Consider the following 72089-nt stretch of genomic DNA (forward strand, 5'->3'; position numbering starts at 1 on the left):
TCCTCAGCCAACAACCAGTTTGCCAAGTCAGCTTCAATATTTGTAAATCCTAATTAGGGACGTGGTTCAGTTATTTTTGCCATTGTCTTCTCCTTCTGCTGCTTCTCTTTCCCCTCTTCTTCCTCTTCTCTTTCTCCTTCTCCTTTTCCAACTCTTTCTTCATCCTATTCATTCTCCTTTCCCTTCCTTCCCCATCCTCCTCTTACTCCCTCATCCTTTCTGAAGGTTCCCATTCTTATTATTCTTATTGATCATGTTCTTATCCAGATCACTCAGGACCACCATGCTGCTAATTCCCAGCCCTCGTCATATCTGGCACATAAGCAGGATTTGACAGTGTAGCTTATGTCCTCCGGCTCAAGAAAGACTTTTTCTTTGGGTTTCCAGAGCCCTGCATTCTCCTTGTTGTCCTCCTACTCCTGGCTTTTCCACCAATGTCTCCTTTGTTTGTACATCCTCAACTTACTGACTTTTAAAATTTGAAGTGCCTCAGAACTTAGAATTTGACCTCTTTCTTTTTTATTTTAAATCTACTTTCATTCTCTTGTGATATAATACAGTCTTACAACTTATTATATATAACATCTATATTACTTCTTCAAATTTAAAATGCCACAAATTGTAAAACTTACCATTATTTTAAATACTTCTCAGAGGAAAAATCTGCTGCCAGTTAAACTTGGCATATCATTGATTACAGCATGCATGTTAATTTCAGAGATGTTAAAGTATTTAAAAATGTACATTCTGGATTTGATGAAATACATCACATGCTGATGCCCCCAAAGTGATATCCCTAGCATGTACTGCTCTTCTGCCATCCAGTTAATGTATATAATCCCATTCATACCATTCTTAGATATTTAACAAGCAAGTTAAACATCTGGTGTCCCAACTGAACCCCTGATATTTTTCCCTCACTCTGCCAATCTTGCTGCTTTTCCTTACCAGTAATTGACGACAACACACTGAATTGCTCTGTTCACAAACCATGGAGTCTTTCTTGACTCTTCTCTTGTCATGCCCATATCCAATTTATCAAAACCCTATAAAGTCAAGCCTTTAAAATAGATCCAAATATACCACTTCTCACTGTCTCATTTTTACCACCTTAATCTAAGGCACTATCCTCTTTAGCCAAATTTTTGTATTTGCCCCTAATTAATTTTCCTAATTCTGTCCCTGGGCATGTCATCCTATCTCCAAAAATGCAGCTAGAGCCAGCCTTCTAAATTGTAAGCCAGGACAGCTTACCCTTCTGCTCTGAATCCTCCAGTAGCTCCTTATGTCATGCAGAATAAAGATCAAAGTTTTTTAAATAGCTTTTAAGGCCTATATGAATTGAGTCTGCATTTCCATTTTGATCTCATCTCATCAGTGCCAACACATCAGAACTAGTAATGGGAGCCGTCCACCCTGGGTGTCTTATCACCAACATTGTGGATCATGGTGAATGGCAATAATTAAAAGGTACATCATGCAGGTGCATGGTGATAATTAAAAAAAAGCAGACCAACTTTCAGTCAGTTTTATTATAGTTTATTAATTTTCCACAGAAAATTCTCTTCCTTTGTGCCTTCATCCTGTACGTCTTCTGCCACTGCCTCCTTCCTATGTCACTGACTCCTACTCTCATCCTCTTCACTCTACTTTGTGTGCTGTGATCTCCTAACCTGTTCCTAAAACTTACTAAGCATGTGTATGACTTAGGCCCTTTGTCCTTGCCATTCCTTGGGGCTGGAGCAGCAGGTATTTGCCCCAGCATCCTGCTCCCTCACCTACGTCAGTTACTCATTCACGAGTCACTGTCTCGGTGCAGCCTTCTCTGACTACTCCATCAGAAAGTGCCATCACACTGCCACCACCTCACATCACGCTCATTCATCATTCTTTCTTAGCACTTTTTGCTATCTAACATAGATTTTTTCACTTATTTGTTGTGTTTACTGCTGTCTCCTTCATAGAAATAAAAGTGTCCTGATTTCAGGGATTTTTTACCTTGTGGGTCAGTGTTGTGAATCCAGTAAAGATATTGCTGCCTGGCTCATACTAGACATTTAATAAACTCTTGTTTGGTTAAAAAATGAATGAACAAATGAATGAGAGAAACAATTCCTTGGTGCCTGTGTTAGTTAGGGTTCTCTAGGGAAACAGAATCAATGAGGATACCTATGAATATAAGATTTATAGAAGTGACTCACACAACTGTGGGTATGCCCGAGTCCAAATTCCATAGGGCAGTCAGCAAACCTGGCAACTCCAATGAAGATGTTCAATGAACTCCTCAGGAAATGAACTGGCAACTTCGACAAACTCCTCATTGAACTGGCAAATTCAATGAACTTCTCAGGAAATGCTTTGCTGGTCAGCTGAAGAAGAAGTGACGTTCCTCTGTTGGTCTGGATTAAAAGTCTTCAACTGATTGATTGGATTAAATCCAGCCAACTGCATTCTCTCATTGTAGAAGACACGCCCTTCATTGAGTCATCAGTCACAGCTGCAGCTAATTGACTTATGATTTAATAAATCAGCCAGTTGGTTTATTAACCAGCCACAAATGTCCTCACAGCAGTGGTTAGGCCAGTGCTTGCTTGACCAGACAGCTGGGTACCATCACCTGGCCAAGTTGACACATGAACATAACCATCACAGTGCCCAACTATGCACTAACAGATATAAATACCAGTATCTGCTTAGCCAGAACATGTATAGAAATGTTTATTATGACTAGTAATTAAAGCAAAGCAAAGTCAAATGCTAAGCCTCCATTTTACCAATTAAAGAATTAGAAAATATGTCATTATAGACAGAAACAAAATATATGTAAGAACTTTGGGGCCTATGAAAACATAAATCATCATTCTACAAAACAAGAGCAAAAACTTCAAAGTGTGACGCAGACAAGTGATTAAGCAAAAGGAATTAAATATCCATTAATTCCAGTGGAAGATCTTTTTCTAATTAAACACCCTCTGCTTAATAAATATTTGACAACAGTAGAGGTCCCTGATCTGTGAGATCATCTGCACTTACTGCACCAATTCAGTGAAGCATCAGGTAGGAGAAGAGGAATATTCTAAGAATTAGTACAAAAATAAGTCTGCCTCTATTCCAGTTAACTAATGCTGCCTGTTGCAGTGCCCACGAGTTAAATTCGAGACAGCCATGTAGAATCTGAAAGAGCCTTTATTAGCCGGCCAGCGACTGCTTACCGTCCCTCTGCACAGGGAATCCAGCAAGCAGCCCCAACCTGTGTGTGCTGGTGCCTTATATAGGCAGAAACCACATCCTGGAAACGCAAGCAAGCTATTTTAACAGAAGCAGAGTTGGCAGTTAGCTATTGGTTACAAAAGACAATTTAGCAAGGTTGGCATTTAGAAATCTTACAAAAAGTTTCACTTGGTTACAAAAGGTTTCACTTGGAAACGGTGCAATTGTTGATTGTTATAACAGTTATGCTTGGCTAATGCGTACAACTGCAAGTTTCACTCCCTAAAACGGTACAGTTTTACTCCCTACTCCTCATGGCTTAATGCTGCTTACACAACATTTTTACTTTGCAGAAGTTACAGACTGGGGGAGGGGACCCACAGGTTACAGATTACGGGGAGGGGGCCCACTTCACTGCCATTTTGCAAAACACCAGAAATGGATCAGCTTTTATAAAGGGAGTTTATTTCATTGCAAAGTTACAGTATTAAGGCATAAAGTATCCAAGGTAAGGCATCAACAATAGGGTACCTTCACTGGAGAAAGGTCACTGGCATCTGGAAAACCTCTTTTAGCTGGGAAGGCACATGGCTGGTGTTTGCTTGCTCCCAGTTTGCACTTCAAAATGGCATTCTCCAAAATGTCAGTGTCAGCTTTCAATGACCACCTTCAAAATGTGTCCCTCAGCTGCAACAAGGGTCTTGGCTAGTGTGGCTCCTTTTAAAGTATTCCAGTAACCAATCAAGATCCACACTGAATGGGTGGGGCCACACCTCCATGGAAATAATCTAGTCAAAGTTATTACCCACAGTTGGGTGGGTCACGTCTCCATGGAAACAACCTAATCCAAAGGTTCCAACCTAATCAACACTAATATTTCTGCCCGCACAAGATTGCATTAAAGAACATGGCTTTTTCTGGGGGATATAATACACCCAAACTGGCACAGACTCATTTACATCTATAACTAAACCATGTAGTAACATTAATTGCATAATTATAAGTGATCCCCATATATCATCACAAAGATGAAACAATGAGATCAGCCCCATTGAGTCTTCAATTAATTCTTAAAGAGCTCACAAAAATTTTATGAGAAAAATATAAATCTGTAAATTCCTTCCACTACAAAGATAAACATTGATACAGAGACAAACTCCATGTTATAGAGAAGCCTTTTCAACATGTTTTAAAATATGCAGACTTGTATAAGTCTCATGCAATCAGAATATCTAGAATTTGAATGGGTTTCAGTGGTTTACTTATATTTCTCATCCCTTCTTCCAACTGTGCCGTCTAAATCCTTAGACTTAGCTCTTAGAGCGGGAAGACAACTGCCAGCTGCCAGCAACTCCAACATCGAAATGCTTGCTTGACCTCATCCAGGGTGAGAGAGTTACTTTCGGAAACTCTCTCGTTTGAAGAACAAGGAATAATCTTCCATTTCCCAGAGTGCTGGGAGTTGCCACTTCTTAACCTCTTCTAAAAAGTTCACAACCTTGGAGGTGCATCTTCTTCTCCTCAGAGCACTTTTATTCCTCTCAGGAAACGGACCAATGTTCATGTAACGGGAATACACTGTACTCACAACCACTACTCCTCAGACTACCGATCGATTGCCCAAATCTCAGTTCTCTGTGCTTTGTATTCCACTGGGACCTTCCCTATCTTCCCGAATCCTCAGCCAACAACCAGTTTGCCAAGTCAGCTTCAATATTTGTAAATCCTAATTAGGGACATGGTTCAGTTATTTTTGCCATTGTCTTCTCCTTCTTCTGCTTCTCTTTCCCCTCTTCTTCCTCTTCTCTTTCTCCTTCTCCTTTTCCAACTCTTTCTTCATCCTCTTCATTTTCCTTTCCCTTCCTCCCCCATCCTCCTCTTACTCCCTCATCCTTTTTGAAGGTTCCCATTCTTATTATTCTTATTGATCATGTTCTTATCCAGATCACTCAGGACCACCATGCTGCTAATTCCCAGCCCTTGTCATATCTGGCACATAAACAGGATTTGACAGTGTAGCTTATGTCCTCCTACTCAAGAAAGATTTTTTCTTTGGGTTTCCAGAGCCCTGCATTCTCCTTGTTGTCCTCCTGCTCCTGGCTCTTCCACCAATGTCTCCTTTGTTTGTACATCCTCAACTTACTGACTTTTAAAATTTGAAGTGCCTCAGAACTTAGAATTTGACCTCTTTCTTTTTTATTTTAAATCTACTTTCATTCTCTTGTGATGTAATACAGTCTTACAACTTTAAATAACATCTATATTACTTCTTCAAATTTAAAATGCCATAAATTGTAAAACTTACCATTATTTTAAATACTTCTCAGAGGAAAAATCTGCTGCCAGTTAAACTATTGGCATATCATTGATTACAGCATGCATGTTAATTTCAGAGATGTTAAAGTATTTAAAAATGTACATTCTGGATTTGATGAAATACATCACATGCTGATGCCCCCAAAGTGATATCCCTAGCATGTACTGCTCTCCTGCCATCCAGTTAATGTATATAATCCCATTCATACCATTCTTAGATATTTAACAAGCAAGTTAAACATCTGGTGTCCCAACTGAACCCCTGATATTTTTCCCTCACTCTGCCAATCTTGCTGCTTTTCCTTACCAGTAATTGACGACAATACACTGAATTGCTCTGTTCACAAACCACGGAGTCTTTCTTGACTCTTCTCTTGTCATGCCCATATCCAATTTATCAAAACCCTATAAAGTCAAGCCTTTAAAATAGATCCAAATACACCACTTCTCACTGTCTCATTTTTACCACCTTAATCTAAGGCACCATCCTCTTTAGCCCAGATTTTTGTATTTGCCCCTAATTAATTTTCCTAATTCTGTCCCTGGGCATGTCATCCTATCTCCAAAAATGCAGCTAGAGCCAGCCTTCTAAATTGTAAGCCAGGACAGCTTACCCTTCTGCTCTGAATCCTCCAGTAGCTCCTTATGTCATGCAGAATAAAGATCAAAGTTTTTTAAATAGCTTTTAAGGCCTATATGAATTGAGTCTGCATTTCCATTTTGATCTCATCTCATCAGTGCCAACACATCAGAACTAGTAATGGGAGCCGTCCACCCTGGGTGTCTTATCACCAACATTGTGGATCATGGTGAATGGCAATAATTAAAAGGTACATCATGCAGGTGCATGGTGATAATTAAAAAAAAGCAGACCAACTTTCAGTCAGTTTTATTATAGTTTATTAATTTTCCACAGAAAATTCTCTCCCTTTGTGCCTTCATCCTGTACGTCTTCTGCCACTGCCTCCTTCTTATGTCACTGACTCCTACTCTCATCCTCTTCACTCTACTTTGTGTGCTGTGATCTCCTAACCTGTTCCTAAAACTTACTAAGCATGTGTATGACTTAGGCCCTTTGTCCTTGCCATTCCTTGGGGCTGGAGCAGCAGGTATTTGCCCCAGCATCCTGCTCCCTCACCTACGTCAGTTACTCATTCACGAGTCACTGTCTCGGTGCAGCCTTCTCTGACTACTCCATCAGAAAGTGCCATCACACTGCCACCACCTCACATCATGCTCATTCATCATTCTTTCTTAGCACTTTTTGCTATCTAACATAGATTTTTCACTTATTTGTTGTGTTTACTGCTGTCTCCTTCATAGAAATAAAAGTGTCCTGATTTCAGGGATTTTTTACCTTGTGGGTCAGTGTTGTGAATCCAGTAAAGATATTGCTGCCTGACTCATACTAGACATTTAATAAACTCTGGTTTGGTTAAAAAATGAATGAACAAATGAATGAGAGAAACAATTCCTTGGTGCCTGTGTTAGTTAGGGTTCTCTAGGGAAACAGAATCAATGAGGATACCTATGAATATAAGATTTATAGAAGTGACTCACACAACTGTGGGTATGCCCGAGTCCAAATTCCATAGGGCGGTCAGCAAACCTGGCAACTCCAATGAAGATGTTCAATGAACTCCTCAGGAAACGAACTGGCAACTTTGACAAACTCCTCAGGAAATGAACTGGGATCTTCGACTAACATGTTCGATGAACTCCTCAGGAAACAAACTGGCAAATTCAATGAACTTCTCAGGAAATGCTTTGCTGGTCAGCTGAAGAAGAAGTGACGTTTCTCTGTCGGTCTGGATTAAAAGTCTTCAACTGATTGATTGGATTAAATCCAGCCAACTGCATTCTCTCATTGTAGAAGACACGCTCTTCATTGAGTCATCAGTCACAGCTGCAGCTAATTGACTTATGATTTAATAAATCAGCCAGTTGGTTTATTAACCAGCCACAAATGTCCTCACAGCAATGGTTAGGCCAGTGCTTGCTTGACCAGACAGCTGGGTACCATCACCTGGCCAAGTTGACACATGAACGTAACCATCACAGTGCCCAACTATACACTAACAGATACAAATACCAGTATCTGCTTAGCCAGAACATGTATAGAAATGTTTATTATGACTAGTAATTAAAGCAAAGCAAAGTCAAATGCTAAGCCTCCATTTTACCAATTAAAGAATTAGAAAATATGTCATTATAGACAGAAACAAAATATATGTAAGAGCTTTGGGGCCTGCGAAAACATAAATCATCATTCTACAAAACAAGAGCAAAAACTTCAAAGTATGAGGCAGACAAGTGATTAAGCAAGAGGAATTAAATACCCATTAATTCCAGTGGAAGATCTTTTTCTAATTAAACACCCTCTGCTTAATAAATATTTGACAACAGTAGAGGTCACTGATCTGTGAGATCATCTGCACTTACTGCACCAATTCAGTGAAGCACCAGGTAGGAGAAGAGGAATGTTCCAAGAATTAGTACAAAAGTAAGTCTGACTCTAATCCAGTTAACTAATGCTGCCTGTTGCAGTGCCCACGAGTTAAATTCGAGACAGCCAAATAGAATCTAAAAGAGCCTTTATTAGCCGACCAGCGACTGCTTACCGTCCCTCGGCACAGGGAATCCAGCAAGCAGCCCCGACCTATGTGTGCTGGTGCCTTATATAGGCAGAAACCACATCCTGGAAACGCATGCAAGCTATTTTAACAGAAGCAGAGTTGGCAGTTTGCTATTGGTTACAAAAGACAATTTAGCAAGGTTGGCATTTAGAAATCTTACAAAAAGTTTCACTTGGTTACAAAAGGTTTCACTTGGAAACGGTGCAATTGTTGATTGTTATAACAGTTATGCTTGGCTAATGCGTACAACCTCAAGTTTCACTCCCTAAAATGGTACAGTTTTACTCCCTACTCCTCATGGCTTAATGCTGCTTACACAACATTTTTACTTTGCAGAAGTTACAGACTGGGGGAGGGCACCCACAGGTTACAGATTACAGGGAGGGGCCCCACTTCACTGCCATTTTGCAAAACACCAGAAATGGATCAGCTTTTATAAAGGGAGTTTATTTCATTGCAAAGTTACAGTATTAAGGCAATAAAGTATCCAAGGTAAGGCATCAACAATAGGGTACCTTCACTGGAGAAAGGTCACTGGCATCTGGAAAACCTCTTTTAGCTGGGAAGGCACATGGCTGGTGTTTGCTTGCTCCCAGTTTGCACTTCAAAATGGCATTCTCCAAAATGTCAGTGTCAGCTTTCAATGACCACCTTCAAAATGTGTCCCTCAGCTGCAACAAGGGTCTTGGCTAGTGTGGCTCCTTTTAAAGTATTCCAGTAACCAATCAAGATCCACACTGAATGGGTGGGGCCACACCTCCATGGAAATAATCTAGTCAAAGTTATTACCCACAGTTGGGTGGGTCACGTCTCCATGGAAACAACCTAATCCAAAGGTTCCAACCTAATCAACACTAATATTTCTGCCTGCACAAGATTGCATTAAAGAACATGACTTTTTCTGGGGGATATAATACACCCAAACTGGCACTAACTCATTTACATCTATAACTAAACCATGTAGTAACATTAATTGCATAATTATAAGTGATCCCCATATATCATCACAAAGATGAAACAATGAGATCAGCCCCATTGAGTCTTCAATTAATTCTTAAAGAGCTCTTATGTGTCTTTCTTTCAATAACAGATCTGGCATGCCATTAAGTTTTTAATTTTGCAAAATGTGCAGTTAGAATCAAATGATGAAACTGAGTTGAGTGAGCTGAGGAAGGAATTAATAAATTAATTAATTAATAATTAACAGTTTTTATTCTTTTATAAAGCAAATTCTTTTGTCTTAAAACACATAATATCACCAATAAACCTATTAGAGAAGATTCCTTATTCCATTTTTCTCTTCAGGGAATGGAGACTTAGAAATGCTTCTCAAAAATAAATCATCCATTTTTCTGCTAGATGTTAAAGGTCTTTTTAAAAATCATCCTTTTAGATTATCTTATACTATTATTATTTTTGTTGTTATTGTTTATTTTATTTTACAATCCATTCTTGCCTGTACAATGACTCCACTAATGAGTCCATCATTTGTATAATACATAATCGTTTCAATTATCTAACATGATTTCTAGCCAAAAATATCATCTGGCTAGCAAATCCTGTGCTGCCTCTCAAATTCCCATTAACTGATTTGAACATAAGAAACAAATTAAAAGAAAAGTTCAAAGGAAAGTCTGACAACCAACATAATGCCTGAATCTGAGTAGCATTTTCAATAACTACAGGACAGTGGTATTGAAGTCAGGATTGTGCTTATTGATGAACACAGGTGTTGCCACCTTAAAATAACAAGCCTTCTTACCTGAAGGAAGTAAAGGTGGTGCTACATCTTTCTGCCTCTACCTGATATCTCACTGAGGCACTTGGAGTCTGTATCAAAGAGATAACTGCGCAGTCAGCCATCGACTTCACATCCATTGATTCCTGTGGTCACCAGAGCTTTGTCCTCTGTACTAACAAGTAACTCTCTTTCCGTATCAATCTGCTGATTGGGTTTCCTTGGAAATAACTGCCCAGGAAGAGAATGAAAGAACTGAAGGGGGTAAAGTGGACCCTAGCTTGTTCATACATCCTGATAGTTCTAACAAGTATATTGTCTTTGATCAGCTCAAAATTAGGAACATGCCTATAGCCTTGCATGCAGCTGAGAGTTTTTCAAGTGTTGGCCACACTTTCTATAGGGAGAGTAAACATTAGTTGCTTTACTAATTATTTTTAGATCACACATACCCTCCAGTAATTCATGTTCCAAGAAACTAGTTTCCAGTATAGGAAATGTTGACAAGCCACATTACATTCCTTCCCCACAGCACACAGAGCAAAGTAGGGCTCATCATCATGCTTGCTAATATGTGACATGTACAAAAACTAAAATTAGTTGTTTCCACCTTGAAAATTATGATATGCTCCTACATTTCAGCATAGTTACCGATATTTATGCATTAGGGGTGAAAATGTGAACATAATGAAAGCTGGCAGTAAATTTCTTTAATGGAGTGAATGGAAAGAAAACAAGTCTTGAAGCATGGGGTGGGTGTGGACCTAGCCAAAGAAAAATGCTCACAGTTCTCAGCAAGTTAAAATGAGTTATTTGATTTCCCTATGAGAAAGATAAAGAAGAATTGAAAACCATTAGATAAGGGAAGGCGTAAGAGAATCTGGCAAGATCCAAGCTACAGAAAATAACCTACCTAGTAAAAGTGCTCAGTAGCAAAAGACTCTTCATGAAACAGAGTTGCTAATATTGAACTTAAAGCTTTTATATTTCTAAGATAAGCATACTTACTTCTCCATCTTTTCCTAAATCTTCATTGACATTCATGTCAGTTTGGATATGCTATGTCCCCCAGAAAAGCCATGTTCTTTAATGCAATCTTGCAGGGGCAGATTGATTAGTCTTTTGATTAGGGTGGAAACTTTTGATTGAGTGGTTCCATGGAGATGTGATTATTTCCATTGCCGTGTGGCCCCACCCATTCAGGGTGGTTCGTGATTAGTTCACTGGAGTATTTAAGAGAGAAGCTAAGAGCCCACACAGATCTAAATGCTTGCGGACACTTAGAGATGCTTGGAGACGTGGATAGAAGGATGTTTGGAGATGCTAAACTAAGAGATGAAGTCAAAGTTTGTCCTGGAGAAGCTAAGAGAGGACCTCCAGATGCTTAGAGAGAAACACCCTGGGAGAAAAATGCAAGGACACACAGGAATGGAGAGACAGAATCTAAAACAGAAGCCCAGAGACATTTTGGAGAAAGCCGCTTTGAAACACAACCTGGGAGCAAAGGACCAGCAGATGCCAGCCATGAGACTTTCCAGCTGACAGAAGTGTTCCTGACACCATTGGCCATTCTTCAGTGAAGGTGTCCTCCTGTTGATGACTTAGTTTGACACTTTTATGGCCTTAGAACTGTAAATTTGTAACCAAATAAACCCCCTTTATAAAAGCCAATCCTTTTCTGGTATTTTACATAAAGGTAACATTAACAATCCAGGACAACATCTAAGAAACAAACCTATATTTCGAGGTGAAAGTTGTATGAGTGTGCGTGTGTTGTTTTGTTTTGTTTTACTTTGCTTTGTTTTAACTCCAAACAAGAAATAGGCTCAAATTTCAAATCCAGGTTGATATAATGTAGGACAGATATTGTATACGTAAGTTGGCAAAAAAGTACATCAAGTAAAGTGTCCATTTAAGCCAATCATGTCTGGCTCTCAAGTGGACAAAAGGTTCTAGCATCCAGGTGTATGAAAGTTACAATGAATGAATGGATGGACGTTTATAGCATGGAAGAGACCAGTTAAATTACATAGAACATTCCCTCATTTCACACATAGGAAAGAGAAGCTAAAAGAGATAAAGGAATCTGATTAAATACAACAGCTAGAAGGTAGCAATACCAAAAATATAACCAAAGACCTCTGCCTTTTAGAATTTAACAAGGCCAGAGCTCTTTGTAATATTCCTTAATTCAAATCTCCCTGGTTTAATAAGACCATACACTCTGAATTTGGATTACAAAAGGAACATTCTTTGGATTTCCTATCTGAATTTATTTGAAAGTGTAAACCATGGTTCACAGTCCAGGGGTTTCTTTACCCATCTATCCTGGTTTGTATGATGGTCACTTAATTAGCATATTAGCCTCCATAGAGATGTTCTTCCCCAAGTCTCTTAATATAAGTGAATATTTTTGCCCTACGTTGTTGAATAAAACAGATAAAACCAAAATAGCTTTTTCCAATATATTACTTCTGAAATATGGGAACTTTTAACTTCATGCTCTCCTTGCGCAAGAAAGTTATAAGTAGCTGAAAAGGGGAAATGCATTGCAAGTTCTATTATTGGGAATGCTGGAATAAAGGTAGGAGTATATTTGATTCTTTCAGAATTACTCATTGCATATTGTCTGCTCCTGTTATTTTCCAAGAATTAGATCAGGAATGCTAAAAATACAGCATTTTCTATGAGTAAAAAATCGACAGTATTTCTATAAATAATGCATTTCAAATTAACTGGCTGCAACATACTTGACTTGCAAAATCCTTCCTGAGTATAAATTCCACAGATACAAAACATGTGTGCAAAACATAATCACCACAATGCATTACTGCTACCAAACTTCATCGTCTTCCAATTGATTGCAACCTAGTTTACATTAGGAAATTTTTCAGTTATAGAATTAACAATGTGTTCTTATTTTTGTTTCCATCCTCATCAACACAATGGAATATTATGAAGTGTTCCCTGAAGAAAAAAATATTCTACCAATTTCTGAAATTGTTATGAAACTTCTTTGAGTGCTTTTGTATGTCAAAAAATCTGAAATAATTAAGACAAGAATAGTGAGTATAACTTCATCTATATCACAAATAAAAATAGTAAATTTAGGGATTTAAAGATGCTAAATATTTTGAATATATTTACTGAAAATTAAATTCTAAGAGACAAGAGGCCAGATGACTTTTCTGTTTCAATTGCTTCTTCCCTAAGGCCTCCACATTTTTCTTTGTACTACTTCCTTATAAATTATTTATATTTATGACTAATTTGTATTTCACTTTTGTTTATTTTTTATTTCATTTAAAACAATAATTTGAGAGCTATAATCTTGCAATGCTCAATTGTTTTCAAAAAGAATTGATAAGAAATGTCTAATTTGATCCTTATTGTGATATATGTAGGACACAATTTCATTGATGGGGAAATAGTGTTCTGAGTTTGTAAGTGAAATTTTCAAGACCAGAAGTTTTTTGTTCTTGCTTTTCCATAGAAAGGCAGAGAGAGATTTCTGTAACTCAGAACCACCAACTACCTACCAGTTTGTCCAGCTTTCCCAGGCTCCTGAGAAGCAAGCAGAAGAGAGACTCAGGACAAAGGATCATTTTATTTCTATTAGTCTTTCTGGAACTCATAACCTGGATAAACTGGGCTGAACCACATAGAAGCACAATAGTTGATATCAAGACATAAGATATATCTTTAAATAACAAATAACATGTCTTTCTCTGTCTCATAGAGTTTAAGGGTTGCGTTCTATTCTGAAGTCAGTTGCCCTGAGGTTCAAATCCCATCTCAGGCACTTCCTAACTTCCTAGTTCTATGCTCTTAAGCTTTGTGGTAGTTTGAAGCTGTTATGTACCCCAGAAAAGGCATGTTCTTTTAATCCATTCCTGTGGGTGCAGACCTATTGTAGGTGGGACTGTTTGATAATTGAGATGTGACCCACCTCATTCAAGGTAAGTCTTAATCTCTTCATGGGAGTCCTTTATAAGAGAATAAAGGGCACAGAGATAAAGTCCAGAGAGCTCAGAGAAGCCCCTGAGAAGCTGAGAGACAAGGACACACCATAAATCTGAGAGAGGAGGCCACAGAAGCCAGAAGTTGAAAGCAATGAAACCTGGGAGAGAAGGACAAGCAGATGCTCACCATGTGCCTTCCCGTGTGAGAGAGGTGTCCCAGATGCTGGCAACCTTTCTTCAGAGAAGGAATTATACTACTGATGCCTTAATTTGGACATCCTCATGGCTTTAGAACTATAAATATGAAAGTTAATAAATCTCTATTGCTAATGCCAACCCATTTCTGGTTTTTTGCATTCCAGCAACTTTAGCAAACCCAAACAGTCTTGTTATTTCCCTAACTCTCAGCTTTCAGCACTGTAAGGTTTGATGTGAGCATTAAAGGAAGTAAGACTTGGGAAGTGCCTACTATAGTGCATGGCATAGAATAAACTTTGAATTATTTTTTTCATTATTATTACTACTACTATTATCATTTTCATTTTTATGCACTCTTGAGGTCTTAGTATTTGGGTGATGGAAAGAAGTATAGAGAGACAAACCCAAGAAGGAACACCAAGGTCTTCTGAGGAGTTATGGGCCAATGGAAGAACACAGCAGCCTTTAGCCATTCCACAGCCAAGAAGGAAAAAGCCTCAAACAGTCCTGCCACACCAGCAGTGTTTGGCAGAATTGAGGTACAAGCACATATAGGAAAAAACTTTGACCTTACATAGCAGAGAAGACTTTTTCAAATATGGTCCATGAGCCTATCTCAGAATCACCTGAATCCTTGTTAAAATAAACAGAAAGCATAATTTTCTCAAGCTTATAAATCCAAAAATACATATTTCTATTAAGTTCCAATTCCATACTTAGGAAAACTGGCAAAACATATATATACATACACAGTCACAGCCACTTCCATTTAATTCTTTCAATTCAGTTGCATCAGTTACATAATGGCTATCAGCCTTTTAAGGTATGAGTCTAAATTGCACCCTGCTACCAGCTCCACTTCTTTTCAATTGATTCCATGCTCCAATAATAAAGTGCCTTTGGGAAAGACCTGCCTGTCCTCATCTGTACTCTCCTATTCTTTTGGATCTTGGCACTCCTGTATTTAACAAACTTTAGCAAGTCCCAGTTTTCTACATGATTATGCCTAAGCTTCTTAGTGAGGTATAGAAAACCCAGCAATTATCTGCTTTCTCCTACTTCTTTGTCTCCTGTATCTCTAGCCTTCAAATTGTAGGCTCCAGGAACACTGACCTCTTCTAATCTGACAACACAAACTTTTATTGAATCTGTGTCTTTGCTGATTTTTCTTTCTACTTGGAACAATTTTCTCCTGCCTATTTAGTTGGCTCATTCCTATTTGATTTTTAAGATTCACTTCAGAAGTCACAGCTCTTAAGAAACTTTCCTGATTGCTCACCTCAACACACACACACACACACTCTCACACACACACACAAAGGCATACCCATATTGAGATGGGGGACTGTGGTAGATTGAACTGTGTACTCCAGAAAAAACATAATCTTAATCCTGTGGATCTGAACTCATGTGTCAATAAGACCCCTCAGAGACATCATTTTTAGTAAGATGTAGCCAATTATGTGGAGTTCATCTAAATCTGTATTACTGGAGTCCTTATAAAGGGAAGAAACCAGAAGCCAGAAGCTGGAATTCAGTGGAAACAGGAAGAACAGAAAGGAGAGGACATCTCTGTGTGATGATGAAGGCAGAGATACAAGTCAAAGAGCCCTAAGGATTGATGGCAGCCAGCATCAGAACACTACAGACTCTGGGAGAAATCACAGCCTTACTGATATCTTGATTTTGAATTTCCAGCCTCAAAGCTGTGAGCTGATAAATTCCTGTTGTGTAAGTCATAGCCCACCGTGTGGTATTTGTCACAGCAGCCTGGCAATCTAAGGCAGGGACCTTCATCTAGGTCACCATCATACTGCATCACTGAACCTTCACAATGCTTTGTAATTATCTACTTACTGTCTCCTGCTTGCTGGGCCAGCTTCAAAGGCATATGATTACTGCAATGACAGAGGACTGAGCTCTTAGAATGCCCCCACATTTGGGGTTTTGTGCCCTTCAGTCACTGTTTTGGAATTCCAAATAATTTTGTCTTGAAGTTGTGTTTTCTAAGTCCAACAGAACACTGTAGCAGGTGCTCATGATGGGGAGGGAGTTCAGAGCCTTTGCTTACATGCACTTTACCTCCTATTGCCCTGTGCCTCCCTTGGACAGGTTCTTGATGCCCACGCCTCTGCCCTGGTGCCCTGGAGCCCAACTAGCTACTACTCCCCATCCCTGCCCAGTGGCTGCTGTAACCCTGAGCTCCCAGTGGGGGACTGGGGCTCAGGAGCAGGGAGGGTAAGTCTCAGGTGCCAGCTCCCTAGCCTCTTGGGGTGGGGCCTGGTGGCCCCTTGGTATATCACCTTGGGGATATCATGGTGCATTTAGTGGGGATTTGGTAAACTTCTTGCTTATCCCAGATCCATGAATCAAATGGGCAATGCACAGAGGTTTGAATCTTTTGGATGTCACCCATCTGTTGTGGGGTGGTAAGCCAGTGGAAAGGGGAGGATAAATGTGCCCAGGAGAGCAAGACAATAAATAGCAAGTAAAAATTAAACAAAGCAAAAAAAAAAAAAATACAAAAAACAAACAAAAAACTTCAGGTTGAGAAAGAGATTGCAGAAAATGAAAAAGTTTTCTCCTTTATTACCTTCATTGGCAATTTTTCCTACCTTTTGAACAAGGTTCTCAGCATTGCACTCTGCCCTGCAAATTATTTCAGCACAGCTGCCTGCTTGAGATTATGAATCCTTTAAGTTTGAGACTGTTCTATTCACTTCTGTAACTGCAGCACGTGGTATCATACCTATTAGTAATGAGAATGAATGAATGAATGAATGAATGAATAAGTATTAGGTAATACAGTTGACCACCATTTGTAGGAAAGTGTGCTTGAATAGTAAGTTCTGTGATAAAAGGATATTTGTAGGGAACTTTTGACTTGTTTATCAAGACACACGAAATATTGTGTATAAAAACCTAATTACATTTTCCCCAAAGTGATAAACTTGACTTCAGGCCCTGTCTCTTTCCAAAGTATAAAGTTGAAATCTCTTTGCAAAACAATCTGTTGTCTGTCATATTCTAGAGAAAAAAATCTATCAATGTCTTCTCTATGATTTGGGAGTGTGATTAAAGAAATGATTCCCATTCATTTTTATCAGTAAAGGGACTTGGAATTACACTAAACAGTATCACTCCAAGTACTTGAGAGAAAAAATGTATTCAGCAAAGAAAGACATACCTACATCTATGTCTACAAATGGATAATATTAATTAAATAAATCAAGAGATGAATTAATCTATGTACTGTAGTACCTAAGCCATCTGGCAATTTACCATGCTCATGACATGTGTTTTATCATCATGTATGTTTATTTCAGATCTTCAGAAAGGGGAAGAAAAAAGCTTGAGGGTAGAGTGCTTTTATAAATAAACATAGGTGCTATGATTGATAAAATTAGATGAACTTTGATTTTCATTCATTCAATTTTTAGCCACTAGTTACTGGCTACAAAATATAGAGGGATATTACAGTCTTTTCTTGAATGGAAAATCAAGATCATTACAGAAGAAGAAATTTGTGTCAAATGCCTTGAAAGTAAAAAGAATTCTGCTGGAGATTATAATTTTTATTTAGTAAGTCAATCATTTTTTAAACACTTTTATGTATCAGGTATTGAAAGAGGCACTTGAGATAGTCTCTGTTCTCATGTAGCTTATAGCCCACTGGTGACAAAAGGCATTAAGCCAGTAATTAGAACATTTTTAGCAAACATTTATATATGTAATATGGGATCTCACCTAATATAGAGAGAAGTACCAGGGAAAGCTTTTCTGAGGACATTATACTTGAGTTGAGGCCAGAAAGATAAGAAGATAAGAAGAAGATGAAGCATTTTCACCTTTGCTTTCTGCTACCAAATAACAATTCTATTGCTACAATTATTTACATATTTTGAAAAAGTAATAAAACAAGCTCTATGAAAGCAGCATCACTAATTCAGAATGTGATGAGCTTGAACAAATTATCCAACTGCATTTGTACTTTTCTATAAAGGAGGGTTTTTCTAAGAAAGTTAACAAAGAGAGAAAATCACTTTTAATAGGATTTTACACTACTTAAAAAAGTGTTTGAGGGAGTGACATCAGTAACATGTTGATATGTAAATATCCCCTGGAAAAGTCTCTCCTCAGAATCAGATAATAAAAGGACAAATCATACTTGGTTGAATCTCTGGAGGATAATAGAGACTGGAGAAGGGTTCCAAAGACATTGAATCAAAGGTAAAGAAATAGAATCACCCAAATCAGGTAGGAGATTTTCATCCTGGACTCCCAGTCTGGACCCATTCTCCTCACTTTGTTGTGCACATTAGGAGTCACACAGAGCACAGCCCAGGTCCTCCTGCCACAGATGCAGATAATAGAACTATTCTCAACAGCAAGTTAGAATGCCACACATATGAAGGCACAGGGACCCAAGTCCACAGAAACCCAGGGCAGAACACAAGCAGCCAAGGAGTGCTGCATAGGAAAGGCTCTTGGGGGGAGCGGAGAAAGAAAGAGAGAGACTGTGGCAGAACTGTTGGCAAGGGATGCACACATTCAATCCATTTGCTATTTGCTGCACTACCTAAAAGCAAGATGGACCTTTCTAGATTAACCTCCTTTCTGGATTCACCCCTTCTGGGTCCCTGGGGCATGAAACCCTCATGGAGAAGAAACCAGAGGCAGAGACACTTCATGGGGAAAGAAAGGGTAGGAGGATTGAACTGCTGAAAGAGAGGATGGATCCCAGAATTGAAGTGTAAGAAAAATGGGGCACTGAGTGAGGGTGAAAATTTAAGCAAATCATAGGAGTTGGAAAGAAAATTCTGCATGAAGACAAACAGAGCAGTTCATGATTCCCAGAAAAGGAACAAAGGAAAGCAAGCTTTCTCCCATAGAAAGGATGTGAAAAATTGCATAAAAAGGTGCAATCTTAAAAATTATACTACACATCCAGGGCAAGTAAAGTGAAGAAGAGCTGAAAAAATCTGAACTGTTAAACATGGGATGCACTAAAGGTCCAGAATAAGATGGACCAAGTTTCAAAGAAGAGCCTTAATACAAAGCCAAACAACAATAAAACCCTAGGTAACAGGGTGAAACAGACTTTCAGATTTAACACATCAAAATAATCAGATGCCAAGACATCAGCAAAAATTACAATCCATACCAAGAAACAGGAAGATACGTCTCAGTTAAGAGAACAAATTGAAACTTAAGGGATGACACAGAATTTGGAACAACTGATCAAAAGTTAAAAAACAAAACAAAACAAAACAAAACTCTGAAATCTGAGATAAAGGAAAATGTGGTTATACAGCTAAGGATATTAAGAAGACAATGTGTGAGCAAAAAGAATTTGGAAGTTTAAAAAGAAACAACATAAGTAATGAGTATGAAAGGCAGAATAATTGAGATTAAAAATATACTACAGGCAAACAACAGCAGATTTGAATATGCAGAAAAAAACTATCTTCTAGTGAATTAGGAGACAGAATGATCAAAATCATATAGTCAGACGAATAGATTTTTCTAAAAGAATAGAAAAATTTGAGCAGTGTAACAGGAATTTAAGTGACAGCATGAAACATACAAACATATGTGTCATGGGTGACCCTGAAGGAGAAGAGGAAGGAAAAGGAGCAGAAAAGATATATGAGGAAATAATTGCCCAAAACTTCCCAACTATTAGAAAAGTCAAAAATATACATGTCCAAGAAGCATAACATACTCCAAACAGCCTAACAGACCTACTCTGAGACACATAATAGTTAGAATGTCAAGCATGAAAGACAAGGAGAGAATTCTGAAAGCAGCAAGAGGAAAGCAATTCATCACATACAAGAGGTCCTTAATCAGACTAAGTGTGATTTCTTATCAGAAGCCATGGAGGTGAGAAGGCAGTGCTACAATATATTTAAGGTATTGAAAGAGAAAAACTGCCCACCAACAATTCTTTATCTGGTAAACTGTCCTTCAAAAATGAGGGATAGTTTAAAATATTCACAGATAAACAGACATGGAAAGAATTTGTCAACAAAGGACCTGCACTACAGGAAATATAAACAACCTACACTGACTCTAGAAGTAAAAGAATATCTCAACAGAAAAAATCACAAGAGATCAAATCAATCATCAAAAACCTTGCAACAAAAGGAGAGGCTAAACCTGCTTATAGTTGTGCCTAATAGTCTCCCCCTGATTACCTCTTTGTTGCTCAGACGTGGCCCTCTCTCTCTCTCTAACTAAGCCACCTTGGCAGGTGACCTCACTGCCCACCCCCCTACATGAGACCTGACTCCCAGGGGTGTAAATCTCCCTGGCAATGCAGGATATGACTCCTGGGGATGAATATGGACCCAGCATCATCGGATTGAGAACATCTTCTTGTCCAAAAGGGGGATGTGAAATGAAACAAAATAAAGCTTCAGTGGCTGAGAGACTTTAAATGGAGTTGAGACATCACTCTGGTGGACCTTCTCACACACTATATAGATAACACTTTTTAGGTTTTGGTGAGTAGGAGTGGCTAGAAGTAAATACCTGAAACTATCAAATGCCAACCCAGTGGCTTTGGCTCTTTGGGATGATTGTATAGCAATGTAGCTTGCAAGTGGTGGCAGTGTGATTGTGGAGACCCTGTGAATCACACTCCCTTTGTCCAGTGTGTGGATGGATGAGTGGAGAAATGGGGACAAGGACTAGGTGAAGAATAGGGTGGGATGGTGGAGGGATGATTTAGGTGTTCTTTTTGCTTTTATTTCTTATTCTTATTCTGATTCTTTCTGGTGTGGGGAAGGTGTTCGGGGATGGATTGGGGTGATGTATGCCAGCTGTGTGATGGTGCTGTGAACTGTCGATTGTGCACCATGGATGATTGTGTGGTGTGTGAATGTATTTCAATGGAGCTGAATTTAATTAAAAAAACAAAACAAAATAAACAAATAAAACAACAGCAACAACAACAAAACACTTGGAACAAAGCCTAGGACCAGGTGGCTTCACAGGTAAATTCTACCAAACATTCCATGACGAATTACTGTCAATCCTGCTCAAACTCTTCTAAAAAACTGAACAGGAGGGAATACTACCTAACTCATTCTGTGAGGCCAATATCACCCTAATACCAAAATCAGACAAAGATATTACAAGAAAAGAAAATCACAGACCAATTTCTCTCATGACTATTGATGCAAAATTCCTTAACAAAATACTAAAAATTCAAATCCAATAGCACATTACAAGTATTATAAACCATGATCAGGTGGGTTTTATCTCAGGTATGCAAGGGTGGTTCAAACTTAGAAATTCAATTAAGGTAATACACCACATTAGCAAAATGACAGAGTTAGAAAAAACAGTTGATCTTCTCAATTAACACAGAAATAGTATTTGACAAAATCCTACATACTTTCTTGATAAAAAAAAAAAAATTAGAGAAATAGGAATGGAAGGAAACATCCACAATATGATAAAGGGCATAATGGAAAATCCAAAGCTAACATCATACTCAATGGTAACAGATTGAAAGCTTTCTCTCTGTAATCTGAAGAAAGACAAAGAAGCCCATAGTCACCATTGTTATTCAACATTGTACTGGAAGTTCCAGCCAGTACAAAAAAATATACTAGACCAAATAAAGGAATTCAGCAAAGTGGCAGGACCTAGGATCAGTATACAAAAATCAATAGTGTTTTTATACCTGAGTAATGAGCAATATGGGAGGGAATGAGGAAAAAGTATTTTAAAAATTTTTGGGTAAATGTTTTACATTTACAATAAAAACTAAAAGAATCCAATATTTAGGAATATATTAAACTAAAGATGCAAAGGACTTACACTTGGAGAACTACGAAACTCTGCTAAGTGAAATCAAAGAAGATCTAAATAAATGGAAAGACATTCCTTGCTTATGGATTGGAAGACTAAACATTTTTAAGATGTTAATTCTACCCAATTAAATCTCAATCAGTATTCCAATAGCCTAATTTGCAGAAATGGAAAAGCCAATTATAAAATTTATTTGGAAAGGTTAGGGGCCATGAATAGCCAACACCATCTTGAAAAAGCACAAAGTTGGTAGACTCTAAATTCCTGACTTTAAATCTTATTACAAAGCTGCAGTGGTCAAAAGAGCATTATATTGACACAGGGACAGATACTTAGACCAATGGAATAAAAATGAGGACTGAGAAATAGACCCTCACATCATGGAAAATTTTTGACAAGGCTGAACTGGTAAAGAATAGTCTCTTCAACAAATGATGCTGGGAGAACTGGATATCAACATGCAAAAGAATGATGGAAGACCCCTGTCTCTCACCATACACAAAAATTAACTCACAATCAATCAAAAACCTAAATATAAGAACCAGAACTATAAAACTCCTAGAAAAATGTACTGAAACATCTTCAGGACCTTTTGTTAGACAATGCTTTCTTAGACTACACCCAAAGTACAAGCAACAGAAGAAAAATAGACAAATGGAACTTTATCAAAATTAAAAATGTTTAATTTATCAAATGAATTTATCATAAAATTAAAACAACAACCTCCTCAAAGGGAGAAAATATTCATAAACTGCATATCCAAAAAGGGTTTAATACCCAGAATATATAAAGAAATCCTACAACCCAACAATAAAAAAGACAAACAACCAAATTAAAAAATGGGCAAAAGACTCAAATAGACATTTCTCCATAGAGGATATACAAATGTTAAAAATTTCATATTCGGGAAATGTACATCAAAACCATTGTGAGATACCATTTCACAAACAGTAAAATGGTTACTATTTTTTTTTAGAAAGCAGAAAATTACAAGTATTGGACAGGATATGGAGAAACAGAACACTCATTCATTGCTTGTGGGAATATAAAATGGTGCAGCCATTGTGGAAGACAGTCTGGCAGTTTCTCAGAAAGCTAAGTATAGTATTACCATATGATGGGGCAATCCCTCTGATACATATATGCCCAAAAGAATTGAAAGCAGGGACTTGGATAGATATTTGCACACTGATGATCATAGTGACATTATTCAAAATTGCCAAAAAGATGGAAGGGACCCAAGTGTCCATCAACCAATGACATACATACAATTTAATATAATTCAGTATTAAAAAGGAATGTATTTGGAGATGGAAGAAGATGGTGGCATAGAGAGGAGTGGAAGTTAGTTAGTCCCCCTGGAACAACTAATAAACAACCAGGGACAACTAGTAAATGATCTAGAATGACTGCTGGGGGACAACCGTGACTGCCCACACATCATGTACCAACTTGGATTGGGAGGAATGCCTGAGATCGCAGTGTGGAATCTGTGAGTAGAAATTGCGGACCCAAGCCAGGAGTCCCCTCCCCCCATGGCAGCCCGAACTGCAAAGCCTCACTGTGATAGAGAGCAGCACTCTCTGCACAAGTGAATATACCTCAATCCAGCTCCAACTGGGGTTTTAATTGGCAAACATGGACTGCCCAATGCAAGTTACAAATCCCCAAAAGGTAGACAGAGGCTTTTAGTGATGACTGACCTTGAAGGGCCAGGCGACTTCTCTGTCCTGGAAGAGGGAGCCCAGAGTACTGGGTGCTATCTGTAGCCAATGGCTAAAACTGGGGACTATGAACTGGCCATGAAAGGTGCTTTCTGTCCTTTTTTTTCTCTCTCAACCTGAGTGGCCCAGTGGAGAAAGACTCAGCCATTTCAGTTTGCAGCTCTCTGACCCAGACAAGGTTGGAGATAGCAGAGTCAGAGAGACAAAGAACCTATTCAAATGCAAATGATAACTCCCTAGAGGATGTATTTACCCTACGAGGAAGGAGGTGATGCCCAGCTTTACTACCTAACTTCCCTTCAGAACCAGACCCCAGAGCCTGGGGGAAAACAGTCAAAACAGAAACTAAAGAGGCCACACCTCCTAACACCAGTCAGGATCTAAAGGCTGACAGGAGCCACGTGCTGGGCAGTTTAGGAAAAGCACAGCAGCTTGAGGCCCCACAGGGTATGTCAATCTTCTAAAACACACCCTCAGGGAAACCTGATACTGAATATTGCCCCTTTTTGGGAACTGAGCCACTTCTGGTTTGGAAAAACCTGATTGGGTAACCAAGGAAACCAGATGCCTAGACACAGAAAACTACAACCTACACTAAGAAAAATGAAGTTATGGCCCAGTCAAAGGAACAAACACTTCAACTGAGATACAGGAGTGGAAACAATGCCAAATCAATTCAAAACGTTTATGGAAGATATGGCAAAAGAGATGAAGAGTATAATGAAAACACTGGGCATACATAAGGTAAAAATTGAAAGTTTGAAAAAACAACTGGCAGAATCTATGGAGATGAAAGGCACAACACGAGAAATGAAAGACAAACATCAGACATACATACAACATCAGATCTCAAGAGGCAGAAGAAAACACTCAGGAACTGGAGAACAAGACACCTGAAATCCTACGCACTAAAGAAAAGATAGGGAAAAGAATGGAAAATTTGAGCAACATCTCTGGGAATTGAATGATAACATGAAATGCATTAATGTACATGTCATGGGTGTCCTGCAAGGAGAAGAAAGGGGAAAAGGAGCAGAAGCGCTAATAGAGGAAATAATCAATGAAAATTTCCCATCTCTTATGAAAGACATAAAATTACAGATCCAAGAAGGGCAGCACACCCCAAATAGAATAGATCTGAATAGGCCTACACCAAGACCCTTAATAATCAGATTATCAAATATCAAAGACAAAGAGAGAATCCTGAAAGCAGCAACAGAAAAGCAATCCATCACATACAAAGGAAGCTTGGTAAGACTATATGTGGATTTCTCAGCAGAAACCATGGAGGCAAGAAGGAAGTAGTGTGATATATTTAAGATACTGAAAGAGAAAAACTGCCAACCAAGAATCCTATGTCTGGCAAAACTGTCCTTCAAATATGAGGGAGAGTTTAAAATATTCCCTGAAAACAGACAATGACAAAGCTTGTGAACAAGATACCTGTGCTACAGGAAATACTAAAGGGAGCACTACAGACAGATAGCAGGACAGGAGTGAGAGGTTTGGAACACAATTTTGGGAGATGGTAGCACAGCAACTGTAAGTACACTGAACAAAGATGACTGTGAGTATGGTTGAAAGAGGAAGGTTACAAGCATGAGGGACACCAGAAGGAAAGAGGAAAGATAAAGACTGGGACTGTATAGCTCAGTGAAACCTAGAGTGCTCAACAATTGTGATAAAATGTTAAAATATGTTTTTCCATGAGGGAGAACAAATGAATGTCAACCTTGCAAAGTATTAAAAATAGGGAGGTAATGGAGGAAAACTAAAATCAATGCAAACTAGAGACTATAATTGGCAGAAACATTGTATTATGCTTCCTTTAATGTAACAAAGGCAATATACCAAAGCTAAATGCATATAAGAGGGGACATAAAGGAGGGCTATGGGACTCTTGGCATTGGTAATGATGTGTGACTCTTTGTTTTACTTAATTTCTATCTTTCCTTTTGTTGCTTCCTAGCTGTCATGTTTGTTTGTTTGTTTGTTTGTTTTCTCTTTCTTTTTTTCTTTTTCTTTTGTCTCTCTACCTTCTTTGACCCTTCCTCCTGCTTTGTGGAAGAAAAGGAGATGTCCTTATACAGATAGTGGTGATGATGGTGAATACATAAATACATGACTATACAGGGAACCATTAATTGTTTATTTTGGACAGAATGTATGGTGGGTGAAAAACTGTCTTTAAAAAAAATGAGTTGATAAACCTTGAGGGCATTATATTGAGTGAAATAAGTCAGACACATAAGGACAAATATGGCATGGTCTCATTGATATGAACTAAATATAATATGCAAACTCATAGACATGAAATATAAGCTACCAAGATGTAGAATGAGGCTAAAGAATGGGGAATGGGTTGCTTATTATGAGCAGGATGTTCAACTAGGTTGAACTTAAGTGTTTGGAAATGGACAGAGGTGATGTTGGCATGTTTTTGTGAGAATAACTAACAGTGCTGAATGGTGTGTGAATGTGGTGGAAAGGGGAAGCTTAGAGTCCCGTATGTCACCGGAAGGAAAGTTGGAGGTTAAAAGATGGGGATGTATAAAACAATGAATCTAGTGATGGGCAATGTCCATATTAACTGTACAAATATTAGAAATCTCTTTCATGAACCAGAACAAATGTTTGACACCATAGCTACAAGTTGATAATAGAGGGGCAAACAGGGAAAAATATTCTTATTGCAAACTATATACTACAGTTAGTAGTATTTCAACATTTGCTCATCAACAATAACAAATGTACTATACCAATACTATGAGTCATTAATGGAGGGAGGGTGGTTAGGGGTATGGGAGGATTTGAATTTCCTTTTTTTTGTCTTTATTCCTTTTCTGGAGTTATGATAATGTTCTAAAAATTGAAAAAAAATAAATTGTGATAAATGCATAGCTTTATAATGGTACTGGGGGCAATTGATTGTACACTTTGGATCTTTGGATAATTGTATAGTATGTGAACAATCTCAATAAAAAAAGGAATGCATTTAAAAATGTTTGGAGTAATCATTATGTTCAAGTGCTTATTGTGGTGATAAATGCACAGCTACATGATGATAATGTGAACAGTTGATTGTACACTGTGGGTGACAATATGGTATGTGAATATATCTCTACAAAATTGAAGGGAAAATACAAACAGGGATACAAGTGCTGGAGAAAACATGGAGAGACAGATGTACCAATTTACTGTTGGTGGGGAAGTAGAATGGTGTATCCTATCTGGAGGACAGAATGGTGGTTCCACAAGATGCTAAGTATGTGGGTGCCCTAAGGTCTTACAACTTCATTATGGGGTATATATTTGGAAGATATGTGTTGGGGACGATTAAGGTAGCATGTATAAAATCCACCCTCAGCGATGCCGGAGATATGCAACATGGCCGCTAGGGCTGATACAATAACGGCTTAAGTTGCCCTCAGCCTTCTTTACGGAAGTGATAGCCGTTCGCGCCTAAGATTCGCACCTAGAGTGCTAGCTTTACAATCTGCCTTCTACCCCAGCAACAGTAGCTACCAATTCTGTGCTAGCCTTACATCTGCCATCCGCTCTAGCAACAGCAGCCACCAATCCTAGACTGCCACCCGCCCTTGCTAGCCACTCCCCCTCTCTCCTAGAGTATATATGCTCTGCCCCTTCAATAAAGATTTGCAGCTTGATCAGAAACCTGTCTTGCTGTCATTCCTCATGTCTCTTGTCCCATACCATTCCTCCCTCACAGGACTCGGAGCCTCCGTTGAACGTCCCGCGGGCCGGGACAGATATGAGAGAAGGAACACGAATGAACATTGACACACTGGTGTTTATGGCAGCAGTATTCATGATTTGCAATGGATGGAGGTGGCCTAAGGGCACATCATCTGATTAACAGAATGGTGAACTGTGGTGTATGCATTCAATAGAATTTTGGGCAGCTGCAAGGAATGAAGCTGTGAGACATGCAACTAGGTGAATGGATCTTGAGGGCAGCATTTTGAGTGAAGTATGCCAGGAACAAAAATATAAGCATTATAATGTTTCACTAATGTGGACTAACTATAATGTGTAAACTTTGAGAATTGAGTCTTAGAGCACAGCTTATCAGGGGAGCTCTAATTGTAATGGTCCCTAGACTGTAAGCTCTTACAGAAGTCACATCTATTCCTGAGTTGTTATGGTTATCTCCAAATTCTGACATGCTGAGCTCTTTGTGTATAACCTGGTTGTTCTGTGGAACTTTGGGTATCTGTGTGATGCCTGAAACTCAGAGCTAGAGCTTGGCAGCTATAAATGTCAGTATTGCCTCATACACTAACTGTTAAAAAAAAAAAAAAAAGCTGAAACGGGTCCAGACTTCAATTAGAATTATGGATGAAGAGGGTCTGGTTAGGACTAAGGCAAATCAGTCGAAAGGGTAAAGGATGATACTGACGGTATTTTAAAAATTCAACTTCTGTATGAGACCAAGGGAAGAAACGTTTATGTGGTGCAGGATCTATATTTTCTGCAGCATACTAAATTAACATGCAGTCAGTTTATTCAAACACCATAATTACATGGAACTTTGAATCCTGATACATCCCAAAGTAATTTCAACAGAAAATAAAAATATATTTGCAGGGCCTTCCCTGAGGAACTGGAGAAAAATGCAGATTCACTTCCCCACCTGGGTTATTACTGATATTCTCACAAACTTTGAGGACTAACCATTTAGTAGGATGAGCCCTCAATCTTTTGGGCTTCCCCTTATGAAGCTTGTTACTTCAAAGGAGAGGCTAAGCTGACTTACAATTGTGCCTAAGAGTCTCCCCAGAGAACTTCTTTGTTGCTTGGCTGAGGCCCTCTCTCTCTCTAAGCACACATGGCAGGTGAACTCACTGCCCTCCCCCCTCCTTGGGACATGACTCCCAGGGATGAGCCTGGACCCAGCATCATGGGATTGAGAAAATCTTGACCAAAGTGGGAAGTGAAATGAAACAAAATAAAGTTTCAGTGACTGAGAGATTTCAAAAGGAGTTGAGAGGTTATTCTGGAGGGCATTCTTATGTACTATACAGATATCCCTCTTCAGTTTTTAGTGTATTGGAATAGCTAGAAGGAAACATCTGAAACTGTTGAACTGCAACCCAGTAGCCTTGGTTCTTGAAGACGACTGCACAGCCATGTAGCTTACATGGTGTGACTGTGTGATCATGAATACCTGGTAGCTAACATTCCCTTTATCCAGTGTTTGGACAGATGAGTAGAAAAATGAGGACAAAAAATAAATGAAAAATAGGGTGGGATGGGGGATATGGGATGTTTTAGGTATTCTTTTTTACTTTTATTTTTGTTTCTTTTGGAACAAGGAAAATGTTCAAAAATTGTGGTGATGAACGCACAGCTATATGATGGTACTGTGAACAACTGATTGTACACTGTGGATGACTGTAGGGTATGTGAATGTACTTCAGTAACACCATATTTTAAAAAAGGAATGCAGTTTTATTAATGCAACAACATGGATTTGCCTTGAAGACTTCACGTTGAAGTGAAATAAGCCAGACACAAAAGGACAAATATTGTATGATCGCACCGATCTGAAATAATTAGGACAAGAGTTAGAATCTAGACTATAGGACCAGGGATAGGATTGAAGGTAGGAAATGGGGAGTTAATACTTAAGTTGTACAGATTATCTATTTGGGTTGATTGTAAAGTTATGGAAATGGACAGATGGTGATGGCAGCACAATTTTGTGAGTGTAATTAACAGCACTGAATTATGTATGTAAATGTGGTTAAAGGGGAACTTTATACATATATTACTAGAATAAAAATTAAAAGATAAAACACAGGATTGTAAAACACAGTGAACCCTATTGTAAATTATGACTACAGGGAATACAATTATAAAAATATTCTTCCATGAATTATAACAAATATACCACACTAATACAGGGTGTTAATAATAAGATGGTATATGAGAAAAATACACCCTAATTTAAACTGTGGGCTATTGTTAATAGTACAATGATGGTATTCTTTCATCAATTGTAACAAAGGTACCACACTAATGAAAACTGTTAATAATGGGGGTGGAGGATAATAGGGGAATGTTGTATTTTCTACATGATTTCTGCTAAATTGAAGCTACTCTAATTAAAAAAATTTAAAAAAATATCTGGAGGACAAATTTTTTAAAAGTGTGGTTTAGTAAATGGAATACTTCAATACTAAAAAACAAACAAACCAGGTGTTATTTCAGTAATTGATTGGCCTTCCTGAAACTTACTCCAAATTAATGCAATGTTACATAATATTTAAAATGGTGATTTGCACTATTTTCAAGTAGCTCAGCCAAAGTACAAACCAGCTCTCCTAGGTTGGACAAACAATTTAAACTCTCTGAACCTCTTTCTCTTCATTTATACTATAGGAAAAAAATATTGTCCAAAGAGACATGTGATAATTAAATGAATATAAACAAAGTATCAAAGTCCCTGGCAAATTTGAAATTACAGAGTGGGGTAATATATTTTACTTTCTTTCTTTCTTATTATATATTATAATTTATTCATTTTTTCTTCCATCAAACATTCATTGACTGCCCAGTATATAAAGAGCATAAAATATGGGATAAAGGCAAGATTTTAGAGCCAGGCATATTTAGTTTTGAATAACATGTCTGAACAGCTGGGTATCATGCATAATTACCTAAGTTCCCTGATCATAAATTTCCTACTATATGAAATAGAAATAACACTACTCAGAAATTATAAAAGAACAGGATAACATATCTAAAATTTCCAGCCAGTGGAAAAATAGTAGACACTCAACAAATGTTTGTTTTTTTCTCAGCATCCTATTATTTTTTACACATTATAGCAGAGAATGGAAAAAAAAAGCTGAATCAGTCACAAACTTCACCTCACGGAGCTGATGTTCTTATATGGGGAAATGTTACATATAAATAATTTGAATGTATGTAGGCCTTTTCTTACTATGAAAAACTCAAGAAAGGTGAAAATAAAGCACCTCAAAAAATGTAATAAAATCTAAAACAAAGGGAAAAGAACAAGTGCTGTCTTTGGGAAATTGTATATACATGCATATTTTTCTCAGTGTCACCATTTATCTTCTTGTTACATAAACCATTATTTCATATTATCTTTTGAATAGAATGCAATTATACTTCATGAAATGATGCTTGATTCAAGCTAGACTCTATTAAATTTGCCCCAAATTGTCAATGAAAATGAAGACATAAAAAAAAGTGAACTTACTACACCAGAAAAAAAAATGATGTAATAAAAAGTCACAATCTATAATTTTATTCAGGAAAAATTTGACTAGAAATTTTAAGAAAATATCTATTTGAACCTGAGTGGCAAAGTTTTATAAGCAAAAGCCAGGTTCAGACTACTCTTCAGTAATTCTAAATGACTGAATAAAAGAGTGTTTTGCAATGGATTTTGAGGGAGAAATATTGCACACATAGAATTTTATACCAACCAATTGTCTTTTCTGTATAAAAGCAGTAGATTGATAGTCTTGTTTATAAATTGGCTCATTTATCCTTCTTAAAGTGTTATCATTCAGTAAAGTGGGTGATTAATTGAAATAAAAATCTAGCCTGTGAGAGTCTTAATATAAAATACCTGCATTCATTGAAAGCATTAACAAATGTTACCAGGTAGAAACAGAATACCATGTATAACAGAAATCTAGAGATTGAATTTCTAGTCTGTGATTTTGAGCAAATTACTTACCTTTACTTAATTTCATAATTTATACCATGAGTATATCAATGCTACATTCTAAATTTCATTTGCATGTGAAATGGACTTTTAAAATGTTATGAAAGATAATAAGTGCAAGCTCTCATGTATCACTTAATAAATAGCAACTAGTGTTTTAAGTAAATTTATATAATTGCTTTTTTTTTAAAACCTGGCAACAGTACTATAAGGTAGGTAGTTTCATTATTGACTATTTTATAGATGAAACACTGGTACACACAATTAAGTTTCTTGCCCAAGGTCACAGGGCATGAAAGTGGCAGAGCCATTATTTGGGATCTGGAATCTGTGTTTTGAACCACTATGCACCAAGGGATTATTAATACTGATTTAGAAATTTGCAAACCACCAGGTAGAAAAAGAGGAGATTTTTGGCACTTTTTTCAGGGTTTTTTTTTTTTTTCTACACAGATTCTTATAGTCATTTTCTTCTGTATGAAGGAGATATTTGTAGTTGACAGTATAAATGTGTCCTTTCTTACCTCTTAGACTACTAAATCTAGGCCAACCTAATAGAACAATTATATCTGAAATTTATGGGACACTAAACCATTTTCCCCCTAAATGTTGACATCATTCCGACTCTGACCCTGAAATATTCCTAATTTCCTTTTCTCTATAATATAATACATACAGACTTTATCCTTTTCTGAATTCGAAATTTACCCCCAAGACCTGGTGTACACTGTTGGTAAAATATCCCCTTGAATGTGGGAGGGAACTATGAGTATTATGGGATATCACCTCTGTGATTATATAATGTTTTATGGCATTGATGAAAGGATTTTGCAGATGAAATTAAAGTTCCTAATAAGTTGACTTTAATCAAAAGGGAGATTGTCCTGGGTGGACCTCCCCTACCTTTAAAAGTAGTCTGAACTTCAGCTACAGAATGGGTCAGAGAGATTTGAAGTGTGAGAGATTCTCCTGCTGGCTTTAAATAAGTATCCTGCTACGTTTTGAAAGGGCCATGTTGCTAGGATCTGAGGGCAGTCTCTAGGATTTGAGAGCAAGCCTGAGCTAAAAAACACAAGCGAGAAAGCTTTACCCTCAGATCTACAACCGCAAGCAACAAAATTCTGCAGACAACCTGAATGAACTTGGAAGCAGACTTGCCTAGTCCAGCCTGCAGATGAGAATGCCTGCACGTTGTTATCAGCCTTGTGAGATCCTGCATGGAGTTCCCAATAGGTCTGTGCCCAGATCCTGACCCACAAAACTGCATTCATTTCAGCTGCTGAATTTGTGGTAATTGGTTATGCAGCAAAAGAAAATGAGCTCTCACAATATTCAGGTTGCTCAGTTTTGCTTCAAAACTTTTTGTAAATACCCCCATGTTTTTTTGTTGTTGTTGTTGTTTTATTTTTTTTTTGTTTTGCATATTTTGTATAACATTTGTATCAAAAATGGCCCATTTTATACCCATTTATACCCATTTATACCCATTTTTAGGTCTCTCCAGTTTTCCTCCATTCTAAAATTTTTCCTAATGATTTCAATTCCCTGTGATCTTGTTTTAATTTATCATCTGACATGCACAATTTTATTATTTAATGTTAGTGATATTACCTACTTTTCTCTCTTGAAAAATTAAATAATTTTCTAATTTGTCTGAATGGTAACATATCACCGGTTACTCTGAGATTCCCTAAGCGAATAAGGCCAATGTTCATCTAAAGTCTTTAAAATGTAGGCATTTTTATTATATTGTATTTTAATACAATCTTCACTGTATACCAAGAGAACTGAGAAAATAAAGGTCACAGGTTAAAAAAAGAGGTATGCATATTTAAAAGTTTCTGGTATAACCTAATTCCATTAATGAAAAATTATGTAATGGTTTATGGAGCTATGGACCTGCATAAAAGAGATATTTGAATGAATGATCACAAAAACATGAATGGTGTTTATCTCAGTAGATTTCAACTGATTTTTATTTTCTTCCTCAAGTAGCATGTACTGTCTCACAAAATATATATTGTATTATAATCAAAGCAAAAACTGTTTTCCTGGTGAAAAAATAGGAGAATTGTGAGAAAACATATACTAAAATATTGGTGATTTTCTTTAATTGATGGAAAAATGAATAGCATCCCTTTCTATGTTTATTCTTGCTATTTCAAATTATTATTTGACTGTGTGCTCTATGAAAACAGCATAGGTGCATAGTATAAAAAAATTAAAAACATTTTTTTACTGCCACTTCTACTTTCTTCCCAATCCTAATGCCATTCTTCTCTCTACATTTCACATGCAATTTTTAGCAGTTTGTTAGTCCTACACCTTTGCATATATAATTATAGGCAAAAAAAGATGACAAGCAGTCTAGTACCTTGAGCGTCAGAGAAAAATTTACTAATATCTTGATATTTGAGTTATAGGCTCCTTTTTTAAAATTCAACTAGTTTCCATGAGGAAGGAGGAAAATAAAGAAATTATCATCTGAAGTATTCAGTTTGATGTATTTTGACATACGTATAAACCTGTGAAATTGCTACTGTAATCATCCCCTCAAGTGTTTTTTGTACGCCACTACAGTTCATCTCACACTGTATAATACCATATGTTCTAGTTTGCTAATGCTGCAGAATGCAAAACACCAGAGATGGATAGGCTTTTATAAAAAGGGGGCTTATTTGTCTATACAGTTACAGTCTTAAGGCCATAAAGTGTCCAAGGTAACACATCAGTAATCAGGTACCTTCACTGGAGGATGGAAAATGGCATCCGGGAAACCTCTGTTAGCTGGGAAGGCACGTGGCTGGCATCTGCTCCAAAGTTCTGGTTTCAAAATGGCTTTCTCCCAGGACATTCCTCTCTAGCAAGCTTGCTCTTCTTCAAAATGTCACTCACAGCTGCACTCCATCCAGTCTCTTTGAGTCAGCATGTTTTATATGGCCCCACTGATCAAGGCCCACCCTGAATGGGTGGGGTCACACCTCCATGGGAGTATCCCACCAAAGTCACCACCCACAGCTGGGTGGGGCACATTCCAAGCAAATCTAACCAGCACCAAAACGTCTGTCCCACAAGACCACAAAGACAATGGCATTTGGGGGACACAATACATTCAAACCGGCACACCATATAAATTAGTTTTCTTTTTCTAGAATGCACATAAATGGAATCATATGGTATAGATACTCTCATATGTCTGATTTAAGTCACTCAGCATAATGATTTTAAGATCCATCTCTTTTTTTTTTTTTATCAGTGGCATGTTCATTTTTATTGCTTAGTGGCCTTCCTTTGCATGGATATTCCACATTTAGTTTATCCATTCACTGAAAAATAAACACTTGGGTTGTTTCCAGTTTTTCACTGTAATGAATAAAGCTACTATGAACATTGTTGTACAGTTCTCTATACTGATACATGCTTTCATTTCTTTGAGTTAAGTATCTAGCAGTGGAACAGCTGGGTTCATGTAGGTGAATATTTAACTTCTAAAGAAACTTCTGGACAGCTTCCAAAGTGACTGTACCATTTCACTTCCTTACCAGCAAGTTATGAGAGCTCAAGTTGCTCCACAACTTCACTAATAATTTCCATCCTTGTAATTTTAGCTCTTCTGATGGTTGTGCATTAGTAACACATTGTGGTTTTAATTGCAATTCTGTGATGATTAATTATGTTGGGAATGTGTGCTTATTACTCATTTGTGTATGCTGTTTTGTGAATCATCTTTTTTGTTGCCTCCATACTTTCTGATGTGAAGCCTGTGGAAATATAAAACACTCTTTGTGTGTAATATGCCAGTTTCTTTGGCAACTTTTAATATTTTCTTTATCTTTGATTTTCAGAAATGTGACTAATCTGAGCTGAAATTTGGTTTTATTTATATTATGTCTGCTTGGGTTTTGGTAAGCTTCTTTTTAAAAAAAAAATGTCTCCTACAGATTTGGGAATTTGGGGCCATTATTTCTTCAAATAGGATTTTTCTGCCCTGTTCTCTCTTGCCATTCCTGCTTGGGCTCCAATTACATGTACTCTCTACTTTTGATATTGTCCAGCAGATTCCTGAAACTTTTTTCATTTTTTTCCAAAAGTTTTTTTTTTTTTTTTTTAAATCTTCTTCGGCTTGGTTGTTTCTGTTGATCTATCTCTAACTTCACTGATTCTCTCTTCTGTCATTTCCACTGTGTTGTTCCAGTTATCCAAAGGATGTTCTATTTTAGATACGGTGTTTTTCTAGAATTGGGTTTGTGTAGATTTTGCTGGGATTTCTTATAATTTTATAGATTATGAGTGTTTTTCTTGCAATGTATTGAGCATTAATATACTAGCTGCTTTAAAGTATGTGTCTGATAACTCCAATGTCTGGATCATCTCAGGGTTAAAATCTTTTGATAAATATTTCTTTAGCAATGTGTAATGTTTATTAGATTCTCTAGTATAATTAATTTTGGATGATATCCCTTCATTCTGAATGCAACATAGTGCATTCACATTTGGTTATATTCTTTTTCTGAAGAGAAGACATGGTTCAGGGTGCAGCCAGGGATTTGGACAGAGTTTATACTCAGAATATGGGGCTCCTCCTCTTGACTCTCTTCTTTCTGGGATTCTCAGTTTTTTAGAAATTACAGATTTTAGAAGTTACAGTTGGCTTGAAATATATGTTCTCAATCTTTAGTCCAGAAAGTTAGCAGATTTTTAATAATGACAATTTTGACTTACCTTCAGATTAAAGATCAAGACATAGCGTGTAATTCACACAATAGCATTTTTTTTAACAATTATCAACTCCACTCTAGAATCTACCAGCTTCTGATCACTCTCCAGTGCAAATTAAGTGTTTGCTTTGTTGTAGTTTAAATTTTATGGTTGTAATATACAGGAGGGGTGGGGTCATTAGCAGCTACTTCAACATGCTGGAAGTGGTAGTCTTCATCTTAATTTCTGTTTTTATTTCTTTCATAATCCCATGTGGGGAGGCAGGAGAAGAGGAGGCAGTGTGGCCAGGGCTGACTTGTATCTCCTGCTTCCTGCTGGACAAATGCATCCTTAATTTTAATCAATACTAGGATATATTTATATATAACACTTTACAATTTGCATACTTTTCCACACATGTGAAAGAGCTGTTCTAAATTTTATCTTGCCACATAAACCATCCTTTTACAGGATGTTAAGGTTGTTATTCTCCATATATGTTCAAGGTGTACCAGAGAAACAGAACCAATATATATAAATATCTGTCCTAAAAATCTATGAAGACTTAATGCAAGGAATAGGATATTATAGTGATACAAGGAAGCAGTCCACTAAAAACAAACAAAGAATAGGGAAATCACTCAACAAGAACATCAACGGTGAGCTAAAACAAGTTATATATATAAAAAAAAGAACAGCTATTATACAGGCTTCAGACTTTGTCTCTGATACACTAAATTCAAAAATAAAATGGAGATAGTTTTAATAAATTGTGAAATGAAAATATTCTGAAAGACAGAGAGAGAGATTCATTGCAAAGAATTGATTTACATGATTGTGGAGGTTGAATAAGCAAGTCTGAAGCCTATAGGGTAACCCAGAATGAAGGCTTCATGAAAACTCTTTGACAGAAGTTGACACCGTAGACCAGAAGTGGAATTTCTTCTTCCTCAAGGAAACCTCAGTTTTTCTCTTAAGGCCTTTTAACTGAATGGATGAAGCTCATGGAGATTATCAAGGATAATCTCTTTTACTTAAAGTCAACTGACTGTCACTGTTAATCACATTTGCAAAATACCTTCATGCCAATACCTAGAGCAGTTTTTGATAGAATAACTTGGTCCTAGATTCTTTCCAAGTTGACACATAAAACTAATCATCACATCCACAAACAGGACCCGCTGTTTGAACTGGGATTCATAGAAGAGTTGTAACTTGAACATATCTTAGTGTTCAGGAAATAACAAGGCTTCAAATCAGTCATGTCCCTTGTCTCATACTTTATTTCTATTGTATAAAATTCATAATAGGTTCATAAATGGTTAACTTTTTTTGGAATTATATAATTCTGTTGCTGTATTATATAATTTTCAAACTTCAATTAAGCTCCACAACTATATTCAGTGACAGTATATTCTGGATATGTTCAGGATGAATAATCTTGTTTAATTTATATCTAATATATAATTACCAACAGATAATCCTACACTGCTTTTGTTAGGATTCAAGGAGAATGTAAAATCTACATCTGATCTTTATATTGCCTTTTTATTTTTCAAAAGTGTCATGTGCTTCCTAATTCAAATACAGTAGATGACTTCAACTTATTTTTTGGAAAAGTACAAATTTTGTGTCAATTCCCATGGCAATTGATTGAATTATACAAGTTAAAGGACATATCTGTCTTAATTAATTACTTGAATTGCATCAATCAAAGAGTAATCTTGAATCAAAAAAAATTATATCTACTGTCATGTGTATGTCATGAGAAAAAAAAAAATCCCAAGCTATCATTAAAAAATACTGCTTCAGATCCCGGCATGGTTATGGTGATTACTATTTTATAAACATACATGTTTTGTTTCTTGGGCTCTACAGTGAAACACTTTCTTAAAAACTGAAAATGAAGAAACTAAGATTTCCTGACCTCTGACAGTAAACAAGGAAACCAAACTCTGCTAAAGTTGTATAAGCTTTTAGGCCAGTTATAACAGAAGCTTAAGGCTTTCTCCTAATCGAGTTACCAGGGCATAGATTAAAGCCAAATCAGTCTGGAGAAGCAAGACAAAACTAGGGCACAGAAAATGATATTTACATCCACAGAGGGAAAATTAAAGACCGGTGAAGATAAAATCACCCCAAGGAAAAGGAGGAGCTTATTTAGAATGTGGTCAGGGTGGAATCAGAAATGCAAAGAAACAATATTGCAATCATGTTGATTCTCGTGCAACTGGACCGTAAGGAAATAATAAAAACAAAATAATAATTTGTATTTATTATGTGCTCACTATATTCCCATCTTCATGTGCATTATCACTTTCAATACCTTATTCCTTTTCCTGTGACAGTTCAATAGCTCAGTGCAAGTTTATAAATTGGGTATTTCCTGTACAATGTATACAAATGCATACATTTTTATCTAGGAATATATTTGTTAGATTAGTCTCTTAAAGAGAGAGTACATCTAGACATTCAACAGCAAGCTTGAGCTTTCAAAATAACTCTTACATTAGTGAAGCTGTACAAATGGTTGAAGGTAGTATTTAGTGATGTTACTTAAATTCATCACTCCCTCCTTTGCACCTTCACTCAATAGCAAGAAAGTTTATTTTAAAAATATATTAAAGGATACATAACATCTAAAATAGCATATTTCAAAAATGGGTAACATAAATCTAGAAATCTGACCCCAATAAAATAGGATTTGATATTCACAGAATAATCTAAATGATGAGTTATGGGACATCAACAATGGTTAAAGCCTCCAAGGGAGCTGTACAGGATCGGTAAATTAAGATTAGGTGGGGTACAGAGAAGGTCAAGATGGTCTGAGCTGGGACTTGTCTAAAGCAGAAAAAAATAAAACAGTGTATTTTCTAAAGAGTGAGCCTAAGAAAGGGATGATGATATCCTAAGGGAACAATAGTAACTGGTTTGTGATGGGAGGTAGAGAGAAAAGAGAGCTTTGTTAGAAGAAAGGGCCAGACTCTAGAGATTGCACTCAGGTAAAAAAGGTATACCCTTTTATAGGACAGATAATTTTATTATCTGGGAAAATTTAAGATGAATTTTCAACATAGAGAATGAAAAATTATCCAATTAATAGGATATACTGTCCCGATACAAATTGTTTACTTGGGTAAAGAAAAGAAAGTATTGGGGTCTAAATCACTTACCCCACAAAAGACACGTGTTTAACCTTAATCTGCATTCTGGTGGGTATGACCCCAATTGTAAATGGGACCTTTTGAAGAAGTTATTAGTTAAGGTGCAGCCGAATAGAATCAGGGTGGGCCTTACTCCGTGTTGCTGGAGGTCTTATAAAGAGGAAATTTGGACAGTCAGAGAAGCTCAGAAATGTAGACAGAAGTCACAGAAAGCCACGGAGGAGAGAAAGAAGGAGTTTGCCATGAGGTGAAGGCTTGCTGTCAACAGAACGCTAAGACCCCGAGAGAAAGCTCGGACTTTGGACTTCCGGTCTTCCAAACTGTGGAACAATAAGTGTTGGTTCTTTAAGCTAACATATTGTATAGCATTTGTCATAGCATTTCTGGTAAATGAAGAAAGAAATTTACCTTTACTAGGGATTCCACTGGAAGAAGTGCAAACTATTGTAACTGTTGCTAGATAATTTGAAAAGTCTTCCATGAGGAATAATAATTTTTCATCACATTATATAAATATATGTGTGTATTTTGCAATCTAAGAGAAATTGAATTGTCCAAGTTATTCAGCACCCAGCATTCATCGTCAGAGCTTATGTCCTTTGTCTTCTTTTCATTCTCTTATAATGCAATTGCAGGGCTAGGCTGGGTGGTCCTTAATTGGGATGCTAAAATATACTGCTCTCTACCACACCTGAATTCTTAATTTTATTTACATCTTGTCAGCTGTCTCTTGAATTTAAATGATCATTTTTTCCCCAAATGTAATGAATAGGTGGACTTTTCTCTAATCCTTCATATATGTGAGAAATTCTGTGTTCTACATTTAAATTATTTTTAATAACATTTTCATTTCAAAATTCATTAAAAGTTGCAAGTTGCTCCATTTTAATAAGTTTAGTATTACAGAGGCAAAGTCCAAAGCCAGTTTAATAGCTGTTATTTCACATTAGTGTTACTGTTGGTTTGTTTTCTGTTTTTGTTTTTTGTTGTTGTTTTTTTTTTTTTTTTTTGGCTTGTTTGCTTTTAACCCCTTAAGATTCTGCTACTTATATTAACTTGTTAGATATTTTGAGCTGGGTCTGAAGTGCCAGTGGGCACTTTCCTCATTTTATTTTAGAAAAATCTGCCATACAATTGTTCTTCTGAACAAAAAAGTCCTCAAAAATACTGAATTTATAATTTCCTTGGTAAGTAGCAACTCCTTTACTATGTGTGCATCTTTATCCAATGCTCTCATGCTATTTGAAACTGAAATTTCTGCATGCCAATCCAGGCCAGTTTCATCATTTGTCCTTGGGGATTCTGGCAAAATCTGTGCACCCAGATGGAAGTACCAGGGGGACTCTGAGCCCAGGGCCTTCCCCAAGTGCCTTGAAAACTTCACGCTGCAGTTTGCTTGACCTAGGACAATTAATATTTGACCTACTCTCCTTGTAAAATCAGGTCTCCAGTGCTAAATGTAATCTATAACTACCTCCTCCCTGAAACTCCCTGGTACTGTTATCTATAAAATAATCTATAATCCTCCCCTCCTCCCTGTTGATTACAATCAATCCCTCCTTACATTGCAAGACCCCTGCTCCCACCTTATGCTTGCATACCCATTGGAATGTCAGGCTCTTAAAACCAGCTTATTCAGCCCCTCCAACATGTGGAATATCTTCACATTGAGCTCTGAACCTGCCGCCATTCAGAGCAGCTCCAGAATCCATTCAGGGAAGCTCCTGAATGCAGGGCAATGTGGCCAGTTTCCCACCCTGAAGGTAAGCCCCAAAATAAAAGCTCATGTCTCAGAACATGTCCAGTGCTTTCTTTAGTCCTTTGGCTACAAAAGGCTTCTTGAGCTGTGACAGTTCCTATCATGTGATCATTAAATTAGGTAAAAAAACCTTGTCTCTGAAAAAGTGTTTGCAGTAAGCACATGAATTTCTTCACACATCATTCCATTTAGAAGTCTTTGATGCCCAACAATTATGCCAAATCATTTTAAATATCACTAGAACATTGTGTTTATTTAATTAATAATTTGTGCACATATGCATGAATGCATATATTCATTCATCTAAAACAAAAGCAATTTAAAATCTAAACATATTTTTTAATACACCAGGAACTATGTCACTGAAAGACATTAGCCAAGTTCCCAGTGATAATGCACTAAACATGTGTTAAGAGTCAGGCACGTCTGAATTCAAATGCATATTTTACTCCTATGACCTTCAGTTTTCTTATTTGTGCAGAGCACTTATCTGAATATGCTGCTGTTTGATTAAAATATTAAAAATACATTTCTTAGGAGCATGAATTAGTTACTACTAATGCTACAATTGTGGACCAAGGACAAATCCACCAAGAAAAACATAAGTTCTCTTAGGTGGTAAAAAAGTAAGTCTTCGAAGATAGTTGGCTACCAATTATTTTTCTCCATTTGGAGCATTTTAAAAGCAGTCATTGTGAGTTCAGTTAATTTGTATTCATTTAGTCATGACTCTATCAATAAAAGGAAAAATGTACTGTGAACAGTGTAAGTTCCCATGTTTCCTCCTTGGAAAAGTTGAGCCGATTCTGTCACCCACTTCCAGCAAATATGCAGGATTTTATAGCATGGTTTTTGCTGACAGCTTCACTACTGGCTTCATCTGCTAATTTCTTGTGGATCTTAAGTCACACAGGCTGCTCAAATCTCAACTCTGCCATTTAGCAGCTGTGTTGACTTCAGTTACATCATTTCCTGAAGTTTAACTTTCCTATTTGGTAAAATGGGGTTAATGATATCTATCTTACAGAGATTTTATGAGGATTAAAGTATATGATGCATAACAGTACATGGCAAAGTATCTAGAAAGTGCTCAATAAACAATTATTTTCTTATTAATATTATTACTAAATCCTCAACCACTATTACTCCCTTTATAAACTTGTATTTATGAACAAATCAGAACACAGATTTAGAAGAAAACTCATTGTTTCAGTGATTTTGTTTCTTGCGGTTCAATGTTATAATTTTAAATAACGTTAGTCATTTATCTTTTACCCTCTCTATATTAATGTTCCCAATTTCAGACAAAAACAACAGAGATTAATCCTTTGGCTCAGCATCTAAGGCTTCCCACTCTCTGAATTTGAATTAGGCAGAAATTCTCTTTTCTTTTATTCTCAAGCAATGAAAGCTAAATCTCTGCAGTGAAAGGCAATAGAAACTAAATGAAAAGCCAAACTAATTTTCCTTATGCAGTTACAGATTTCACTGTAAGTGATCTGAAGCCCTTCAGTGTTACTTAGTGAATGTAATCACACATGTTTGTCTTGTAGAGAAATATATTGTGACATATGCACGGTAAGCAGGTCTGCTGTTATATAAATTGCCCATGATTTGTTGCTTAAACTTGCAGAGAACAGTAAGAAAACTTGCACAGGGTTTTCTTGATAAAAAATCTTTCCATTTTTTAAATAAACCTTATTTATGTTAGTCATTAACTAATCAATAAGACAGAATGACCATAATCTAATTAGTATTTATACATTATTTGAGTCTAATAATATGAAATGTCTAAAATATCAGGTAAAGGTTAGAGGAAAGAACTGGCCAGTATCCTGGTGGGACAGGATTCAGTGTTGTCAGACATGTAGATCAACTATTACATTTTCATGTGTATACTGAAAGGTTTCTTCCAAATATGACATTCTGCAGTTCTGTTTCTTTTATTTCCTTTCTTCCCTCCTTCTTCCTTCCTTCAGCACATGTGTGTGTATGCATGCATGTATGTGTATGTGTCCCAGGAACTGTACTTGTTGCTGGAGATACAGTGGTGAACAAAAGAGTTATGTTCCCCACATTTTGGGTAGTTTGGAGATGAGTGGAAGCAAGAGAGACAAAAATCAGATAAAATAATTAAAAACTTATGTAAGTGGGCTATGAGAGCACATAAAAGAGGACTGATCTTATCTGGATGCGTTGGGGAAAGCCCATCCAAGGATATGTTAGAACTGAGATTTCAGGAATAACCAGATCTTAATCTGGGTGAATGAATACAAAGAATACATTTGAAATAGTGGAACACCCTAGGAGAAATCCTGATGTGGGAATGAGCATGTCCCTCTTGAATATCTGGAAAAGAGCAGTGTGGCCACAGGGCAGAGTGAGGGCACAAGAGTTAGAGATGAGTTTTTATAAAAATCTTTGAGATATCCTTCATCAAAATTATCCAAAGTATTATGGAAGAAAAAAAAAAAAAAACAATGTAGTATTATTAGCTTTACAACAAGAACAAGAACAACAACAAAAACTTAATTAAAGATTAAATTTAGACCTCAGTTTTCTATTAGTAATTCAAAATTAGGAAACATAAATTGGCTATTTTTGATGTCTGAAAAATGGAACTAAGTTTGGATTTGAATATAGAAAAGAAGATATTTGAAGACCATGACTCAATGTTTTAGATTGAATTGTATCATCCATCAAGATTTGTCCAAGCCTTAATCCCTGTTCTCATGAATGTGATCCTATTTGGAAATGTTATTAATTAAGATGAAGCCAAACTGGATTAGGATGGACCCTAATCCAATATGATTATTGCCTATAAGGAGAGGAAATTGGCTAACAGACAGACCAATAGAGAAGACAGACATGTGATGAAGGCAGATGTTGAGTTTTGCCACAAGCCAAGGACACATGGATTATCAACAAGCCAACATCAGAACTCTACTGATATGCAGGGTGCCTGGCCCTGCCAGCTTCTTGCTTTGAACATCTCGGCTCCAGAAATGTGAGACAAGAAATAGTTCTTATTTTAAGCCATCTAGTTTGTGTTACATAAGACGTCCACTAATACTAAATATTTTCATGTGTATATTCAATCTCTGTTTTCTCCAAATTACATACAAACAAATATTAATAGGGAAATGAATAGAGAAATGGTAACAGGTACTCAAACACTAAACCCCATTCTCATTCTGATGAAGAGAGAGAAACAGCAACCTAAGTAAATAGCTCCAAAGACTATAAAATAATTAAAAGGTCAACTGGCCTTCACGGTTTACTCTCAATGGTGCATTGAAGACCAAAGTTCTCAGTACATTAAATTCTACAGCAATACTTGGTTTATGAATAAACACTTGCAACACTGTATAACTCTGGGAAAAAGGATCTTATTTAGAGCCACCATCTATTGCTGTTCAAGGAAAATTTTCCAGCTTAAAGTGGCAGTATAGAAGAACCCAAGGGAATAAGGTAGAGTTGAACAGAAAAAAAATAATGATTATAATTAAGTTGAGAAAAATGCATAATGAATTCTTAAATTGAACAAAAGAAGGATTGTATTTGTAGTGTGTTCAACCCTGACTTTCCAGAAAAAAAAATAGTAACTTAGTTATAGATAAGTGCTGTTTAGCAGTTACTTTATTTTTCTGATTTTTTTCCCATAAAAATTCCTTAAACATCCCTAAGAACATACATCCCACTTTTCTCAGGGAGCTAAACATCTGCCTCTGTTTGAGTACAGAAAGCTATCTAATATCTCTGGCTTTTGATCTTTCAGATTTCAATTACTTCTCTAGCCTGCAGATCAACCATTTTAGTAATAACATCCAGGATTTTGGTAAATTTTTTTACTATAGCATATAAAACTATAAAACTCTATGTACTTTTCATGGCACTAGAGCAGAGAAAAGCATTCCAGCATTCTCCTGAGGTGTCTAGGCTTATATCTAGTGCTTAATCTTTCTCTTCCAATGTTTGAAAGATTTTATTAAAGAGAAATTCATCTACCTTGCCAAATCTGAACTCTGACATTGACACTGTAGCCCAGAGGACTGTAAATCTTTAAGAAAAGTTTCAGAGATATTGAAAACATAATATTGGTTGGATTGAGCAAGAACAAAAGACAACAACAGTTTCCCTTGAGAGAGGTCTGAGTCATTACTTTTTGCTTATGGCCAAGTAGAATTTTCTAGCTGGAGTTAAATATAGTCAGGAAAAAAATAATATAAAGAAAGGAGGATTTAAAATAGTTCAAGAAAATGCAGTCTTTTGTATTCCATAATTCAATAAATATTCTTGCTCAAAAAATGTCCTCTATTATATAATATTTCTTTGGATACATGCACTCAAAGGTAAAACCTTTGTTTTGCTTCTTGGTCTCTATCAATAAATGACTTTGCAACTATTTTATCAATTTATGCTTCTCTTAGCAATGAGTAAGACTGGATACTTCACTCTCTCTCTACTATTTTTAGTGCCAGTTTTCCTAATTTTTCTAATTGATAACTTTATTATTTATTTATGGAGTTTGCCACTTCTCCAAACAAAAGATATTTTTAGATACATAGATGTATATTGCATCAATTTCCCAGCAAAGTTCAGCCATGGAAAAAAATGCACAAAGCCAATCACATGAACAGTAAAAATCCCATTCAAATAATTATTTACTCACCAAGCCTTATTTGCCTATGTTTGTGACCTTTCATTACCAGGAAGGAAAAGTTAGCAGTCAGTTTGTGATCTGTTTACCCTCTAATTGGGACATCCAGGAATGAGAGAAAAATGAGCCACAAAGTCCACCTTCAATATAGTGATTATGGATATCCTGGCTAATAGACTATAGTGTTTAGGAGAGAACTTTTCTATGAAAAGCTCATAATAGTAAACACCTATCCAACTAGGATGCTTACCATAAATAACTTGTAGTATATGTACATGCAGAAAGCAACTCTCATGAAAATATGTTAGCTGTGTAATACTGAAGTAAAATTTTAAATATTTTATAAATGAAATAGTCCCTTTTTGTGTGAATGTTGCCTCTTCTGCATAAAATTAGACCCTCACATGTTAAATGTGGACCAGGTTTCATCTTTATGGGTCAAAGAAGGACCCGAAGAGGTGGTGTCTGTGGTTTCAGACTTTCTCATGCAATGTCAATTTCTTACGAGTCCCTATATCCTTGAAATTAATAGCCTAGATTGGTACTAGTTATGATGCCAGTTGTTGTTAAGTCAGATTTGATCATCTGATGTATTATTATTTCAAATTAGATTTGTGAATTGTCCTTCAGAATCATGAATCTAAAGATTAAAGCACATTTTGTAAAGAAAAAGGAGAGGACAGAAAATTATGAGGAAGGTTTAATGCCAAGATGGCTGTCCATCGATCCTGTATTGAGTGGTAAACACCTTTAGCATAACTACAGAGAAAAACAAGTTTCATCAATTGAATCTGGAGAAACTAGACTTAGACAAGGGGACTGACTAAATGAATAGTGAGGAAGCAGCAGACAGCAGGGAAATAGGCAAAAAATTCTATTTATATCTGTTCTTGATTTCATAAAAGCTAGATTGGGATACCAGGATGAATAAAAATAAAGGTGTTTTATGGTGTTCATGTCACTAGAAACCCTTCTTGTGCTTGTTTAGCCACCTAGACATATGTAGTCTATGATAAATGCTGTGAAAAAATGTGGCTTGTGCACTTTATATAACATTGCTCTGAGTAGACCAAGATAATATTCAGGAGGGAGGAAACTGTCTTGTTGCAATGTCCAGGGCTGATTGATGGAAAAATGATTCATGCCGACAAATCAAAGATAATGATAAGATAAGAAAATGAAAGAGAGTGTGCGAGGAAGAAAAGACAACCAGTTCACCTGGTTAAAATTATTTAAAAGACCTTTGAACAATGGTGTGAAAAAGAAGTAAACTGGCCCATTTCTACTGAGTTGATAGCTCATCACTGATCTTTAGGGAGGAAGATTCCTGTGCTGATTTGGAGCTGTTCTGTACCCCAGAAAAGACCATGTTCTTTTAATCCATTCTTGTGGGTGCAGACCTACTGTAGGGTGGGACCTTTTGGTTAGGCTATTTCAACTGAGATGTGACCAGCCCGTTCTCGATCCTCTACTGGAGTCCTTTAAGGGAGCTCACAGGAGAGAGACAACTGAGAAAAGAAATACCCCAGGAGAAGCAGAAAGGACCCACAGAAACTGAGAGAGCCATTTTGAAACCAGGGCCCTGGAAAGAAGGGCCAGCAGATATCTCCATGTGCCTTCCCATGTGACAGAGAAACGCTGGATGCCAGCAGCCTTTCCTCCAAGAAAGCATTTACTCTTAAGGCCTTAATTTGAAAATTTTCATGGCCTTAGAACTTATAACCTAATAAATCCCCATTGAAAAAGCCAACCCATTTCTGGTATATTGCACTTGGGCAGCTTTAGCAAACTGAAACAATTTCAATTTCACCCCATGTGTCTTAGTTTGCCGGAATTGCTATCACAAATGCTAAGCCACTGGGAGGCTTACACAGCAAGAAAATACTGTCTCAATTTTGGAGGCTAGAAGTCCCAAATCAAGATGTTGACAGGCCATGCCTTCTCTCAGTGTCTGTAGCATTCTAGTGCAAGCTTGCCAGCACTCTTTGGTGTTCTTTGGCTTGTAGATGTATCTGTCTGTCAAATGGTAAACTTCCTCTCCTTCTCTGGCTTCTACTTCTATGTCCAATTTCTTTTGCTTATAGTGACTTCAGCTAAAACTAAAACTGTCTGTTTTATTTTTTTATTGCCTGCCCTAGCAAATTACCACAAATGTAAATGCAAATACCAGCCCTTTCTTTTTAATCTCACAGTTTTCTAGTTTAGATGTCTTGCTACAACATGTCTCAACTGGATCCCATGCTTAGCATCTCACAAGGCCAAAATCAAGTAGTTACAGGCTGAGTTCCTTTCTGTAGACTCTGGGGATGAATCTATTTCCTAACTCATTCAGTTGTTCACAGAATTCAGCTCTATGTGACTATAGGACTATTGTCCCCATTTTCTTGCTGGCTTTCTACCAGGGATCATTTTCAGTTTTTAGATACTTCCCAAATTTCTTGGCTTATAGACTCCTTCCTTCATCTTTAAAGCCATCAACAGTGGCTCAGTACTTCTCACACTTTGAGTTTCTCTGACTTCCTCTCCTGCCTTATCTCCCCTGCTTCCAACCAAAGAGAGTTCTCTGCTTTAAGGGTCTCATGTGATCACATTGGGCCTACCCAGATAATATAGGTTAATCTCCCTATCTTAAAGTATGTAACCTTAATCCCATCTGCAAATTCCTTTTTGCCATTTAAAGTGACAAGATTCACAGGTTTCAGGAATTGGGAACTGGATATCTTTGGGGCTATTGAACCACAGCGGGAATTCTAGTTATACCAATCTGTAGCCCTCTGGTGCTTATCACCCTCATTGCAGTGGTGTAATGGAAAATTGGAATGGACAGTTAAAACAGGTGATGAAGAGTGTTGAAAGGATAGCTTGGTAATGAAAGTTTTCTAGGATTAAGGATTTGTAAGAAGGAGTGGGGAAAGACGCAATTAAACACCTTCAAATATTTTCCACCTCATTAATATTTTCTTCCATATTAATAATTATTTATATGACATAATAATAATTTCTTTCTTTCTTGCCTGCTCTAGTGGTCTTTGGCTTGTGTTTAAATTTGAATGCACCTAAAGAAAGCCATGCTAGTGTACAAGATCAAATATCCACACCATTTCCATTTACAAATAGTACATATTTCTAAAGATACCTTAGGGAGGGCCAAAATGTCATTCCAACTTTAGGGATAACTCTGAATGAGAGTTTATTACTGCATGTCAGAGACAGTGATTTTACTCTTTAAGTGCCAAAACATTAAAATTCTCCTGGGTTAGGGTTGAGCAGAAGTATTAGCATGTCTGCTATTATTTCTTCCTCTGAGAGAGACTCATACATCTAAGCCAGATAAAGCCCACCGTGAGGGAAATATGTGGCAAATGAAGGAATACTCATAAGTGAGTCATGATTCCAGAAAAGAATGCACTCGTACCATTTCCTTAAGAGTTTCTGAGAACAAGAGAATAAGAATGTTACATATTGCCATCAGATCTGGCGTTCACTAGTGGCAGAGACGGGGAGAATCCCCTGGACCTGTTTTCTCCAGAAAAGAATTGAACTACTGTTAATTTACGAACTCTGTCCCAAAACTCAACCTAGATAATTTGAAGAAAAGAAGTGACACACTGACCCTGGTGACTCAATTTATTAGTAGCTAACTACTACCACTTGATTAACAGTTCATAGTCTACACTTACAGTTTTTGTTATTTTTCTGAGGACCTGGGAAAAATACTATCAGTGAATTATATAGGGTGGAGAAGGCTGTACAGCAGATCTTCTGTCCTTCTGTGTGGCCATTACTTAAGTTGATGCATTACTAAGACAGCTGCCTGGGCATGACAGGAAGCAGATTGCCATTGCCTGCCCAGAATGACAGAGCTTTATTTGCTGCTTTGAGTATATGGAATGTGAATGCCAGTGGGATGCATTTAAAGACAATGCAAATAGAACCCATAGATCCTAAAGGAGAAGTCAATTTGAATGTGATTTGATATTCTGATATGATTAATAATTCCTCTCCAGAAGTTAACACTTTATATTACACTTAATAAAGGTACTATAGGTATCAGAGGATAGAACACATGCCATTTATAGTCTTACGAGATACATAATGTTGACAATGCATATAGTTTCCAAAACTTCATGAAAACAATAAATGCTCAATGGCAAATGCTCAGTGGCTTGATCAAAACTTGTTATGCAGCATAAGATATTCTATGAAGATTTAAGGAGTTGGTCTTGCAATACTGAATCCAGCTAAAATAACATTCCTGGAGCTTTGTCATCCTGAAGTGAAAGGCTTGTGCATCCAAATGCAGACAGTAGGTGGACTGCTACTTAAGGAGAATGGCCATGACTGGAAAATTTAATTAATATATAGAAAAGTAACCTAATCAATTAATTACTGTCATGAAAAGCTGAGAGAAGCCTTGTACTCTCAGACAGCAATCTAATGTAAAGAAAATCTAATACTTTTAAAGGTCAGTGGCTGACATTGGTAGAGGTCTTGGCCAGATGGCTGTATTTGTCGGGTTTTAGTAAGCCTAAATTAAAACAGGATGTTACTGGACATGTGTTTAATGTAATTGTTCGCTAATGGCCTTGGTAAGCAGAATAAAATGGAAATGATGCAGGTGGTTGAGATTGAATAGATCAAAGAGCAACATTGTGTTATCACAATGTGGGGTATTGATGGCCGTATTGCACAAGGGCACCTGGAAGTCACTACTTGTAAAACCTATACCAGGTTCTCTGGAATATGCTTATGCCCACAGAGCAGATGGAGTCCAGAATTTACAGAAATATGGCCTTTTTTTTTTTAAATGTTTATCTTGAAATTATTTCAAACATATAGGGCAGTTACAAATACAATACAAACCCATACAAAGAATTCCAGCACCCCCCCAACCCCCAGATATCCATATTTACCAATTTTACATTTTGCTACCTTTGCAATACCTTTCTTTTTCTCTCCCTCCCTCCCTTCCTTCCTTCCTTCCTTCCTTTCTCTCTCCCTCCCTCCCTCCCCACTCTTTCCTTCAACTATATCTACTATCTTTCTATCAATTATCTATCTACCCATTTATCATCTTCTGAACATTTGAGAGCAGGATGCATATATCATACTCCTTGAACTCATAACACTTCCATGAACATTTCCCACAAACAAGGATATTCACTTATGTCATAACTTAACTGCAGGTAATTCAAGAAAATTAATATGGATATAAAGCTTAAACTCTATGTTCCAATTTTCCTTATGCCCCCTTTGAGCTTTTCTCCTCCATTCTTAGATCCACTCCAGTATCGTATATTGCATTGATTGTCATTAACTCCTAATTAACACTTTTTTTTAATTAACTGTATCAAAAAAAATTTTTTTTAAAAAGGTATACAATAAAAAGAACTTCAAACCAGCCTTAACAAGGGAGTAAGAAAAAGACAACTAACCTAAAATAACTACTTTACTTCCAACATGTTCCTACTCTACCCCAAGAAAATAACCTAATATAGCAACATTAATGTGAACTTGTTCCTACCATACCCATCAGAAATTAACAAACCATAGTCATTCCTGGGCATTCCCAGAATGTTAAATTTAGCCATGGTAGCTTATCTGTTTTTATTGGGTTATCGTTCCCCCTTCATTAATTGTTCTCTATTGCTAGTTCCCCTGCATTCTACATTATAAACCATTTATTTTAGGAGTGGGTTGTTTAGCCTCCAGGTTTTTGTGAATTTTCTAAGTCTCTGATGGTTATTGACTTCTAATTGTATTCCATTGTGATCACAGAATGTGCTTTGAATAATTTCAATTTTTTAAAAATTTATTGAGGCTTGTTTTATGTCCCAGCATATGGTCTATTCTGGAGAAAGTTCTGTGATCACTAGAGAAGAATGTGTATCCTGGTGATTTGGGATGTAATGTTCTATATATGTCAATTAAATCAAATTCATTTATCAGATTGTTTAGGTTTTCAGTTTCCTTATTGGTCTTCTGTCTGGTTGATCTATCTACAGGAGAGAGTGATGTGTTGAAGTCTCCCACAATTATCGTGGAAACATCCATTGCATCCTTTAGTTTTGCAAGTGTTTGTCTCATGTATTTTGTGGCACCTTGACTGGGTGCATAAACATTTATGATTGTTATTTCTTCTTGTTGAATTGTGAGTTTTATTAGTATGTAGTGACCTTCTTTGTCTCTCATAACATCCTTGCATTTAAATTCTATATTATCTGAGATTAATATTGCTACTCCTGCTTTCTTTTGGCTGTAGCTGGCATGAAATATTTTTTCCATCCTTTCATTTTCAATTTCTTTGTGTCCCTGTGTCTAAGGTGAGTCTCTTGTATGTAACATATTGATGGTTCATATTTGTTGATCCATTCTGCCAATCTATGTCTTTTAATTGGGGAGTTTAATCCATTTGCATTCAATGTTATCACTGTGAAGGCATTTCTTGAATCAGCCATCCTATCCTTTGTTTTATGTTTGTCAGATATATATTTTCCCTCTCTCTCTTAATGTCCTTTAATGAACCCATATGGAATCTCTTTAGTATTGAACCTTTCTCATATCTCTCTCTCTCCTTTCTTTGTTTCTCTGTAGGTAGGACTTCCTTTAGTATCTGAAGTAGGGCAGGACTTTTATTCGCAAAATCTCTCAGCATTTGTTTGTCTGCGAAAAGTTTAAGCTCTCCCTCAAATTTGAAGGAAGCTTTGCTGGATAAAGTATTCTTGGTTGGAAACTTTTCTATTTTAGAATTTTAAACATGTCATACCACAGCCTTCTCATCTCCATGGTGGCCACTGAGTAGTCACTACTTAGTCTTATGTTGTATCCTTTGTATGTGGTGAATTGCTTTTCTCTTGCTGGTTTCAGAACTTGCTCCTTCTCTTCAGAATTTGACAGTCTGATCAGAATATGACTTGGAGTGGGTTTATTTGGATTTATTCTATTTGGAGTTCACTGGGCATTTATGCTTTGTGTATTTATATTGTGTAGAAGGTTTGGGAAGTTTTCCCCAACAATTTCTTTGAATATACTTTCTAGACCTTTACCCTTCTCTTCCCCTTCTGGGACACCAATGAGTCTTATGTTTGGATGTTTTATTTTATCTATCATATCTCTAAGGTCCTTTTTGGTTTTTTTATTTTTTTCTATTTTTTCCCCATTCTTTCTTTTGTTCTTTCATTTTCAGTTCTGTGGTTCTCAAGGTAGCTGATTCGTTGTTCACCTTCCACTAGTCTTGTACTATGAGTATCCAGAATCTTTTTATTTGGTCAACAGTTTCTTTTATTTCCATAAGATCATCTATTTTTTTATTTACTCTTGCAATTTCTTCTTTATGCTCTTCTAGGGTCTTCCTCATGTCCTTTATATTATGTGCCATGCTCTTCTTCATGTCTTTTATATCCTGTGCCATGCTCCCATTGTTTGTCTTTAGTTCTTTGATTAATTACTCCAAGTACTGTGTCTCCTCTAATCTTTTGATTTGGATGTTTGGGTTTGGGTTATCCATATCATCTGGTTTTATCTTATGCTTCAAAATTTTCTGTTGTTTTTGGCCTCTTGGCCTTTGCTTTACTTGGTAGGGTTCTTTTAGGATAGGTAGGATTATTCAAAGACTAATCTCCAATTTGTCAGATCTACAGCTTGGTGGCATACACTCTCTTTAACTAACCAGCAGATGGGGTCTGTGAGTCACCTATTTCCCTCAAGTCAGTTCTCCTCAACTTTGTCTTTGTGGTGTGTGGGGGTCTGATTCTTATGGGGTCCAATTGGTGCACCAAGTTTGGGTGTGTTGTTGGTGCTGTCAGCCCTGAAAGTGGGGCATGTGTCTGAGTGGTTAGGGAGGGAGGACAGCTTTAACAATCAAACCTCCCAGGTGTTCCTGGAGATTTAAGGCTGTTGCAAGAGTCTAAACCTTCATTTCAGTCTCACCACTGATTGTCTCCGCCACTGAACCATAAGTCTTTGGTATTGGCATATGGTCCCTGGGATTTCCTAGTGGGTCCCTCTTACAAGCCATGCCCTTCTAGGGTCTCTGCTGAGGGAAGATTTTGCTATGTCACAAGTGCGCGCCATCCCTCAAGGGATGTTCTGGGCTGCTGGGCCATGTAGGGGCGTTCCCAGCCTGCTGAAAGGATGGATAAATGGGGCATGTTAATTTCCCCATTTTTGCACAACTCTGCCTCCCCAGCTCTGGTAAAGTTGGCTGCAGGTGCATGAAAGGCTATTGTCCATGCCCGAGACTGTGGTGTGTAAGTGTGTTGCTGGAAACACTTCCTGTCACACTGGGTTTTTTGGTGCAGCTCTGGGCTGTGGCTCTGGCACTGGGTAGGAGTGTTCCCAGCCCCCCGGGAAGATGGCTGCAAGGGGCGTGGTTTTTTCCCCTTTTGGCTCACCTCTGCCTTCCTTGCTGCAAGACAATTAACAGCAGGTGTGTGAAAGGCTATCTTCCACACCAGATATTGAGGCGATTGCACAGCCTGTTCCTGCCATGCTTCACTGTGTGGTTCTCACTGCTGTATCTGCAGCCGCTTTTGGGTTTTTTTAAAAAAGAACTAGTCTGCCTCCAAATGTCAACCCTCAGTTTCCCCATACTGCAGCATGGCTGCCGGATATTCAGTGGCTTACTCATTCATTTCAGAATGCAGACTCCAAGTTTCACCAAATGCATGGTCCCTGTGGATTTAGCAGATCTTGTCCAGCTGGTACATTGCTGGAACTGGTGTTCTGAGTCACTTTCTGGGTTTTATCTAGTATTTTTCATGGAGTCATTTTTTTGCCATTTCTCTTAGCTGACATCTTTGGTTCTCCCAGAAATATGGACTTTTATCAATGCATCAATCAATGGGATCATGTGGTACATAAGAAAAAGTAATTTCTGTTTGAAAAGAAAGAATAACTATACTGTAATTTTTCTGTTGTAAGATGTGTTAAACATTATTTTAATCTCTCTGCCACAGATATATGGTGTAGCAAAAGGCTTTGAAAGTTCACTGAGAGAATGAAATGAAAATCAACATTATGGAGACAATGTACAAATGAGGAAATATTTTGGGAGTCAGATTTGAAGCACAAATTTGGTGTAATACCTATACATTGGACATAAAAAAGACTTTGTCTTAGAAAAAAAATTGACACCTGCTGGTAAATGCACCCATCAAACCATAAGATACTCTGGTTCTGCCTAGGATGCAGAAAACTATATAGAGCGGTACTTCCAAACTAACAAGAAAAAGCTAGGGAATCTACAAGATCATGCCCTTTCTTGAACCCATGAGATAGGTGAAGTACCAGGGAAAAGCAGTAACTTGAAATCCAGGGAGAAATGAGATGCGGGCACTGGGTCATGTGTTGCAGAGTATAAGAGGAAGAGTTGCTGGGCTCCATATAGTGGGTGAAGGGACTACTCAGAGACACAGGTACAGCAAGAAAATTGAAAGCTGGATGTGGAGTAAAAATCTGGAGAAAAAATCTCTAGAAACCCAGCCCTCATCTTAAGTACAAGACAATGCTAGAAGAATTTGAAGGTGTTGGGTGCAGTGGTAAGACACAGCAACAAAGCACCCAAATGTAGCCTGATTGGATTGACTCACTCCTTGCATTTATGGCTCAGCACAAAAAGAGCCATTTAATCCTTTTTTTTACTATCCTAATTATAATGTCTGGTAGCCAATCAAAAATTAAGATAGACCCAAAAACAAGAAAAAACAATCCACTGTCAATAGACAGAGCAATAAACAGAACAAGACTCAGGGGTGACCCAGATGTTAATACTACCTATCAGAAAAATTTAAATATTCATGATTGCTGTCTTCAAGGCTGTAGTGGAATAAGAGGACAGCATGCACAAACAAATGGAAAACTTTATCAAAGTGATGAAAATTAAAAGAAAACTTATTTTGGAAACTCTAGAAATAAAGAAAAAAGTTCAAAAAGATAAAGAATGTGTTTGATGAACTCATCAGCATTAATTTAATACCAAACCAGAAGAAGAAATTACAATAAAACTATAGTTCCACACCCTTAAGAGCATAGACAAATGGATGGTCAATAAAATTATAACAAATTTAATCCAGAAATATGAAAAAAAAATTAACACCACATGACAATGTGGGATTAATGCCAGGAACACAGAACTGATCCAATAAATATAAATCAATGCACATTACCATATATACAAATTAAAGAACAAGAAATATGATCATATCAATAGATACAAGAAAAGCATTTGACAAAATGCACAACCAATAATAATATAAACTCTGGAAACTAGGAATAGAAGGGAAAGGCATATACACACAAGAGCAAGAACAACAAAGTCATAGCTAATATCCTACCTAATGATGAAAGTTTGAATGTTTTCCAAACAAAATTAGGAATAGGCAAGGATCTACACTCTCAACAGTCCTATTCAGAATTCCATTAGGATTCCTAGCTAGTACAATAAGACCAAATAATGTGATGTGTATGGATTGGAAAGGGCAGAGGTTAATGAATTTATTGACCAATTGGGCTTAGAGAGAGAAAGGCCACATCTGAGCAACAAAAGAGGTTCCCTGGAGATGCCTCTTAGGCATAATTATAGGAGGGCTCAGCTTCCTACTTACCATGCTAAATTTCACTAGAGCAAGCCTCAAGTTGAGGGCTTGATTTATTAAGTAGCGGGTTCCTAACTTCACTTAGTATATATTCTATCCCAAGATAAAAGGTCAGCTTCTTACATTATCTTCACTTAGTTATACAATATTCATCACTCAACTTTAAACAATTTTCATAACATAATACATCCCAGAGCTATTATCAGCTGCTAATTATTCATCCCTAGTATTAGTGTAGAACTGGTAAGATATTCCTATTATAGTCACTAATACATAATAGGTAGTATTTCCATACCACTCTGTTGTTAACCCTCTGCACCAGTGTCATATCTTATAAGTTTATCATGCTAACACTTATTTGGGTTTGCAGAACTACTCTGTGGGTTACATGCCTTTAAACAACCATTTATGAACATATTTACCTTCAATACATCACTGATACTTATAATCTCATCAGCGAGCCATAGTCACCCCTGACAATTCCCATACTGTTAAGATGGTCCTCATTATCATATCTGTACATATTAGATTATCATTCCTTCTTCGCTAGCTTCTAATTATCTCTAGGTCCTCTATATTCTACATTATAAAACACTTCTTTTACATTTGTCACAGAGTTTACATTAGTGACAACATTCAATATCTCTCCTTCTCTGTCTGGCTTATTTCACTCAGCATTGTCTTCAAGGTTCATCCATATTGTCATATTTTTCATTACCTTGTTCCTTCTTACACTGTTGCATATTATTCCATCATGTGTATATCCCAAATTTTGTTTCATCTGTTGAAGGACATTTGGATTGTTTCCATCTCTTGGCAATTGTGAACAATGCCACTATGAACACTGGTGTACAAATATCTGTTCATGTCACTGCTTTCAGATCTTCTGGGTAAATACTGAGAAGTGACAGTGCTGGATCATATGGTAACTTGATACCTAGTTTTCTGAGGAACTGCCAAACTGTCATCCACAGTGGTTGTACCATTAAACAATCCCACCAGCAATGAATAAGTATTCCAATTTCTCCACATTTTGTCCAGCATTTGTAGTTTCCTATTTGTTTAACAGCAGCCATTCTTACTGGTGTGAAATGATACCTCATTGTGGTCTTGATTTGCATCTCCCTAATAGCTAATGAAGATGAACATTTTATGTGTTTTTTAGACATTTGAATTTCCTCTTCAGAGAAATGTCTTTTCATATCTTTTGCCATTTTGTAACTGGGCTGTTTGTACTATTGTCTTTGAGTTGTAGCATTCATATAAATACAAGACATCATTTTCTCCCATGTAGCTGGTTGCCTCTTTACCTTTTTGACAAATTCCTTTGGGGTATAGAAGCTTTTGATTTTGAGGAGTTCCTACTTATCTGCTTTTTCTTCATTGCTTTTGCTTTGGGTGTAAGGACTAAGAAGCGACCTCCTAATACTAGGTCTTGAAGATGTTTCCCTGCATTATCTTCTAGGAGTTTTATAGTACTGTCTCTTATATTGAGGTCTTTGATCCACTTTGAGTTAATTTTTGTATAGGGTCTAAGAGTAGGGGTCCTATTTCATTCTTTTGGATATGGATATCCAGTTCTCCCATCCCCATTTGCTGAAGAGACTATTCTGTTCCAGATGAGCAGATGTGCAGGCCTTATAAAAAATCAGTTGACTGAAGATCTGGAGGCCTATTTCTAAAATCTCAATTTGATTCCATTGATGAATATGTCCATCTTTGTGCCAATACCATGCTGTTTTGACCACTGTGGCTTTATAGTAAGCTTCAAAGTCAGGAGGTATAAATCCTTCTACTTCATTTTCCTTTCTTAGAAAGATTTTTAGCAACTCAAGTCATATTTCCCTTCCAAATATATTTGATAACTAGCTTTACCAAGTCTGCAAAGTAGGTTGTTGGAATTTTGATTGGAATTGCATTGAATCTGTAGATCAGTTTGGGTAGGATTGACATCTTAACAATGTTTAGCCTTCCTATCCATGAACAAGGACTCATTCCATCCCTTTTATTTTTTTCAGTAAAGTTATGTAATTTTCTATGTAGAGGTCTTTTACATCCTTGGTTAAATTTACTCATAGGTAATTGATTTTTTTTATTGCTATTGAGAATGGAATATTTTTCTTTGGTATCTCTTCAGTTAGGTCATCTTTAGTTCATAGGAACATTACTGACTTATGTGTATTAATCTTATAACCTGCCACTTTTCTGTTTATTAGCTCAAGTAGCTGTGTCATTGATTTCTCAGGGTTTTCCAAATATAAGATCATATCATCTGAAAATAATGACAGTTTTACTTCTTCCTTTCCAATTTGGATGCCTTTTCTTTCTTTGTCTTCCTGGATTCCTCTGGCTAGGACTTCTACCACAATGTTGAATAATAGTGGTGACAGCGGGCATCCTTCTCTCATTCCTGATCTTAGAGGGATCACATTCAGTCTCTTGCCATTGAGTACTATGCTGGTTGTGGAGTTTTCATATATGCCCTTTATCATATTGAGGAGGTTTCCTTCAATTTCTACCTATTCAAGTGTTTTTATCAAAATAGGATGTTGAATTTTGTCAAATGTTTTTTAAGCATCTACTGAGATAATCATTTGGTTTTTCCCTTTTGATTTGTTAATGTGTTGTATTACATTGATTGATTTTCTTATGTTGAATCATCCTTGTATGCCTGGAATGAACCCCACTTGGTCATGGTGTATGATTTTTGTAATGTGTCTTTAAATTTGATTTGCAAGTATTTTATTGAGAATTTTTGAATCTATATTTATTAGGGGGATTGGCCTATAGTTTTCCTTTCTTGTAGCATCTTTATCTGGTTTTGGTATTAGAGCGATGTTGGCTTCATAAAATGAGTTAGGTAGTGTTCCATTTTCTTCAACTTTTTGAAAGAGTTTTAGTAGGATTGGTGTCAGTTCTTTCTGGAATGTTTGGTAGAATCCCCCCAAGAAGCTATCTGGCCCTGGGCTTTTATTTTTAGGAAGATTTTTGATGACTGATTTGATCTCTTTGCTTGTGATTGGTATGTTGAGGTCTTTTATTTCTTCCCTGGTCAGTCTAAGTTGCTCATGTGTTTCCAGGAAATAATCCATTTCCTCTAAATTATCTAGTTTGTTGGAGTACAGTTGTTCATAATATCCTCTTATGATTTTTTTAAATTCCTTCAGGATCCACAGTAATGTACCCCATACATTTATTATTTTGTTTGGGTCTTTTCTCTTCTAGCTAAAGGTTTGTCAATCTTGCTGATCTTCTCAGAGAACGAACTTTTGGTTTTATTTATTCTCTCTGTTGTATTTTTTTTTTTGTTCTCCATAACATTTGTTTCTGTTTTAATCCTTGTTATTTCTTTTATTCTACTTGCTTCAGGATTAGTTTGCTGATCATTTTCTAGCTTCTTCACTTGTTCCATTAGTTCTTTGATTTTAGCTCTTTCTTCATGTTTAATGTACGCATTTAGAGCTATAAATTTCCCCCTCAATATTGCCTTCACTGCATCCCATAAATTTTGATATGCTGTATTCTCATTTTCATTATCTCTAGGTATTTAGTAATTTATCTTGCAATTTCTTCTTTGACCCCCTGATTGTTTTGTAGTATATTGTTTAACCTCCACATATCTGTGAATGTTCTAGATCTTTGATGGTAATTGACTTCTCATTGTATTCCATTGTTGTCAAAAACAATGTGCTTTAAGGAATTTCAATCTTTTTAATTTTACTGAGACATGTTTTGTGCCCCAACATATGATCTATCCTGGAGAAAGTTCCATGGGCATTAGAGAAGAATCTATATCCTGGTAATGTGGGATGTAATGCTCTATATGTCTGTTAAGTCTAATTTGTTTATCACATTATTTAGGTTCTTAGTTTCCTGACTGGTCCTCTCTCTGGTTGATCTATGTATAGGAGACAGTGATGTGTTGAAGTCTTCCATGATTATTGTGGAAAATTCTATTGCTTCCTTCAGTTTTGCCAATGTTTGTTTCTTGTACTTAGGAGCACCTTGATTGGGTGCATAAACATTTATGGTTGTTATTTCTTCTTGGTGAATTGTCACTTTTATTAGTATATAGTGTCCTTTTTTGTCTCTTATGACATTCTTGCATTTAAAGTCTATTTTATCTGAATTTAGTATTGATACCCTGCTTTCTTTTGCCTATAGCTTGCATGGAATATTTCTTCCATCACTTCATTTTCAATTTCTTTGCATCACTGAGTCTAAGATGAGTCTCTTGTAAACAACATTTTGATGGCTCATATTTTTTCATCCATTCTGCCAATCTATATCTTTTAATTGGGAGTTTAATCCATTCACGTTAAATGTTATTTCTGTGAAGGCAGTTCGTCAATCAGCCATCTTATCCTTTTGTTTTTATTTGTCAAATATATTTTTCCTCTCTCTCCCTTTATTTTAATGTACCCTTATTAAAACTCTTCAATTCTTTGCCCTTCTCCAGGCCTCTCTCTCCTTTCTTTTTTCTCAGTTGGTAGAGCTCTCTTTAGTGTTTCTTGTAGGGGAGGTCTCTTGTTAACAAATTCTCTCAGCATTTGTTTGTCTGTGAAAATTTTAAGCTCTCCCTCAATTTTGAAGGAGAGCTTTGCTAGATAAAGAATTCTTGACTGGCAATTTTTCTCTTTCAGAATTTTAAATATGTCATACCACTGCCTTCTTGCCTCCATGGTGCCCTCTGATTAGTCACTACTTAGTCTATTGTGGTGAATTATTTCTCTCCTACTGCTTTCAGAACTTTTTCCTTCTCTTCACTATTTCATGATCTGATCAGAGTATGTCTTAGAATGAGTTTATTTGGATTTATTCTATTTGGAGTTTGTTGGGCATCTTTGATTTGCATATTTATGTTGTTTAGAAGGTTTGAAGTGTTTTCCCCAATAATGTCTTTGAATACTCTTCCAAGCCCTTCATGCTTCTCTTCCCCCTCTGGAACACCAAATATTCTTATATTTTTGTGCTTCATGTTGTCCATCATTTCCCTGATGTCCATTTCAAATTTTTCACCATTTGTTCTTTGGTGCTTTCACTTTCCATCACACTATTCTAGAGTTCATTCCTCTACCTCTTCAAATCTGGTGTTATGTGTCTCAGGAATCCTTTTAATTTGATCAACAGTAACTTTTACTTCCATAAGATCTGCTAGATTTTTATTTACTCTTGAAATTCTTCTTTATGCCCTTCTATGGTCTTCTTCTTGTCCTTTATGTCCTGAGCCATGATATTGATGTTTGTGAGTACTTCTTTGATTAATTGCTCCATGTTCTGTGTCTCCTCTGGCTTTTTAATTGGTGCATTTGAGTTATCCATATCTTCTGGTTTCTTCATATACTTTATATTTTTCTGTTGTTTTTGGCCTCTTGGCATTTGCTTATCTTGATAGGGTTCTTTTAGGATATGCAGGCTTATTTGAACGTTTATCTATAATTTGACAGAGCTCCAGCTTGGTGGAGTGCCCTTTTCTGGATCTACAAGCAGATGGCACTCCTGAGCCACCTGTTACCCTCAAGCCAGTTCTCTCCAACTTTGTCTATGCACTGAGTGGGGGTCCAAACCAGGTTGAGGTCTAATCAGTGCACCAATTTGCCACCAGCTCTGTGGTGGGGGGCATGCCCTGTGCAGTTTGGCAGATTCTGCTCCAGGACACAGTGGTCCCAGACATTCCCAAGGCTGTGGTGGAGTATTCTGGGGCTGCAGAGCTGTGTGTCTCACATTCCATCTCAAATGCCCCACAATCCCTCTCTGCTGGGCACCCATGAGTCCCTGGGATTGGGGGAGAGCTCCTGGCACTTCTGTGGGGTGCCCTACCTGTAGGCTGTGCACACCACAAGCTTCCATGGAGGAAGAATGGATGCTGTCACCAGCCCACCAAATCTCAAATTACCTCAAGGAAACTTTCAGCTGTGGAACTGTGAAGGGTTGCCCCCCAGCCAGCTGCAAAGATGGCTGCATCGGGTGTGGAAAGCTACCCCTTCCACAATTGTCTGTCTGCTCCAATGGGCAGTCCTTGACCCTTTCACAGGAGCTCTTGACTGTGGGTCTGTGAAGGACTATCACCCACACCAGGTGCTGAGGTGGGTGCCCAGGGTGTGGAAGGCTACTCCCCTCCTGCCATCAACTGGCTCCAGCTGCTCATTTCCCAGTGGCATTCTGAGCCAAACACTTACCTGTCTCTAAATGCAGCCTCTCAGTTTCTCCAAGTAGACACTCACTGTGGGTGTAGTAGTCCCTTCCCAGCCAGTGGAACCCTTGGGCTGCTGTTCTGGATCACTTTCTGTCCTTCATCTAGTGTTTCTCATGGAGGAGAATTTTGCTCAGTCTTTCCTAATCTTCCATCTTGGATCCCCCCCTCCAATTGCATTTTATATGCTGTCATTGAGAAGTTGGACATTTTCAACAAGTGATAATGGAGCAATTATACCTTATAGTAAAAAAAAAAAAAAGAAATCTTGCCCTATGCTTGCAACATATATCAAAATCTCTCAAAAATGCATCAACAATATAAATATAATGCATAAAATCATAAAACCTTCTGAAAAAAACATAAGTGAGAATAATTTTGTGATCTTCACTTAAGTAGATACAACACCAAAAGTATAGTCTAAAAAGAAAAAAAGGTAACATGGATTTCATACGAATTAAAAATTTGGGATCTTTAAGAGTATCTTTTAAGAAAATGCTTTTAAAAAACAGAGAAAATATTGCAAAATACATAGCCCATGAAGAGCTGGTATTCAGATTATACAAAGAACTCTCAAGCATTCATTAATTAGAAAATAAGCAACTTAACTTAAAAAAATCACCAAAAATTGGAATGAACATTCCATCAAAGTTATACAAATGGCAAATATGCACATGAAAATATGGACATCATTATACATTAGGAAACTGCAATATAAACCCAAATTGTGGTAGCACTATAAACATATTGGAATAAATAAAGTTACCAACAGCAGACAACTCCAAGTGTTGGCAAGAATGTTGAGCTACTGTCACTCATACATTATTGGTCATAGGAATATAAACTTTGTATAGCCACTTTGGAAAATATTTGGACATTCCCTTATAAAGTTAAAAGAAAGTCTTACTATTTGCCATAGCAATCCTACTCCTAGTTACTTCCTCAAAAGAAATGGAAACATGCTTATACAAAACCTTTAATGCAAGTATTTATAGGGCTTTTATTCATAATCACAAAACCAAGAATTATCTAAATGCCTGTTTTAGTTTCTGGATTAAAACAAATAGCACACCATGGGTTAGCTAAAACAAAGGGAATTTATTAGCTCACAGTTTTAAATCTAGGAGAAATCCAAAATCAATGCATTATCAATGCAATGCATTCTACCAGAAGACTGTGGCATTCTGGGGCTGGCTGCTGGTGATCCTTCATCCTTGGCTTTTCTGTCACATGGCGGCCTCTCCTGGATCCTCTGGCTTCTGTTGACTTCTGGCTTCTTCCCATGGTTTTGTGTGTCTGAATTTCTTTCTGCTTCTAAAGGACTCCAGTAATAGGATTCAGATCCATCCTGATTCATTTGGTCTACACTTCAACTGAATAAAGTCATCGAAAGATAAAATTACAGTGGGCTCATGCCACAGGAATGGACTGAGATAAAGAATATATTTTTCAGGGTCCCATAGCTCCAAGACACCACAATGCCTTTCAACCACAGGACAGACAAACAAACTTGAGAATCCAGACAATACAATTCTATTCATCAGTTAAAGAACAAACTAAGGATACACACAGTAATACGGATGAATCATGAATACCTTATGACATGTTGAAGAAGCCAGCCTCAAAAGGCTATATACTCTTTGATTCCATTTGTGTGATAGTCTGCAAAACAAAACAAAAAATGGTTGGTACAGAAAATGATGTAGTGCTTACCTACAAAGCCATAGGGAGGAATTTTGGAGAGTTATAGAACCATTCTATAACTTGATTGTTGTGGTTGTTACAGAATTATAAGCACTTGTCAGAATTCATAGAATTGTACCCTTAATTTCACTGATGTAAATTATAACTCAAAAATATTAAACATACATATAAGCAAGATGAAATTGTCTGAAAGTTATGGAAGAAAAATTCTAAATAACTGGTAAGAGTATTAAAAGTACTTCATAGAAAACATCATAATTAACATGCGCCATAGAGAGAATTCATACTTCCCGTTGTTTGAGTCAAATTCTGGTCATTACAGGTCTCTTAGTAGGCTTGTTTCTTAGTATAAATTTGCATAAAATGTTGCAAAATAGATTGTGAATACCTAAGAATTATGTGACAAGGAGGTATTGATTGAGCTCTCTGAGTAGTAGACTTTGAAGGAAACCAGCATGTCAGCCATCTACTCCCCTCCTCCCACCTTTGGAAATGTTTAAGAAAGAAGGATGATTCAGTCAAATCCCCTTTGTAATATTCTAATGCCAGACCTCCTGGCAAGCACACTAGTTCTATTTACTAGCAGCCAAGTCATGATCTGTGAAATGGTTTTAGCTAGATGTATTTGGTTTGTTTTGGATGTTTATCATTAACAAATCTAGAATACATAAATTTTTGAGGTATGGCTTTTGGAAAAGTTTATACAGACAAGTAATTATTGGGTTATAATGTGTCTACTTCATGCCTGAAACAGCTACTTTTTTGTATGACACCCTTTATGCATCACTTAGATAGGTCAAAAGTTTAATCTAGAGCAGGGTACAATCTAATGTACCAAGAAAGGCATTGAAAACAGTTGATGTGTCCAGAATTCTGGGTGCTCTGCCTGTGCCCTTTGATTAGTTGTTTCTTTGAAATTATTAATAGAGTTTGATAATAGATAAAATCTCTGGTTCTTGTGAACATGATTTGGCAATCTCATCTTATGTGCTGTTTCCATAACATTGACATAAAATAGAAATTTGTTATCTGTACAGATATAGATTCATTCACAGTTACGCTTTGTATCAACAACTCAAACAAATCAAAAGCACATCTGTTGGTCTATTTTCAGGTGCAAGTAAAGTAATCCCATATCAAACGGGCTAATTTATAAGGACAGTTTTTATCTCACATGAAATTCCAAGGGTAGATGGTGAAAAAGATATTTCAGTGATTGCCTTATCCTCAGGCTGGTTTGAAACAGTAGGTTATATCATCCAGACAGCATCCAGAGAAAGAAGTGTTTATTATGGTTTCCTGTGAAGATTTGAGAAACTCTTTCAGTTGTTCCCAAGCAGATTTCTTCTCTTTATTCACTTGCCAAATTTAGGTCACTTACCCAGTGAGGAAAACAGAATTAATGTTTGAATAATCTATCCCTGCAACTAAAAATTGTGTCAACTTCACCAAAAACCAGTTGTGAGAAGGGAGTATGGATATTTAACAATCCTGAGTTCAATTTGGAAGGGAAAAAGGAAAGAATTGATACTGGGCAGGCAAACACAGTATTTATCACATGGCATGAAAGAGATCTGTAATTTGCAATTGGTGTTGGTCAAAATTGCAGTGTAAATCTTTTAAAACATGACTTGATGAATATATACCGTTTATCAGAATTTGTAAGCAATGTTGAAATCATGAGCTACATACATTAAAGATTTCTATAAAAGTTTTATTGAGATATAAATCACATGCCATAAAATTCACCCACTTGAATATATAATTCAATGGTTTTTAGTGTATTCAGAGGATTGTATACAAAATTATGCAAGCATGTTTATGAAAATTAATTTTGGAACATTTCTATCATTCCAAAAGAAATGCAGTATACTTTAGCCATTACCTTTCAAATATGCCCCATCACCTCCCAGGCCTAGATAACTGCTAATTCAGTTTTTGTCTCTATAGATTTGCCTAGTCTTGATATTTCATAGAAATGGAATCATACAATATGTGGACTTGCATTTATGTTTTCTTTCACTTACCATAATGTTTTGAATGTTCATCCATGTTATAGCATGTATTCATACTTAATTCATACTTAATTCTCCTTTACTGCCAAATTCATCCATTCAGCAGTTGATGGACATCAGTTGCTTCCACTTTTTGTCTGTTGTGAATAATGCTGCCATGAACATTCATATAAGGTTTTCGAGTAAGCATGTGTTTTCATTTCTCTTTTGCTGATTGAGGATATTCCAAACTGTTTTCCAAAGGGATTGCCTCATTTTATAATACCACAAGCAGTGTATGGGTGTTTCAATTTCTTCATATCTTCATCAACACCTATTACCTGTCTTTCTGATTATAATGTTGGGGAAATATAATAAAAACAAAATCTTTTTGCAACACAGTAAACCTCTCCAAAAAGGTAGATGAGAAAGAAAAGCAATTTTATTATTGAATAAGCATTAAACCAGAATGTGATGCATCATAGGAAATCCACAAAAAGATTGCAAGATAGAAAGACACCTCATCGTTTTCATGTGGCTAAGGGTCTACAACACATTACAAACACAATCTCAGCATATTTTGGAGGTAGGCTTAATATCTTAATATTTGGTGCCAGGAGCTCCCTGGATATTAATTTTTTCCCCAGGAGACTGGGAGATAAGGTTGATATCTTCCATGATTACATTACAAAGAAAGGAAGTCCTTCCTAGGAGACTTTCTCCTGTGGTAAAATTTGAAGGAGGACTATACAATCTTTTACATGATAAATTTGCATATATTTTAAAGGAACAAAGGAAAAAGAACATTAAAATGACAGATTTTCTAAAGTAAATGCAATTTGAGATGGAAAGGAGGAGGAAGTCCTTACCTTTATCTTCAGTAGAAGTATTAAGCCCTTTTATTATTATTTTAAATTTGTATTTACCCTTACAATAGCCATCACAGTGGGCGAAAAGTGTTTCTCCTTGGAGTTTTGATTTGTATTACCTGATGAATCATGATGGCTAACATCTTTTTTTTTTCTTTTTCTTTTTCCTTTTTATTTTTGGTTTTTCCCATGTTCATTAGATGCTCTATCAGTAGACCTATGCTTAATTTAACATGTCTCAAATTCCAGTTCAGGTCCACAAGGATACATTTTGTATGCTGTGGGAGCCCCAGGCCCAGGGCCTTCCCCAGGTGCCCTGAAGACTGCACACAGCAGCTTCTTGACCTAGGACAGTTAAGGATTAACCTAATCTCCTTGTAAATCAGGCCTCCAGCACTACAGCTTTCCTCTCTCCTTTAACTACCTCCTTCCTGAAACTCCCTGAGCTATTATCTACAAGATAATCTATAATCCTCCCGTCTTCCCTGTTGGCTACAATGGATTCCTCCCTATGTCACAAGACCCCCATTCCCCTCATACCCATTTGAATGTCTTTGTCCTAACCCTTATAAACCACTCCCTGGCACCCCCTGCTTTTACAGAGTATCTTCACGTTGAGCACTGAACCCACTGCCATTCAGAGAAGCTCCTGAATTCAGGGTGTGACTGACTTCCCACCCTGTAGGTAAGCCCCCAAAATAAAAATATGTCTCAGAAGGTGTCTGGTGCTTTCTTTAGTTCTTCACCTGCAAAAGCCCTTTTGGGCTGTGACATACACGGACAATCACTGGTACCTCCAGATTTCTAGCAACTTTGATTTCAAAGCAGCAGAATTGGAATAGCTTGTTTTAGAGGTATCCAGAGTCTAAGAAACATGCTAAGAAAATAAGACCTTTGCGTCCACCTGTTGGAAGCTGAGAGATGGCTAAACCTAACCCAGAATAAATACCTTTATAAACTCATGGCTAGTAGGCTGTTTCCTTGCACTATTGCTACATGCATGGATGAACTATATTCTAGGGACAAACTCTGTATAGAAGAAATAATCACCCTTAAAGAGGACTCCTGTGGCAGGAAGTAATGACTTCTGTGTCATTGTACCTAATTTAGCTAGGTTGGAGATTTTAGTTTTCAGGAGCACCCCTGTTCTCTCTGCTGCCTTTGGTTCAACTGCCTGCACAACTCGCTACTGAACCTGAGGGCCCTAGGAGAAAGCTCCAAGAGGGGTTTTTATAACATCTGAGGGTCCTAGAGCAAAACCTTCTGAGATGGAAAGCTGAGGCTATTCCTAAGAAGGGAAGGATTTGAAGAGACATGGGGCTGGGGGTGGGTGTGGAGGGGTGAGGAAATCTGTGACATCTGTACAAAGAAAGAGTGTTCTGAAGTTTATGAACAGTGGACCCTGAAAGGCTTGGTAAGCTGCAGACCAAAGGCTAAGGAACTTGTGAACATAAAAAAGGCTTTGAAAGCTCTGATCTCTAATTTTCTCTGGTGGATGGATGGCTAGTATCTTTTCTTGAGTTCATTGAACATTTTTATGTCTTGTTGGAGGAAATGGTGTTGAAATCCTTTCCCCATGGCAATAAGTTCCAATATCAACTATAATAAAATTCTGACTCTAACTACCCAGAATTAGGCCTGACTGCACAGGTTAGGGGCAATTCTCCATATGACTGACCTTATCTCAGACACCAGGCACAAATTCAGGGGTTCCCAAACCACCCCCAGTTCTGCTTAACTGGCTTCAATTGAAGTTTGGTAATTCACTAGAAAGATTCCCCACACTTCTAACTAAACTGGCTGCAAATTTGGGGATTCCCACTATTCCCTTGGGTTTTATAATTCACCAGAAAGACTCAGAACTCAGGAAAGTGCTGTACTTAAAACTGCAGTTTTGTTATAACAGAAACAGATATGAATAAGAAGGATCCAAAATAAAGAGATGCAAAGGGTGAAATCTGGAAGGGCTGCAAATGGAAAATTCTGCGCTTGCCCCACGTGAAGTCAGAACATGTTAGCCTCTTGGCATTTTCATGGGGTTTCCTTATACAGGCATGACTGATGGAATTAGTGCCCACCTGTCTGACCTCAATCTCCAGCTCTCTCCTCTGTTCAGAGGTCAGATTGATATGATGTGACTCAAACCCACAACGTCCTAATCACATGTTTGTTCTTTCTGGGGTGGCCGGTAACCTACCTCCATGAAGACCTGAAATGTTGGTCCCTTCCTAAATCATCTCATTAGCATAAATTACCAGGTGTGGCCTGGGGTCTCCCATGAATAAAAAAGACACTCCTATCATAGGAAATTTCAAGATATAAAGGTTTCCACCCAGGGTCCCAGGACAAAGACCAGCCAAATTACACTCTACCCATGTTTCAAGTGGTTTGTCTTGTTAGTATTGACTGTAAGTTTTCTTTATATAGTCTAGATATAATTCATTTATAGAATAGATGTAAGTTTTGCAAATATTGTCTTCCAAGTTTGGGTTGTCCTTTCACTTTCTTGATGTTGTCCTTTGAAGCAACATTTTTAAATTATGGTGAAGTACTATTTATCTATTTTTAGTAGATGGTCCCTTAGACAATGCAGTACACACTCTGATAGCTCCATGGGAATCATGTAGAGGGTTGCCAAGCCTTTTACAGTTTCCATATTTGAAATAAATATTGAGATGCCTTTGTTTTATACATGGAAAATCCCTATTATTCTATAATTTGACTTTTGTCCTCATAGTGCTCTGGTTTTCTCAAATCCTTCTTCACAAAGAAGCTTTCATGTGTTCTGGAGATTTCTTCCCTTCTATGCCTTCTCACTCACCCAAGTAAATTCTCTCTACCAAGTTTTCCCAAAGAAACCAAGGTAGAATTCCGTTTGTTCCCTGTGAGACAAAATTATGTATTTCCATTGTTACCTCCTAGTATGACAGTTGTGCAAATGGATATCTCTGCTTTCCACCCAAACTCAGAATAAATGCAACAAGAGAGGATGAAATTCCATTTCTTGAATAATAGGCATGTAATTTAAAGTTCTTGTGCTAATACCTAGATAGTTCATACTCATTCAGGAAAACTTGGAGCCCAGAATTAACACTTCCTTGCTATCTACTATTCCCTATGCCATTCCTTCCATCCCCAATAATATCAGTAATACTACAAAAAAAAAAAAATAAATAAAAATAAAGTGAGCATTCTTTTGTGTTCCCACAAGAATTGTCAGGAAAACTAGTATTAAAAATAAAAAGATACTGGTTTTATTGATAAGCCTGCCAAGAAGGAAGATCATGGTTTAGAACAGTGTCTTAACAATTTCTTGAAGGTGGAAGTTACAAAGGGCTTTTTATAGAACTAACATTAAGGCTATGCTTAAAATCTGGGTTAGGTCCAGAGCCATTCAAGAATCCACACAATGCAGCGAGTCATGGTTTAAGTAGAGTTTAAGGTTTATTAGAGGAAGAAAGCAGGTTGGAGCCAGCAGAAAAGAAAGAAAGGAAAAATGGGTCCGGCTCTCTATCTGAGAGCAGCATTTTTTAAAGGAAAAACCCACGTTGGGTGTTGGTGGGGAAGGGTCCTGCTGAGTGTGTTCTGTGCCTTGAATGGATGAGTGCCTATCAATTTCTAGGCTGACAGATTGTCAGGATTTTGGCCCATTATTCTTCTTAGAAAAGCAGCTGCATTATCTATCTAGGGAGAGCAGGCCTTTTCAGTTGTTCGTCTTATAGACATATCTGACCTTGCTTTTCCCCGTCTTTTGGAGTTGGGGCACCACTGTGGCTGGAACAGCCTTGAACAGCCTTCAGTCTTTAGTTTATGGGGCACCTATTTTCTGTGTGATAAGCAGCAGGGCCCCTGGATCAGACATTCCTTCTATATGTTAGACTATTTTTTCTGGGGTCTGACAACCTGGATGTTTTCTGGGAAATTCTTTCAAAGTCAAGAAGGCATAAGGGATTAGTAAGTGAGAAATGGGTAGTTACTTTTAGTTGGCACTTTAGTTGAACTATTTTCAAACAAGTTATTATTTGAAACTTTTGTCTGTGATTTTCCATAGCAGTTTGTTATAAGTAGTTGGTTCTTGCATAATTTGCAGTCTTGGAAAATTTTCATTCCTTAGTTTCCTAAATTGAGTTTTCAATCCTCAACCCTCCCCCCAAAATAAAAAAGTGGTCAACCTTCTTGGAAGTTTTGTTTTAGCTTCTGTGATGGTTAGGTTCATGTGTCAACTTGGCCAGGTGATAGTATCCAGGTGTCTGGTCAAGCAAACTCTGGCCTAACAATTGCTGCGAGGATGTTTGTGGCTGGTTAATAAACCAACAGGCTGGTTTATTAAATCATCAGTCAATTGACTGCAGCTGTGACTGATGACTCACCAAAGGGCGTGTCTTCCACAATGAGAGAATGCAATTGGCTCAATTTAATCCAATTAATCAGTTGAAGACTTATAAGCAAGACAGATAGAGGACCTTCACTTCTTCTTTGGCTGCCCAGTGAAGTGTTTCCTGAGGAGTTCGTTGAAGTTGCCAGTTCGTTTCCTGAGGAGTTCATCAAACACGTTCCTCGATGATCCCAGTTCATTTCCTAAGGAGTTCGTCAAAGTTGCCGGTTTGTTTCCTGAGGAGTTCATCGGACATCTTCCTTGGAGTTGACAGTTTGCTGACTGCTCTACAGAATTTGGAGTCATACATACCCACAGTTGCGTGAGTCACTTTTACAAATCAAATAGTCAGAGACACCTCTCATTGATTCTGTTTCCCTAGAGAACCCTAACTAATACAGCTTTCTTGACTAAATTTGTATTTGCTCAAGCAGATGAAATGCTCAATCTTGTTTAAATTATACCTTTATGACCACCATCCAGTACTTTTTAAAAGCTTTATTTTTATTACTTTTTTATTGTGAAATTTAACATATATACAGAACAGTGATAGCTTTCAAAGTACATTTTAATAGGTAGTTAGCAATTTTCAAAGAATGCTATGGTTTGCAGTTCTACAATTTCTTATTTCCTTATTTGAGATATATAACATATAAACAGAAAGGTGATAATTTCCAAAGTATGATTTTAACAAGTAGTTGCATAGGTAATTTCAAAGAATGTTATGGGTTACAGTTCTAC

The sequence above is a fragment of the Choloepus didactylus genome, chromosome 10, assembly GCF_015220235.1.
Source record: "Choloepus didactylus isolate mChoDid1 chromosome 10, mChoDid1.pri, whole genome shotgun sequence".
Classification (NCBI taxonomy): Eukaryota; Metazoa; Chordata; class Mammalia; order Pilosa; family Megalonychidae; genus Choloepus; species Choloepus didactylus.